This window comes from Bombina bombina, chromosome 3 (genome assembly GCF_027579735.1).
Source record: "Bombina bombina isolate aBomBom1 chromosome 3, aBomBom1.pri, whole genome shotgun sequence".
In the NCBI taxonomy this organism is placed as follows: domain Eukaryota; kingdom Metazoa; phylum Chordata; class Amphibia; order Anura; family Bombinatoridae; genus Bombina; species Bombina bombina.
In genome coordinates, this window is record NC_069501.1 from 421341542 (window position 1) to 421413630 (window position 72089).

Consider the following 72089-nt stretch of genomic DNA (forward strand, 5'->3'; position numbering starts at 1 on the left):
CTAGGCAGTTTGTTATCTACACTACACCGCCTTCAGCACTCCCTCATTCAGGAGATAAGGTCCGCCTTTAGAACGGCTCATTACGCTATAAACACAAAGGGGAAGGATAGAGATTACAGCTTACATAACCAGAATTGGCAATATGCAGCTGGTCGTGCAACAAGAGACGCTATTAGCAATGAGTTCAGTGAGATAAAAGAACAGTCTACAAGATATACCCCTCTGAGCTCCTGGCATGTTCACAAAGCTCTATCTGTGAAGGACTCACAGCCCCGAACCAAGCTCTCCTCTATAACTGGAAAAATCACAGGTCTCCCCTATGTATCTGTGAGCCTTGGATCTGACACAAAGGGCAGATGCTGGCACAAAAGCTCTGGAAGATATGTTAGAGAAGTTGTCCTCAGCAAGTACCTCATACAACAGTCAGGGTCATATGGTGTGAGGGCAGGAGTTGGATTGATATTTTGATATTTGTTTATTCTAAATGCTGGAGGTCAGAGTGACTACAAAAATGCTAGCAGTTGCTTATATCATTTTAGAACTTTGACTACTTCTTTGAAAACGATAACTGTCCCCAGGATGTTTTCAGTTTTTTCCTCTTTTTTAAAAAAATATGTTGCTCTATATGACGTTTTCTCCATACAGTCTACATTAATCCATATAGTATCATAATGCAAATTGACCTTCTAGGTGGCGGTGGCCCTAATCAGGTTAAGACCAGTGTCAACCATGTATCAGTGTAGTAGATAAAGTCCCTGTTACACTAGCTCTTAAGTGACCCTATGCTCATATTTTAGCAACTACCTTGACACATTACCTCCCACTTAGTAGTATGGGACTATAATAAAGTGTTTAAAAAAGCTATCTGCGGCCTAGGTGGCATACTACAGTGTTATATAAGCTTTGGTCTCACTCGGGAGGAGGTCCCCTACCTTTGAGTTTTAACAGACGAGGCACTCGTCATATTTAGTAGGGGTATCATACCAAGATACACTAAGGGTCAATCACGTGTTCTTTACACCTTACTTATGGTCTATTTTTAGCCTTTTCAGAAGGGGTTATTAGGCCCTAACATAAAAATCTTTACTTTACTTTTGTCATATAATCTAAACTTTATTAGACAAAGAGTTCAGGTTTTTTTTATACTATGCGTAACATGCTGTGTTTTATATTACTAATACGACCCAAAGAGCAGGGCCTATAACCTAGTTCTTAAACTGAAGTACACCAAGTCTCTCTTTTTGGTACGTGAATTAAGGCCCTGCATTGAAATCTTGCTATTCCCTGCTTTTCTGTCATTTTACACCAAGTCTCTCTTTTTGGTACGTGAATTAAGGCCCTACATTGAAATCTTGCAATTCCCTGCTTTTCTGTCATTTTACACCTAAGTCTCTCTTTTTGGTACGTGAATTAAGGCCCTGAATTGAAATCTTGCTATTCCCTGCTTTTCTGTCATTTTACACTCTCTCTGTGTATATATATATATATATATTGAGCAAATGAATTTAGGCTGTTAAAATTAAGTCCTGCATTTTTTGTAATGATTTTTCCCAATGTCTCAATTCTAATGTCTAGTTAATTGCCATGTGATGCTCAATCCTTATAAATACTTGCTATATCTCTAAAATGTATAGTTTTCTTATGTCACAGTTTTAACCCCCTCCAAATTTTATTGTCTGTTTACTTAACTCATCTCACCCTGACCAGACTCTAACATTCCAATTGGCCTTACCAACTGTCTTTGATTAGCAATTAAGTACATTTAGTGGACTCAGCTGACTGCCCTACCTGTATATATTTCAGACTAGTTTGGGGATGTGCACTGCACAGGGGGTGCACTGCTTACAGGGCTGTGTACTTTTTAACAATAGCATATGTTCACATTTTCCAAGTGAACATTTTATAAGTGAGGCAATAATTTTTAAGAATTATACAAGAATTGGACAAGGATTGGGCAAGGGGCAAGACACAAGGCAAATACTCTTGTAATACTATGTTTTATGTATCCCATTGTATCCTTTTGCAAGTGCTGATGTAACACTGTGTCTTATGTGTTTACTTGGTTCCCATTTTCATAATAATGCTCAATATCTTCATATTCCTTTTTGCTACCTCTTGTCTCTATAACAAACTACATTACTCACTTACTACTTCTCCCTCTCCACCTGCACTGTTCATTAGCCCATCTCTCTTATACTCACCTTACTTTTGTACGCATGAACTCTACCTATTCCTATATACTCTCTCTCCCCCTGCACTTCAGCCAAACAACAGTCTCATTACTGCAAATCTGCTTCTCATCTCATGTCACTCTCCCTCTTGCTCATACTAGCTGCTGGCGACATCTCCCCTAATCCTGGTCCCTCACAACCTCCTAACCTTTCACATCCTTGTGTGCCTTTCAATAGACTTCATAAACTAAACTCTGGTAACCTTAATCACATTCCTCTTACATCTAAAAACCCCTCCCCCTTCACTTGTGCACTCTGGAACTCTCGCTCTGTTTGCAACAAGCTTCTATCCATGATCTCTTTATCTCCCACTCTCTTAACCTTCTGACTCTTACAGAAACCTGGCTCTCTGCTTCAGACACAGCATCCACTGCTGCACTGTCACATGGGGGTCTCCATTTCAGCCACACTCCTAGATATGGCAATAGACAAGGAGGTGGTGTCGGTATTTTACTTTCCTCTCATTGCACCTTCCAACAAATACAGCCCTTCTCTTCACTCACATTTTCTTCATTTGAACCACACATGATTCGGTTATTCTCTCCCCTCTCTATATGTGTTGCAGTCATATACCGCCCCCCTGGCTCCCCAACTCAATTTTTAGATCACTTTGCTGCATGGCTTCCTTATTTCCTTTCCTCAGACACCCCTGCCCTCATTCTTGGTTACTTTAACATCCCTCTTGACAATCCCAATGCCTCCTCTGCAATACAACTTCTTCAACTGACTTCCTCTTTCGGCCTGTCACAATGGACTGAAACTCCCACTCACAAAGATGGTCATTCCCTTGATCTGATTTTCACCTATCGATACACTCTTTCAAATTTAACAAACTCCTCTTTTCCTCTCTCTGACCATCATCTCCTAACTTGCAACATCACTTCCCTACCTACAACTCCACCTTCCTCTACCCCTCACACCAAACTTCACAGAAGCACTAAGTCACTAGATCTGCATCAGCTTGCTAGCTCTCTCAAACCTCTCCTCTCATCCATCACCTCCTTTTCCTGCCCTGACCAATCTATCTGCCAATATAATTCTACCCTTACATCGGTCATTGACACTCTGGCCCCTCCAACCTTAGCTCAGAAACCACACTCTCATCCTCAGCCCTGGCATACTCCTCTGACAAGATACCTACGCAGATGCTCCCGTACTGCTGAGTGACATTGGAGGAAATCTCGGAGTTCAGCTGACTTTCTTCACTACAAGTTCATCCTAAACTCCTACTATCTGCCCTTAATCTTTATAAGCAACAATACTTTTCTAATCTCATCTCTACTCTATCCTCTAACCCTAAACGTCTGTTCAACATGTTCAACACTCTTCTCCGCCCACCCGCACCTCCTAACACAACCTCTATCTCAGCTCAAGATTTTGCAAGCCACTTCAACAACAAAATTGACTCCATCAGAAGTGAAATCAGCTCTCAACATACTTCCAATCTCCCACCCCCTCAAAAGCTCACGATCACCCAAAACCCAAATATCCAAAAATGCAGCTCTTTTGCCCCTGTTAATGAGGATGAAGTTTCTGCCCTTATACTGTCCTCCCACCTCACTACCTGTCCCCTTGACCCCATCACCTCACAGCTACTCCCCTCCCTCTCTTCTACCCTCACCCCCATACTCACACACATTTTCAACCTCTCCCTCAGCACTGGTATATTTCCCTCATCTCTAAAACATGCACTAGTCACACCTATCCTCAAAAAACCTTCCCTTGATCCAACCTCCCCTTCCAATTACTGCCCTATTTCCCTACTCCCTCTTGCCTCAAAGCTCTTTGAAAAGCTAGTTTACGCACGTCTATCCCATTTCCTTACACTAAACTCTCTTCTTGCAATCTGGATTTTGTTCCCATCACTCTACAGAGACAGCAATTGTCAAGGTTACCAATGTCCTACTTACAGCAAAATCCAAAGGCCACTTCTCTCTGCTTATCCTCCTTGACCTGTCTGCAGCCTTTGAAACTGTTGACCACCCGCTTCTGCTCCAAACCCTCCAATCCTTCGGCATCTGTGACACAGCTCTCTCGTGGTTCCCTTCCTATCTGACTAACTGTACATTTAGTGTAGCCTTCTCTGGAGCATCCTCTGCCCCGTTACCACTTTCTGTTGGGGTACCTCAAGGCTCTGTCCTTGGTCCCCTTCTCTTCTCAATCAACACGTCGTCACTAAGTTCCTTAATAAAGTCCCATGGGTTTCAATACCATTTGAATGCCGATGACACCCAAATCTACCTCTCTGCACCAGACCTACCTCCTTCCTTACTAACCCGTGTCACTAACTGTCTTTCTCACATCTCATCTTGGATGTCCTCTCACTACCTTAAAGGGACAGTAAACACCAGAATTTATGTTGTTTAAAAAGGTAGATAATCCCTTTATTACCCATTCCCCAATTTTGCATAACCAACACAGTTATAATAATATACTTTTTACCTCTGTGATTACCTTGTATCTATGCCTCTGCAAACTGCCCCCTTATTTCAGTTCTTTTGACAGACATGCATTTTTAGCCAATCAGTGCTTACTCTTAGGAGCTTCACGTGCCAGAGCTCAATTAGAGGCAGTCTTCAAGGTCTAAGAAATTAGCACATTATTTAGATTTCAACTAAGAATACCAAGAGAACAAAGCAAACTTGGTAATACAAGTAAATTGGAAAGTTGTTTAAAATGACATGCCCTATTTAAATCATTAAATATTTATTTTGACTTTACTGTCCCTTTAAGCTAAATCTCTCCAAAACTACCCCGCTCGCCCGATGTCTTGGGGTCACACTTGACTCAGATCTTTCCTTCACTCCTCACATCCAGTCCTTGGCTAAGCCTGCCGCTTCCACCTTAAAAACATTGCTAAAATTAGACATTTCCTTACACAAGATACAACCAAGATTTTAATCCACTCTCTCATCCTTTCCCGCCTCAACTACTGCAATTCCGTCCTCTCTGGTCTACCTAGCTGCCGCATAGCTCCTTTACAATCCATTATGAATGCCTCTGCCAGGCTCATCTTCCATACTTGTCGCTCTTCATCTGCTGCACCTCTCTGCCAATCCCTTCACTGGCTTCCTCTTGCCTCTAGGATTAAACATAAAATCCTCACCCTGACATATAAAGCTCTCAACTGCACTGCTCCCCCCTACATCTCAGAACTTGTCTCTAGTCCCCTTCGATCAGCTCAGGATCTCCTCCTCTCCTCCTCTCTTGTTACTTCCTCACATTCATGTTTACAGGACTTCTCCAGACTGGCCCCCATCTTGTGGAATTCCCCGCCTTGCTCCATAAGACTCTCCGCTAGTTTTAACAGCTTCAAGCACTCCCTAAAAACTCTACTATTCAGGGATGCATACAACCAACACTAACCTTTCCTAATGCCATTGCTTTCCCCTTGAACCCCTTATATTGTAAGCCTATGGGCCCAGCTGTTTACAGATCGCTTCATAAGAGCCGACTACAACAGTGAAACTCTCGGCAGGGCCCTCTACCCACTTGACCCCTACAAAAGCTATCCTGTACACCGACTATGTTTACAGCGCTGCGGAATCTGTTGGCGCTCTACAAATACCTGATAATAATAATAATAATAATAACATGCTGTGTTTTATATTACTAATACGACCCAAAGAGCAGGGCCTATAACCTAGTTCTTAAACTGAAGTAGTTATTAAGCCAATGCTCCCTTCGTGGAGCACTCAAGTGAAAACAAATTCAGGACAGGAGTAGGATTATTTATCCTTAGGAGACACCATGTAGGATATGCCAAGTACTTGAGTATATATTGTTAGGAATTATCCCGGGGCAATATTGGAAGATGAGTCTTGGAGGAAAGCAGTGACCTTCTCGGACGTCCGGGAAACAATTACCAAAATAACACACACAGGCAGGTTATCATTAGCAAATGTTCCGTTTATTCTGGGACCAAAAGCACAATATATAGACATGGATACACGTGGGCATCTCTGATGCGTAACATCATCTTATTAGCTAAGCAAAATACAGTAATATATTTCCTAATGGCCTTATTTGGCATGCAGCATAACATATATGAAAAAAGTACAGACATGAAGAAGAGAAAAAAATGTATATTTTACAGCTACAGGAAATAATGTAGGTGGGTGCTGCTCTGTAACAGCTGCGGTTTTGGCTTACAAAAAACACCTGGGTTTGTTTGGCTTTGAAAAAAGTACCTTATTTCCTGTTCAGACACAGACAGATCAGCAACTGAAATTTGCAAATGTAACTGATATTACAAGTGTCTTAGAAGAAATGATATTATGAATGGAGTGCAGAAAAAATGATATAACGAATGGAGTACAGTAAAAATACATCAGTGCATAACATTATAGATAATGTAAAATAAGTACATAGGTAAAGTGTGCAACACAAATAAGTGATGTTCCCTGACAATTCCCCTCTTTAGTCATAACAATGACTACTACTGGACTAACGTCTGGAGTGGAATGGGACATTTTTGTATGTGGTATTAGCAGGATGGTATCGACGATGTTGTCGATTTCGATTAGGTTGGTGTGGTAGAACCTGTAGGTATTCTGCACACTGGGAGATAGGGGTTGGGGGTGGCAGGCGTGTATGTTTAGCAATGCAGAAAACAACTATCTTAAAACAACAATAACAGAATAGTATAAACAAAGCAATGAAAACAATAAAGGTACCAATATTTTTTAGCCACTCTAGGAAGCCTAAGCCAGTGAAGAATTTATCCCAGGGGTTATCAATGCCTGAGTTTTTCTTTAATTCAATGGATAATTCTTCCAATTTCTTAATAGCAAGCGTTACTTTTCCAGTGGGACCTGTATTATCTGGTATGAATGTACAGCAAAACCCACCAGTTTGATCATCAATGACTTTACACACCCCTCCTTTCTCTGCTAAAAGCATGTCTAAGGCCATGCGGTTTTGGAATGTCATGTAAGAGGTTGGGCCGAGTTGTTCAGCAATGCCTTTAAGGGCATCTCTGGTATAATTAACAAAACGTTGTTGATTATAAAATATATAGTTTATCCAGTCTACATTTTTATTGGCAGTTATGATGGGGAAGATGGATTCAAATCCAGCTTTAACCTGGTCACGGGCCTTAAATTCATCTGGGACCCCCCTTGGGACCCCTATAGCGTCTATGTATACATGGGGGTCAAAACTACCTGGGATAGCCTTAGTCTGTCTCCGTGTACGATGAGAGGAGGTGCGGTGAGTGTGTATGTGTATGTCATCTACACCTATGTGTATGTCATCTACACCTAAAATGTGGAGAGGCATGATAACTTTTGCTAGAGCACATTCCCCAGACCATTGTCCCTCTAGCCTAATGCGGATTTTCATATCCCCGCAAATCCAATATATGTCACTGTGGATATAGATGTTACAGAAGGGACTGTGCGACCAACTTCAACCCTCTTTGGATTGGCAGTCGAGAATGCTACAGGTGTTACAGAAGGGACTTTATGAACACTTCACCCCTCTTTAGGCACAACTGTTTTCTGAGACGTCCTGGACTGGTGGTACAGATGTTTCAGAAGGGACTAAACAGCCAGCTTCACCCCTCTTTGGACAGAGCTTTACCCTAGATGCGTGGATCCAGATGGGCTCCTGGGCTGTGAGGATGGCAGTACGAGTGATGGCCACAACTTCGGTAGGTGGACCGTATGGGAAGCCTCCCTTCTTTGCTTTATTCAGCTGTCTGATGCACACTGTGTCTCCGACCTTGAAGCTGTGGGTTGGTTCCTGTGAGGGAAGAGGAAAATGAGAGGCCACATCACCATAGTTGCCATTCAAAACAGAGATTAATTCATGTACATATCGTTCCCTGATTAAATCTAAATCACCAGTGACTATGTGTGGATTCCTGACCCAAGGGCTGGGGAACGGTCTACCCATCAAAATCTCAAAAGGAGACAGCTGAGTGGATTTGCTGGGGGACATCCGTACCTCAGCTAAGACTGCAGGTAAATGATCCTGCCATTTGACCCAATTCCCTCCCGTGGCCTTAAGAGTTTTTCCTTAATGGTCCGGTTCATCCTTTCTACCACCCCTGAGCTCTGGGGGTGATATGGTATGTGAAACTTCCATTTTATCTGTAAGTGAGCTACCAATTCCTGCAATACCTTACTAACAAAAGCTGGGCCATTGTCTGAGTTAATCTGCAGGGGGCAACCAAATCTGGGAATGACATCAGTGCAAAGGTGTTTCACTACTGTTTTTGCGTCTTCCCTAGTGGTAGGAAAGGCCTCAGGCCAGCGAGAAAATTGGTCAACTATGACCAGCAGGTAAAACTGTTTGGTTCCTGTTTTAGGTATGTGTGTGAAATCTATCTGCAGGTGAGTGAAAGGTGCGGATGGTGGTGTTAGGTGGTCATGTTTTGCAGGTTTATTGTTGTGTTTGGTTTGCAGACAAGTGATGCAACGGTTAATGTAAGATTGTACATGTAACTGTAGATTTTGTATGCAGAAGTAAGGTTTGATTAACTGTAGAGTGTTATGGATACTCAGGTGACTGACACCATGGGCTTGTGAAATAAAAATGGGTGCACTAGTTTCAGGGATACCAATGATTGTCCCACCTTTCCCCTCTTTCGAATAAAACCCTTGAGGGTTTAATTCGAGCTTCTGAGAGACCCAGTATTTGATATCAGTGACAGTGGCAAACTGCTGTAGTGACGATGTGAGTACATCGTCGACCAGAGAGGGTGCCACGAGCATGGGATAAACACTGTCTTGCAATGGAGAGATCTTAGCTGCTTGTTTGGCTACTGTGTCAGCTAATGCATTACCCCTAGCAATAGGATTGTTAAGGTTAGTATGTGCTCGGCAGTGTATGACAGCAATTTCTTTTGGGAGCAGGATGGCTTGTAAGAGTTCTGTGATAAGTGTGGTGTGACTGATGCTTTTACCGTCGGCAGACTTGAAACCTCTTTGTTTCCAAATCATGCCGAAATCATGTACCACTCCAAAGGCATATCTGGAGTCGGTATAGATATTTACGGAGGCATCAGCAAAAGTTCACAGGCTCGAGTGAGAGCTATTAATTCAGCTGCCTGAGCCGAATTATGCATGACACAGGAAGATTCAATAACAATGTCGGGAAGCTGGACCACTGCATATCCTGCAAGGTACGTGTGGTCATCTGGGCGGCGACATGAGCCATCCACAAAGACGTCAGGGACCCCCGGAATAGGGGTGTCCCGGAGGTCAGGGCGTGGTGTTGTGCTGGAGTGAATGAGTGCAATGCAGTCCTGAAGGGGGAGGTCAGATTGTGGTACATCAGAGGATAACAAGGCCTTGAGAATAGACGCAGGGCCTGAGTTAGTTGCACAGTACTTAATGGTTAACTCAGAAGTACTGGTAAGCAGTATTTCATAACCACTAAGTCTCTGGGCAGTCATGTGTTGTGTTTGCAGATTGTTAAGGAGGTGCAAAACCTGATGGGAGGTATGTAAAACAAGTGAATGTCCCAGTGTGATAGGTTCGCACATCTCAACGGCCATGGCACACACTGCGAGGGATCGCAGGCATGAAGGCATACCCTGCACAGGAATGGGCAGCTTTTTAGATAAAAAGGCTACAGGACGGAAAGAGTTACTACCATGCTCTTGGGCACAGACAGCCGCCATGGTTTTTGCTTGCATGCTAAAACTGCACTCATAGATTGCTGTGTCTTACTACAGCGTTTTATTTCAGTTTCTAATTCTGTCCACATGGTTGCCCTAGTCACTGGGTTTGCTAAACCATATGAAGTGACTGAGGTACTTGTGTCATTGGTATGTATTGTAGGAACTTTAGTCCAATCCCATTCATCATTTTCGTGATAATTATACAATTTATCAATTATCATTTTAATGTCAGTTTGTGTATACATGGCTCCCTGTAAATATCGTTTAAGGTGAAGGATACAGGCAGCAGGTTGTCTTAAAGGGTCGGGGCAGTCCCTGGTAATATCACTTAATTCACCTGCCATGAGGGGTTTGATAATCATTTGGTCCCCAGCAATTAAATATGGCATAGTACTTATGGTACTGGTGCCAGAGATGCAGCGGGGGTCTGCCCAATTTGCATCTTCATGTTTTTGAATAGGTTGTGGTGCCCAAGGCATTAATTGTTGTTTGGTCTCATTGCGGACAGAGACGTCCGGAGACTCGGGAGTGTGAATTCCATGGACTGGCAAAGTTACATTCGGACGTGGGCGGTAGTCGGAGTCACTATATCTCCTTGGGCGAGTACTAACACGGCCACTAGATGTAACTACAATATTTGGTGCTTCTCTTGCAGGCTCAATTCTATGAGGCTCCTGGACACTTACGTCATCAGGTGCCTCAGCCCCCTGTACATCTCCATGAAGTGGAGGGGGTGGACGTGTTCTGGTTGTATTGTAAGCCACAATTAAATCATCGTCATTATAATTAGTAACACTTGGATATATTCCCGCATATGGCGGTGGCGCAGCCATAGGGGCAGTGGCTATTGTATCTGGGACATTTTTCGAATAGACTATTGGAGGAGGACGTAAAATAATTCTAGAAAGTTTAGATTTATCTATTTTACTGTGTCTATTATTACCACTGGATTTATATCTGTCACAATATTTTAACCAATACTCAGCAGCTTGTCTCATGTATTGCATGTCCCAATCAGGATCTCCTGTATACAAATCAAATGCTTTTTCATTTCCCAAACATAAACCTCTTAACATGTCTTTATGAAATTTACAATTACAACCACCCCTAGGAAATGCATTTCTTGGGTCTATATACTCTGTATAGCCAGTGACGTCATCTAAAAATGGGATGACCATTGCCCACCCTACATCCTCCTGTCTAGCCACAAATTGTTTAAGTGTTTCTCCCTCAGTTTGGCTTTGTTTACTTTGACCGGTCCCCATGACCCCTGACCAGTAATAGCTTTACACACACACACACACACAATCAAAAGGATTTAGCGTCTAATGGAGGCAAGTTCCGACTAGTCCGTCACCAACAACAGCTGTTTCATACACTTGTTGTCTCCACTAACTCATGCAATAGTAGACACAAGATGAACCTTATGTCCTTATAATAAAATAGCAGCAATGAAATATACAATGAAAATACAATAAGAAATGGTGAGCGATAGTAAACACAGGACACGAGTTGTGTCTATGTCCTCATAATAGAATCGCAATATTAAAATACAAACAGTATACAATATGAGTAGTACACAACATATAAGACAAATAATTTCATGATACATATGACTCAAATAACAGAACAATTACAATATGAAGCAAAAGTGCACATTCTATACAGGTGTCACCGTGCTATCGTTTATCCGTGTATCATTAGGCGGTGACTTTCGACACGGTAAACGGTGCGTCTTACACCTGCGTATATGTACTTATAATAGAGTTGCAATGACAAGACAAAACATAAATAGCAGCAATAAGGTACTGGTCTCAACCAAGACTACAGAGGGCCAAATTAAACCTTAAACCTAAACCTTAAATTCCGCGGAGGTCTCCCTAGACACTTTTTACCCACCCGGGTTCTACCAAAGACAAAAAAATTCCCCAAATAACTGGATATCGATCTTAATGGGCCTTCTACAGGGCACAGAAATCAAGTCACAATATATAGACAAAATTACTCACCCTGTTGAAGGCTCTCGATTGATCGATCCCACTTCTGATCACCAGACTGTTAGGAATTATCCCGGGGCAATATTGGAAGATGAGTCTTGGAGGAAAGCAGTGACCTTCTCGGACGTCCGGGAAACAATTACCAAAATAACACACACAGGCAGGTTATCATTAGCAAATGTTCCGTTTATTCTGGGACCAAAAGCACAATATATAGACATGGATACACGTGGGCATCTCTGGTGCGTAACATCATCTTTCTGGCTAAGCAAAATACAGTAATATATTTCCTAATGGCCTTATTTGGCATGCAGCATAACATATATGAAAAAAGTACAGACATGAAGAAGAGAAAAAAATGTATATTTTACAGCTACAGGAAATAATGTAGGTGGGTGCTGCTCTGTAACAGCTGCGGTTTTGGCTTACAAAAAACACCTGGGTTTGTTTGGCTTTGAAAAAAGTACCTTATTTCCTGTTCAGACACAGACAGATCAGCAACTGAAATTTGCAAATGTAACTGATATTACAAGTGTCTTAGAAGAAATGATATTACGAATGGAGTGCAGAAAAAATGATATTACGAATGGAGTACAGAAAAAATACATCAGTGCATAACATTATAGATAATGTAAAATAAGTACATAGGTAAAGTGTGCAACACAAATAAGTGATGTTCCCTGACATATATATATATATATATATATATATATATATATATATATTTGTATGTGAGGTATTAGTGTGCTTTAATAGGGTTAAAAGAGTTATTACTAAATCCTGGCTGTATGATTGATCCTATTCAGATTCATGATGAAGGCCCACTGCAGGGCCTGGATTGCCAGACTCTTTGATTACCGATAGCCATATTAATGAAACTAGAAATATATTACATGTGGCTTACAGATCTAATCCTCATATTTAGAAGTGTTGTTTTATAACTCACTGGTCTAATACTGTATATTCTCAAATGTAATCTTATATCTGTCCTGTGTCTAGCCTATTAACTAAGTTTTCCCTAGAAAGAATACCAAGTCACAGTCATAAAATTGTACATAGAAGTCTCTCTTAGATTTATGTTTTACATGGTTCTCTAGTCTATACAGTGAACATATATGATTTTGCGTATGGCTATATGTTGTTTTTCTTCACACTTGCGAATGTTATTCAATACTATGTTGCCATACTAGTTTATCCATATTATAGTAACATGTAATGCAGATACTGTTCATACCCTTATGCATATGTTTTATTATTATAATTTTTATATTCTACATTAGGACTCATGTATGTTGCCTTTTCTGCAGGATGTATCCTTACTTAATTCTAGGGTCTATTTAGCTCTGAATTTTTATATACTTGAAACTCTTCACTTAACTTAATGTGAGGCTAGATATGCCCTGCTATTAGTGGCCGGGTAAGTAGGTTGTAGATGGCCATATATTACACTTACAAAGCACTTGCATTCCGCAGGGGGTTAAGTCTGGCACATGAACTATTAGTGTGGGCCAATTAAAGACTAATATTTTCAGTAACATATGTGTAAGTTAAACAATAATATTTCCCTATTGAAGTTCAGTATGAACTGCACACTATTGACTCAATTAATAGTATACAGTTAATAGATAGTTACATTTAGGAGCCCCACAGATATAACCTGGCACCTACTAATATATTACCCTTAGATCATCTTTAATAACTCTTAGGGGTTATTTGATGAGACCTCATGTTGTCAGATGAGCTTAACTGACTATTATATTGCCTGAACCTCTGAGTAATTCTCTTTACTTAGACTCCCATGACCCAGTGGCTTTTATCTTGCTACATCAAAGCCCTCCATCAGATCCAAAAACAACGTATATAAACAGCCTGGCTCGCGGCAATATACTTAAATCCCGCACAACAGCGCTTCCATTCTAAGGCCATAAGATATATCTTGTTAGATTGCAGTTTGCTCCAATACTTCATTGTTACCCATCAAGTAACGGAGATCTTAAACTTAAGTATACAAAAATTACCCAACAAGACTGCGGGCTGTGCCACTTGATCACCCCTCCGCCCCCCCCCAATTGACTAAGTCTATATGTATAATAGATAGGGCAAGAAAAAGATCTGAATGCCCTTTTAAGGGCAATGTCCATACAAATTCCCTTTTCAGGGCAATGGGTAGCTTAGGTTTTTGTTAGAGTTAGGTTTTTTTATTTTGGGGGGTTGGTTGGGTGGTGGGTTTTACTGTTGGGGGGGTCTTTGTATTTTTTTTCAGGTAAAAGAGCTGATTACTTTAGGGCAATTCCCTTCAAAGGGCCTTTTTAAGGGCTATTGGTAGTTTATTGTAGGCTAGGTTTTTTTTATTTTGGGGGGGCGTTTTATTTTATAGGGCTATTAGATTAGGTGTAATTGTTTTTATTTTGAATAATTTAGTTTGTTATTTTTCGTAATTTAGTGGTTTTTATTTTTTGTAATTTAGTATTTTTATTTTTTTGTAATAGTAGATTTAATTTTTTTTTAGTAGTGTTAGGTTTTTTAATGTGTTATTTAATTTATTTAATTGATAGTTATTTCAATTTTAGTATAATAGTAATGTTAGTTTAATACATAGTTTAATCTTAGTTTTTTTTAAATAAATTTCTATTTATTTTAAGATAGGGATCTTGTACTTTTAACATAAAGTTAAGGGGTTTTTAGGTTTAGGGATTAATAGTTTAATTTTGTTTTTTGCGATGTGGGGGGCTGGCGGTTTAGGGGTTAATATGTTTATTTAGTGGTGGCGATGTCGGGAAGAGGTGGAATAGGGATTAATATCTTTATTATAGTGTGGGCAATGTTGGGGTGTGGGGGAATAGGGGTTATTAACGTTATTATAGTTGCGGCTATATCAGGAGTGGCAGATTAGAGGTAAATAAATTTATTTTGGTGGCGGCGATATCGGGAGCGGCAGTTTAGGGGTTAATAACTTTATGTAGGTGTTGACGATGTCGGGGGCAGCAGATAAGGGTTTTTAGACTTGGGGTTTATGTTAGGGTGTTAGGTTTAAACTTAACTGATTTTCATTTATAAATAAATGGGTGTTTGGATTAGCAATTTCATTTTGATCTATCAAATAACTAAAGGACACAGAAATATTTCAGTAGTGAAATGAGGTTTATTGGATTAACAGAAAATGTGCAATATGCATCAAAACCGGTGCATAAATTTGGACACCCCAACAGAAATATTGCATCAATATTTAGTAGCCTCCAGATGCTTCCTATAGCCTGTAATGAGTGTCTGGATTATGGATAAAGGTATTTTGGACCATTCCTCCTTGCAAAACATCTCCAGTTCAGTTAGGTTTGATTGTTGCCGAGCATGGACAGCCCGCTTCAAATCCACCCACAGATTTTCAATAATATTCTGGTCTGGGGAGAGAGAGAGCGCAAAAGAGGGGGGGGGGGAGAGCAAAAGAGAGGGGGAGAGAGAGAGCAAAAGAGAGGGGGAGAGAGAGAGAGAGCAAAAGAGAGAGGAGGGATAGAGAGCAAAAGAGAGAGGGAGCAAAAGAGAGGGAGGCGAGAGCAAAATAGAGGGGGGGAGAGAGCAAAAGAGAGGGACGAGAGAGACAGCAAAAGAGAGATTGGGAGAGAGAGAGAGCAAAAGAGAGAGGGCGATAGGGAGCAAATAAATGGGAGCAGAGAGAGCAAAAGAGAGGGGGAGAGAGAGTGAAAGAGAGTGGGAGAGAGAGAAAGAGCAAAAGAGAGGGGGCGAGAGTGAGCAAAAGAGAGTGGGGAGAGAGAGAGCACGCAAAAGAGAGGTGGAGAGAGAGAGCACGCAAAAGAGAGTGGGGAGAGAGAGCAAATGAGAGGGGGAGAGAGAGCAAAAGAGAAGGGGAGAGAGAGAGCAAAATAAAGGGGGGAGAGAGAGTGGGGAGAGAGAGGGAGAGAGAGAGCAGAAGAGAGGGGAGAGAGAGAGCAAAAGAGAGGTGGGAAAGAGAGATCAAAAGAGAGGGGGGAAAGAGAGATCAAAAGAGAGGGGAGATAGAGAGCAAAAGTGAGGGGGGAGAGAGAGCAAAAGATTGGGGGGAGAGAGAACAAAAGAGTGGGGGAGAACAAATGAGAGGGGGGAGAGAGGTGGAGAGAGAGAGAGAGAGAGAGAGAGAGAGAGAGAGAGAGAGAGAGAGAAAGAAAAGGGAGAGAGAGAGCAAAAGAGAGGGGGAGAGAGCAAAAGGGAGGGAAAGAGAGAGAGCAAAAGAGAGGAGGAAGAGAGAGCAAAAGAGAGAGGGGAGTGAGAGATCAAAATAGAGGGGGGAGTAAGAGAGAGCAAAAGAGAGGGGGGAGAGAGAGCAGATGAGAGGGAGAGAGAGAGAGACAGAGAGAGAGAGAGAGAGAGAGAGAGAGAGGGGGAGGAAGAGAACAAAAGAGAGGGGGGAGAGAGAGAAAAAGAGAGGGGGAGAGGGAGAGAGCAAAAGAGAGGGTGGAGAGAGAGCAAAAGAGGGTGAAGAGAGATTGAGCAAGAGAGGGGAGAAAGAGAGCAAAAGAGAGGGGGGAGTGAGAGAGAACAAAAGACAGGGGGAGTGAGAAAGCAAAAGAGAGGGGGGGGGAAGAGAGGGAGCAAAAGAGAGGGGGAAAAAGCAAAAGAGAGGGGAAGAGAGAGAGAGAGCAAAAGAGAGGGGGGAAGAGAGGGAGCAAAAGAGAGGGGGAGAGAGAGCGCAAAAGAGAGGGAGAAGAGAGATAGCAAAAGAGAGGGGGGAGAGAGAGAGCAAAATAGAGGGGGGAGTGAGAGAGCAAGGGGTGGGACCGCTGTACTGCAAAAAATGGCCTGGGTACACAGGCTTTAGGACTAGTTTAATTATAAATGAATTAAAAATAATCTAGATTAGTGTAAATGTAAGATTATGGATGATAAATGTAATGCTTAAATGATCACTGAGCAGTGTGTAGCTTAAAAAAAAATCCCTTGTTTAACCACAATCAATGCAATTATTTTACACGAAAAACACACTAGATTATTTGTATTTGTTGTTTCACAGCTTTTTCCCTTTAATTATTGATAATGTGTTGATGCCCAATAAATCTTTTCTTTTTTCTTAAGGCCCCTGTAAGATTTATGAATACTCAGTATTCTGTAGTATAAATAAGACTAACACTGCTCACCCACAGGTGCTAGGCTATTGTTGCAATGTATTTACTTTCTAATTCTTTAATCTTTCAAAAGAGAAGCAATTTTCTTTTATTCTGCTATGGCGTGAGTAATCTTAAAGGTGGCAAATGGAGCATGTTTTGATAGGTATAGTACATAGCATATGCAGATTTGCATTTTCATATAAAATTCTGGCAAATCCTAGTTTGATAATATTTGCCCTGTGTATGTGTGTCCTGTCTGGGATACAAAGGAATCAGTAATTGGATGCTGCTTTGAATACATTTTGTTTTCTCCATCGTATTGATTTGAACGAGGCTATGTTGAACTAATTAGAGTCTATCCTTCTGCAACAAAACTTTAAATACATTCAGACTTATTTCATTCAGCTGCAAAACTTCTGGAGGGAAGGTACCGAAGCAAAGCTTTGCAAATACAAATGAACATATGCCTCTCGTTTATATAAAAGCTCTGTGGCAGGCTGTGTGACAGATGTTTTTTTTTGGGTCTTTTGTTAATTCTGCAATATTTGTATCATCTGTGTTTATTAGATTTAAAATGATGTCCCAGATTGTAGGTATCATTGAGGGAACAAGCTACTTTTGGCTCTTAGAAAAGCTTTGGTTCTTTCTAACCTTCTTCACAGAAGAATATATTAAAATCAACTGTCTGATTGAAGTCAAAATGAAACCAGTCATTTGGGATCTAAAGCAAGATTCATTCTTTTTAAACAGATGGTTCTTAAATTCATATTTTATATCAACACTTAGCAAGCTTGTCTATCAACCTTAACTAGATGTGTCTGAATTTACTAAGGAACTAAAATACTTAAAGTAGCAGCATTTCAAGAAAGTTAATTATAAAATATAATTTTATATAATCTGCTCAATATTCTCTATAGACATTTTTAGCTATTCTTAGTGCTTCTCAGAATCTGTCTTTCTAAATAAGAGCACATCATTTGAATATCTCATCTCTGAATGGACACATATTATATAGATTAGACATATTGCAAAAGGTTTTACTCTAATAATAATAGAATTAATAATAATAATACTGTAGTTGAAATGGTGCTCTATATTTTAACTCCACTTAAATGCCAGTTGTACTTGATGATGTGAAAATGTTCCTACCTGATAAAGTTAAAGGGACATGATCTAATTTGTTAGCGCATGTCATTATTACATTATTGACCCTAGGTTAATATGGGTTGAGTGTATCTGCGTGCTATTCTCAATACTGCTGTAAAATGTAGTGCTTTTTAAGATCTGAAATGTATCATAATTATTAAATGCATAGCACAGAACTAAATGAAGAATTCACCTTCTTGCGCATTATCAGCTTAGCGCACTGTTGACTTAGCACTTGATTGATATCCGTCATGTATTTTGCTGTGTGCCCCTATAGAAGTCTATTATGTAAAGGATTTAGAGCATCCATTCGGCTAGATTTAGAGTTTTGTCGGTAACGACCCGCGTAGCTAACGCTGGCTTTTTTCTGGCCGCACCTTTAAAATAACTCTGGTATTGAGAGTCCACAGAATGGCTGCGTTAGGCTCCAAAAAAGGAGCGTAGAGCATATTTAACGCAACTTCAACTCTCGATACCAGAGTTGCTTACGGACGCGGCCAGCCTCAAAAACGTGCTCGTGCACGATTCCCCCATAGAAAACAATGGGGCTGTTTGAGCTGAAAAAAAACCTAACACCTGCAAAAAAGCCGCGTTCAGCTCCTAACGCAGCACCATTGTTGTCTATGGGGAAACACTTCCTACATCTGCACCTAACACTCTAACATGTACCGCGAGTCTAAACACCCCTAACCTTACACTTATTAACCACTAATCTGCCATCCGCACGCCGCCGCCAGCTACATTATAGCTATGTACCCCTAATCTGCTGCCCCTAACACCGCCGACCCCTATATTATATTTATTAACCGCTAATCTGCCCCCCACAACGTCGCCTCCACCTGCCTACACTTATTAACCCCTAATCTGCCGAGCGGACCGCCCCGCTATTATAATAAAGTTATTAACCCCTAATCCGCCTCACTAACCCTATAATAAATAGTATTAACCCCTAATCTGCCCTCCCTAAAATCGCCGACACCTAACTTCAAACATTAACCCCTAATCTGCCGACTGGAGCTCACCGCTATTCTAATAAATGTATTAACCCCTAAAGCTAAGTCTAACCCTAACACTAACACCCCCCTAAGTTAAATATAATTTAAATCTAACGAAATTAATTAACTCTTATTAAATAAATTATTCCTATTTAAAACTAAATACTTACCTGTAAAATAAATCCTAATATAGCTACAATATAAATTATAATTATATTATAGCTATTTTAGGATTTATATTTATTTTACAGGTAACTTTGTATTTATTTTAACCAGGTACAATAGCTATTAAATAGTTAAGAACTATTTAATAGCTAAAATAGTTAAAATAATTACAAATTTACCTGTAAAATAAATCCTAACCTAAGTTACAATTAAACCTAACACTACACTATCAATAAATAAATTAAATAAAATACCTACAATTACACCTAACACTACACTATCAATAAATGAATTAAATACAATATCTACAAATAAATACAATTAAATAAACTAACTAAAGTACAAAAAATAAAAAAGAACTAAGTTACAAAAAATAAAAAAATATTTACAAACATAAGAAAAATATTACAACAATTTTAAACTAATTACACCTACTCTAAGCCCCCTAATAAAATAACAAAGCCCCCCAAAATAAAAAATGCCATACCCTATTCTAAATTACAAAAGTTCAAAGCTCTTTTACCTTACCAGCCCTGAACAGGGCCCTTTGCGGGGCATGCCCCAAGAAATTCAGCTCTTTTTCCTGTAAAAAAACACATACAATACCCCCCCAACATTACAACCCACCACCCACATACCCCTAATCTAACCCAAACCCCCCTTAAATAAACCTAACACTAAGCCCCTGAAGATCTTCCTACCTTGTCTTCACCTCACCGGGTATCACACCGATCCGTCCTGGCTCCGATATCTTCATCCAACCCAAGCGGGGGCTAGACATCCATCATCCGACGGCTGAAGAAGTCCAGAAGAGGGTCCAAAGTCTTCATCCTATTCGGGAAGAAGAGTAGATCCGGACCGGCAACCATCTTCTTCCAAGCGGCATCTTCTATCTTCATCCGATGAGGACCGGCTCCATCGTGAAGACCTCCAGCGCGGACCCATCTTTCGACGACGACTTCCAGACGAATGACAGTTCCTTTAAGGGACGTCATCCAAGATGGCATCCCTCTAATTCCGATTGGCTGATAGGATTCTATCAGCCAATCGTAATTAAGGTAGGAAAATTCTGATTGGCTGATGGAATCAGCCAATCAGAATCAAGTTCAATCCGATTGGCTGATCCGATCAGCCAATCAGATTGAGCTCGCATTCTATTGGCTGATCGGAACAGGGTTAGACTTAGCTTTAGGGGTTAATACATTTATTAGAATAGCGGTGAGCTCCAGTCGGCAGATTAGGGGTTAATGTTTGAAGTTAGGTGTCGGCGATGTTAGGGAGGGCAGATTAGGGGTTAATACTAATTATTATAGGGTTAGTGAGGCGGATTAGGGGTTAATAACTTTATTATAATAGCGGTGCGGTCCGCTCGGCAGATTAGGGGTTAATAAGTGTAGGCAGGTGGAGGCGACGTTGTGGGGGGCAGATTAGCGGTTAATAAATATAATATAGGGGTCGGCGGTGTTAGGGGCAGCAGATCAGGGGTACATAAGGATAACGTAGGTGGCGGTCGGCAGATTAGGGGTTAAAAAAATTTAATCGAGTGTCGGCGATGTGGGGGGGCCTCGGTTTAGGGGTACATATGTAGTTTATGGGTGTTAGTGTACTTTAGGGTACAGTAGTTAAGAGCTTTATAAACCAGCGTTAGCCCAGAAAGCTCTTAACTACTGACTTTTTTCTGCGGCTGGAGTTTTGTCGTTAGATTTCTAACGCTCACTTCAGCCACGACTCTAAATAACGGAGTTAGAAAGATCCCATTGAAAAGATAGGATACGCAATTGACGTAAGGGGATCTGCGGTATGGAAAAGTCGGGAGCGTTAGACCCTTTAATGACTGACTCCAAATACCGGCGGTAGCCTAAAACCAGCGTTAGGAGCCTCTAACACTGGTTTTCACGGCTACCGCCAAACTCTAAATCTAGGCCATTGTGTTTGACATGGAGCTGTTAGCACTCCCTAGAATATCATAGCAATAAAAAATAAATTTAGACTATATGAGTGCAAAAATAGAACATAGTAACATAGTAGATGAGGTTGAAAGAAGACAGAAGTTCATCGAGTTCAACCTATTCCAACCTGATTTACAATAATAGCTCCAACTGAGGTTAAAGGGACAGTAAACATCAAAATTGTTATTGTTTAAAAAGATAGATAACGCCTTTACCACCCATTCTCCAGCTTTGCACAACTAACATTGTTATATTCATATACTTTATAACATTTAAACATCTTTTCTGCCTGTTTCTAAGCAACTACAGACAGCCTCTTATCACATGCTTTTTTATTAGCTTTTCACAACAGGAGACTGCTAATACAAGTTAGTCATATAGATAACATTGTGCTCACGCCCATGGGTTGTGGATGACACTGCACTAATTGGCTAAAATGCTAGTCAATAGATAATAAATAAATAGCCATGTAATCAGGGGGCTGTCAAAAGAGGCTTAGATACAAGGTAATCACAGACGTTGAAAGTATAACCATGTTGGCTGTACAAAACTGGGGAATGGGTATTAAAGGGATTATCTATCTCTTCAAACAACAAACATTTTGGAGTTGACTCTCCCTTTGACATAATTTCATTAAAAAGGTGACCCATTAAACATCAGCAATGATATCCCTGAATTCTGTTTCTAGCCAGAAATGTATCTAAGCCATTTTTTAATGTATCTAAGGTATTGGAATTTACTATCACCTTAGGCAATGAGTTCCACAATTTGATTGCTCTTACAGTGAGAAAACATTAACATTACTAAAGATTAGGGGCTAGATTTAAAGTGGAGTGCTAATTTACTGCGTGCCTGCAAACGGGCAAATTTGTAGCAATTTGTAACATTTATAAAATTAACCAGAGATCAGATCTCTGGTTAATTTTATAAATGTGCCTCAAATGCCCCCAAAATAGAGTGTAGTATATTTATTAAAACATAAAGATATTAGCATCTTTATTTTTAGTAAAATAACTGCACTAGGCAGTATTTTGGGACTAAAGTTGGTGGGAGTGGGGTGATAGAAAAAAACGACACTAAAATGTGCCTTTACATTAAAGTCTATGGGAACTATGTATTACCAGTAAATATGACATCAGAATTAGGCTCCCTTTAGAGTCTATGGAAGCGCGCTCTCGTCATTATCTTGCACTGGTATTACACAGTGGAGCGCAAATATCGCTCCACTTCTAATCTGGCCCTAAATCTCCTTTCCTCCCTTAAATTGTGACCTCTAGTCACAAACAGTTTCCTTGGAATAAACAGAGCTTCCGCCAACTCTGTATATGGACCTTGAATATAATTATATAAAGTAATCATATGACCTCTCAAGCTCCTTTTTTCTAGAGAAAACAGACCCAGTTTGGCTAATCTCTGCTCATAGTTTAAATTCTTATTTAGCCTTATTAGTTTTGTGTTCTCTGAACTCTGCAATATCTTTTTTTGAGATTGATCCCCAGAAAAGCACTCCATACTCAAGGTGAAGTCCTACTAGGGATTTTTATAGTAGAGATATGCAGCCGTGAAAATTTAGTCTCGTCCAAATATTTTGTAATGAATATTTGTGGAAATGTGATTCCGTGTATATTTTTTAGCTGCACTATTCAATATTCATTTTGTTTAAAACAACAACAAAAAACAAATTATTCATTAAATATTTATGTTAAACGAATACAAATATTTAAAAGCTATAGGTGAAAAAGTCCACCTGTAGCTTTATACTTATCTTTTGTGTTCTGGAGAGCATGCTAACCTTCTCCTCTTCTTCACAAAACCCCAGGCGTGCTCATAGGAGGCTTAGTGAGGGAGGCTCCCAGGGCCTGCACTAAAGGACCTTCTCCTTTAATGCAGTCCCTGGGAGCCGCTTCGCTAAGCTCCCTGTTAGCGCAGCGGGGCTCTGTGAAGAAGAAGAATAGGTTAATGGGGTTCTCTAGAATGCAAAAGGTAAGTATTAAACCCTTGAAAGTAAATTCGAGAAAACGAATAAATACTGACAATTTTTTTTTTCAATTTCGTTGGTGCATTAATTTGACTATAAACAGCGCATCCGGCCCTGTGAAGAAGGATAGGGATTAGTGTGGCTCTCCAGCAAGCTAAAGGTAACTACTTAACGCTACAGGTGAATGATTTTACTTGTAGAAAAGGAACATTTACATTTGTTTAACAAAAACTAATGTAAATATTTCACGAATATTTAGTATTTGTTTTGTTTTAAATGAAATGAATACCAAATAGCACAGACAATGAATATTCGAAAAACAAAGTTTTTGAATATTTGTTATGAAAGATTTGGCCATACTGAATTTTTCAACTGTGTACTATAATAAAGACCATGGCCCATATTTATCAAGGTCTGTTGGATCTGATCCGACAGTGCAGATCAGGTCCGACAGACCTCGCTGAATACGGCGAGCAATATGCTTGCCATATTCAGCATTGCACCAGCAGCTAACAAGAGCTGCTGGTGCAACGCCGCCCCCTGCAGACTCGCGGCCAATCGGCCGCCAGCAGGGGGTGTCAATCAACTCGATTGCACTTGATCGGGTTGATTTCCGGCGATGTCTGTCCGCCTGCTCAGAGCAGGAGGACAGGTTATGGAGCAGCGGTCTTTGTGACTGCAGGCTCGCCAGAAACACGGGGCATCAAGCTCCATTCGGAGCTTGATAAATATGCCCCATTGTATGCTGACCCAGAAATGAGCCACAGAGCTCTACTGAGTGTACTGCAGAAATCATATTTATATGCACAATAAGGCTTTTCTAAAGAAAGAATCCACATCTATTTTACATAGGGTTCCTGAAAAATGAATTGTTCTCAAAAAAGAATAATAAATCAGATGGATAAAGTTGAAATTGAAACATCCACCACGTAAAAGATTCCTCAAACCTCTACAAAAGAAGCTGATAAAGGGAACATATCTTAAAAACTCAGAAAACTGAGTAAAGTCTCATTAAGGCCTATTTCTAGGAAAGAAATATTAAAGTAGAAAAACATCCAATCAAAATTTATGATAAAGTGACCTTTTGCCAACTCCTTACAAGAAAGGATTGTGATAAAGACATTTTCCACAAGGCAATTCTAGGGGCTGTAAGTGCACCCACTAAGACACTTCTTAAAGGCATCAGCAGTCACATGTCTAAGAATTGTGGAGCCTAAGCTTCTTATATATCCTGGTCAGGAAAGAATTCCTGATTATCAGACAACTTAACTACATAAGACTTCCTTAACTGGACAGATCTATTCCAGAATCAGTAATCTGATAAATTAACTGTAGGAAGTTTATCAGACAAAATTTATACACTGATTTGGAGGAGGCATAGCCATCCCAACTGAAGAAATGATTAAATCCAGGAGCTAAATATGCACAACTTTATTGTACAATGGAAAATAAAGGGAGTACAGAATCCTTTAAGAAAAGAAAATAGCATTAGTTTGGTTAGAAAGCATAAATAGATCCATACAGAATGGCAAAGCTAAACTGATAATCACAGAAATAAGCTTGCAAATACACACTTTATTTAACAAAATAAGTGATACAGTATTATAAATACAGGACTAATATAATAATCCCCGAAAAAGTACATAAATATTTAAAAAATATTAAAATAGAGACTTGACAATTCAAGAACAAATTCTCAGTAAAAAGCAAAAAGTGACCTAAATTCCCTAGCTTCAATAAGTAAGGAAAAAGGTACCCCTTGTGAACCTCATCAGTTTTAAAGCTAAACAGAACAAGATGGCCATTGCAATTAGGAGAAGAAGCAGGGAGAGCAGGAATTAGTGCGGTGGGAAAAAAAATAGACGTGCAATTTGTTTTGTTCCGAATCAAAATTCGGACAAAATTCGGGTCATTAGGAGATTCAGATGTATCCGAATATCCGAATCACTCTAGTAACAAAACTAAACTAATATGAATTAAATTGTAACGGAACATCCGAATTAGTTCGGATTCATTCGGTTTATTCGAATGGACATGGCACGATAGTCTGACTTTCTGGACTAATCACAATTCCTTAGCCGTTCCATATTTATTATAAAAAACAAAACAAATAGAGATATATTGCAGTTAAATATAGTGAGATATAATAGTGAAATAATTAATTTTGTGTTGGTTGGAACCATTCGAATCAACGTGACATAACATAAAGAATGATTCCAAACATAACGAACTGCCGAATGCATCCGATACAAATGACTGCTATAACGAATCAATCCAAATGCATCCAAAACGAATGACTGCTATAACAAATCAATCCAAATGCGTCAGAAACTAAATAAAAAAAATACAGAATCGAAAAGAAACAAAACGAAATTTTCCGACGTGCACATGTCTAGAAAAAAATTAACTGTTAAAATTCTGTAACGCCGTGCTTTTGCCCATATTTAACATAAGCAAACTGAGTGTGATACTCAGATAAACAATAGCACGGCTCTATAGTGTGGGCAGAGTATATAGAAAAACTCAGTGTGCTTCTGAGAGCACCGGAGTATGCTTTATAGCGCTGAATAAAATAGTAACACTTGTGCTATAAAAAAATCCACTCTGAACAGCCCTGAAAAATATGTAAAAAACAGAGCATATAGACCTTGACCCCCATTTCAGAATAACATTTTTTATAAATATGGTCAAACACAGTGGCCCTGTCAGAAATCTTAAATACTATTTGTCCCACAAAATACTTTCTGTCATAGACATTAACAGTAATAATGGTCTTTTTATAATGTATACATATATGTCCCCCGGCTATGTACATGGAGGTGTACCTTCTAATAGTCTGTGGGCTATGTGAGTGCACAAAGCACTTACCTGAGCAGCACTCCCTTTGCTGAGATATCTAGCTACAGAATAAAAACTGCTTCCAACAGAGAGCCCATCAAGTGCTGTGCATACAAGAACAAAGGATTTCTGACAGGAGTGCAATAACTACCCAACAGGAGGAGGCTAAGAACAAGTCCCAGAGACAACTGTTAAGGTGACACAACAGGAGGAGGGTAAGGAACAAGTCCCAGAGATACCTGTGTTAAGGTGATTAAACAGGAGGATGATAAGGGACAAGTCCCAGAGATATCTGTGTTAAGGTGACTAAACAGGAGGAGGATAAGGGACAAGTCCCAGAGACACCTGTGTTAAAGTGACAACACAGGATAAGGATAAGGGAAAAGTCCCAGAGATACCTGTGTTAAGGTGACACAACAGGAGGAGGATAAGGGACAAGTCCCAAAGATACCTGTCTTAAAGTGACACAACAGGAGGGAGATAAGAGACAAGTCCCAGAGACACCTGTGTTAAAGTGACACAACAGGAGGAGGATAAGGGACAAGTCCCAGAGACACCTGTGTTAAAGTGAAACCACAGGAGGAGGATAAGGGACAAGTCCCAGAGACACAAGTGTTATAGTGACACAACAGGAGGAGGATAAGTGACATGTCCCAGAGACACCTGTGTTAAAGTGACACAACAGGAGGAGGATAAGGGACAAGTCCCAGAGATACCTGTGTTAAGGTGACTAAACAGGAGGATGATAAGGGACAAGTCCCAGAGATATCTGTGTTAAGGTGACTAAACAGGAGGAGGATAAGGGACAAGTCCCAGAGACACCTGTGTTAAAGTGACAACACAGGATAAGGATAAGGGAAAAGTCCCAGAGATACCTGTGTTAAGGTGACACAACAGGAGGAGGATAAGGGACAAGTCCCAAAGATACCTGTCTTAAAGTGACACAACAGGAGGGAGATAAGAGACAAGTCCCAGAGACACCTGTGTTAAAGTGACACAACAGGAGGAGGATAAGGGACAAGTCCCAGAGACACCTGTGTTAAAGTGAAACCACAGGAGGAGGATAAGGGACAAGTCCCAGAGACACAAGTGTTATAGTGACACAACAGGAGGAGGATAAGTGACATGTCCCAGAGACACCTGTGTTAAAGTGACACGACAGGAGGAGGACAAGGGACAAGTCCCAGAGATACCTGTGTTAAGGTGACTAAACAGGAGGAGGATAAGGGACTAGTCCCAAAGATACCTGTGTTAAAGTGAAACAACAGGAGGAGGATAAGGGACAAGTCCCAGAGACACCTGTGTTAAAGTGACACAACAGGAGGAAGATAAGAGACAAGTCCCAGAGATACCTTTAATGAAGTGACACAACAGGAGGAGGATAAGGGAAAAGTTCCAGAGACACCTGTGTTAAAGTGACACAACAGGAGGAGGATAAGGGACAAGTCCCAGGGATACCTGTGTTAAAGTGACACAACAGGAGGAGGATAAGGGACATGTCCCAGAGACACCTGTGTTAAAGTGACACAACAGGAGGAAGATAAAGGACAAGTCCCAGAGATACCTGTGTTAATGTGACACAACAGGAGCAGGATAAGGGACAAGTCCCAGAGATACCTGTGTTAAAGTGACACAACAGGAGAAGGCTAAGGAACAAGTCCCAGAGATACCTGTGTTAAAGTGACACAACAGGAGGAGGATAAGGGACAAGTCCCAGAGACACCTGTGTTAAAGTGACACAACAGGAGGAGGATAAGGGACAAGTCCCAGGGATACCTGTGTTAAAGTGACACAACAGGAGTAGGATAAGGGACAAGTCCCAGAGACACCTGTGTTAAGGTGACAAAACAGGAGGAGGATTAGGGACAAGTCCCAGAGATACCTATGTTAAGGTGACACAACAGGAGGAGGATAAGGGACAAGTCCCAGAGACACCTGTGTTAAGGTGACACAACAGGAGAAGGATAAGGGACAAGTCCCAGAGATACCTGTGTTAAGGTGACACAACAGGAGGAGGATAAGGGACAAGTCCCAGAGACACCTGTGTTAAAGTGACACAACAGGAGGAGGATAAGGGACAAGTACCAGAGACACCTGTGTTAAGGTGACACAACAGGAGGAGGATAAGGGACAAGTCCCAGAGACACCTTTGTTAAAGTGACACAATAGGAGGAGGATAAGGGACAAGTGCCAGATATACCTGTGTTAAAGTGACACAACAGGAGGAGGATAAGGGACAAATACCAGAGACACCTGTGTTAAGGTGACACAACAGGAGGAGGATAAGGGACAAGTCCCAGAGATACCTGTGTTAAGGTGACACAACAGGAGGAGGATAAGGGACAAGTCCCAGAGATACCTGTGTTAAAGTGACACAACAGGAGGAGGATAAGGGACATGTCCCAGAGACACCTGTGTTAAAGTGACACAACAGGAGGAGGATAAGTGACATGTCCCAGAGACACCTGTGTTAAAGTGACACAACAGGAGGAGGATAAGGGACATGTCCCAGAGACACCTGTGTTAAAGTGACACAACAGGAGGAGGATAAGTGACATGTCCCAGAGACACCTGTGTTAAAGTGACACAACAGGAGGAGGATAAGGGACAAGTCCCAGAGATACCTGTGTTAAAGTGACACAACAGGAGGAAGATAAGGTACAAGTCCCAGAGACACCTGTGTTAAAGTGACCAAACAGGAGGAAGATAAGAGACATGTCCCAGAGACACCTGTGGTAAAGTGACAAAACAGGAGGAGGCTAAGGAACAAGTCCCAGAGACAACTGTGTTAAGGTGACCAAACAGGAGGAGGATAAGGGACAAGTCCCAGAGACACCTGTGTTAAAGTGACACAACATGAGGAGGATAAGTGACAAGTTCCAGAGACACCTGTGTTAAAGTGACACAACAGGAGTAAGATAAGGGAAAATTCCCAGAGGTACCTGTGTTAAAGTGACACAACAGGAGGATGATAAGGGACAAGTCCCAGATATATCTGTGTTAAAGTGACACAACAGGAGGAGGATAAGGGACAAGTCCCAGAGACACCTGTGTTAAAGTGACGCAACAGGAATTGGATAAGGGACAAGTCCAAGAGATACCTTTGTTAAAGTGACACAACAGGAGGAGGATAAGGGACAATTCCCAGAGACACATGTGTTAAAGTGACACAACAGGAGGAGGCTAAGGAACAAGTCCCAAAGATACCTGTGTTAAAGTGACACAACAGGAGGAGGATAAGAGACAAGTTCCAGAGATACCTGTGTTAAAGTGACACAACAGGAGGAGGATAAGGGACAAGTTCCAGAGATACCTGTGTTAAAGTGACACAACAGGAGGAGGATAAGTGACAAGTCCCAGAGAAACCTGTGTTAAAGTGACACAACAGGAGGAGGCTAAGGAACAAGTCCCAAAGATACCTGTGTTAAAGTGACACAACAGGAGGAGGATTAGAGACAAGTTCCAGAGATACCTGTGTTAAAGTGACACAACAGGAGGAGGATAAGGGACAAGTTCCAGAGATACCTGTGTTAAAGTGACACAACAGGAGGAGGATAAGTGACAAGTCCCAGAGACACCTGTGTTACGGAGACCAAACAGGAGGAAGATAAGGGACATGTCCCAGAGACACCTGTGTTAGAGTGACAAAACAAGAGGAGGCTAAGGAACAAGTACCAGAGACACCTGTGTTACAGTGACCAAACAGAAGGAAGATAAGGGACATGTCCCAGAGACACCTGAGTAAGAGTGACAAAACAGGAGGAGGCTAAATAACAAGTCCCAGAGACACCTGTGTTAAAGTGACACAACAGAAGGAGGATAAGGGAAAAGTACCAGAGACACCTGTGTTAAAGTGACACAACAGGAGGAGGATAAGGGACAAATACCAGAGACACCTGTGTTAAGGTGACACAACAGGAGGAGGATAAGGGACAAGTCCCAGAGATACCTGTGTTAAGGTGACACAACAGGAGGAGGATAAGGGACAAGTCCCAGAGATACCTGTGTTAAAGTGACACAACAGGAGGAGGATAAGGGACATGTCCCAGAGACACCTGTGTTAAAGTGACACAACAGGAGGAGGATAAGTGACATGTCCTATAGACACCTTTGTTAAAGTGACACAACAGGAGGAGGATAAGGGACAAGTCCCAGAGATACATGTGTTAAAGTGACACAACAGGAGGAAGATAAGGTACAAGTCCCAGAGACACCTGTGTTAAAGTGACCAAACAGGAGGAAGATAAGGGACATGTCCCAGAGACACCTGTGTTAAAGTGAGAAAACAGGAGGAGGCTAAGGAGCAAGTCCCAGAGACAAATGTGTTAAGGTGATCAAACAGGAGGAGGATAAGGGACAAGTCCCAGAGACACCTGTGTTAAGGTGACACAACAGGAGGAGGATAAGGGACAAGTCCCAGAGACACCTGTGTTAAAGTGACACAACAGGAGGAGGATAAGTGACAAGTTCCAGAGACACCTGTGTTAAAGTGACACAACAGGAGTAAGATAAGGGACAATTCCCATAGATACCTGTGCTAAAGTGACACAACAGGAGGATGATAAGGGACAAGTCCCAGAGATACCTGTGTTAAAGTGACACAACAGGAGGAGGAAAAGGGACAAGTCCTAGAGACACCTGTGTTAAAGTGACGCAACAGGAGGTGGATAAGGGACAAGTCCAAGAGATACCTTTGTTAAAGTGACAAAACAGGAGGAGGATAAGGGACAAGTCCCAGAGACACATGTGTTAAAGTGACACAACAGGAGGAAAGTAAGGGACAAGTCCCAGAGATACCTGTGTTAATGTGACACTACAGGAGGAGGATATGGGACAAGTCCCAGAGAAACCTGTGTTAAAGTGACACAACAGGAGGAGGCTAAGGAACAAGTTCAAGAGATATCTGTGTTAAAGTGACACAACAGGAGGAGGAAAAGAGACAAGTTCCAGAGATACCTGTGTTAAAGTGACACAACAGGAGGAGGATAAGGGACAAGTTCCAGAGATACCTGTGTTAAAGTGACACAACAGGAGGAGGATAAGTGACAAGTCCCAGAAACACCTGTGTTACGGAGACCAAACAGGAGGAAGATAAGGGACATGTCCCAGAGACACCTGTGTTAGAGTGACAAAACAGGAGGAGGCTAAGGAACAAGTACCAGAGACACCTGTGTTACGGTGACCAAACAGAAGGAAGATAAGAGGCAAGTCCCAGAGATACATGTGTTAAGGTGACACAACAGGAGGAGGATAAGGGACAAGTCCCAGAGACACCTGTGTTAAGGTGACACAACAGGAGGAGGATAAGGGACAAGTCCCAGAGACACCTGAGTTAAAGTAACACAACAGGATAAGGATAAGGGACAAGTCCCAGAGATAGCTGTGGTAAGGTGACACAACAGGAGGAGGATAAGGGACAAGTCCCAGAGATACCTGTGTTAAAGTGACACAACAGGAGGAGGATAAGGGACAGGTACCAGAGACACCTGTGTTAAGGTGACACAACAGGAGGAGGATAAGGGACAAGTCCCAGAGACACCTATGTTAAAGTGACACAACAGGAGGAGGATAAGGGACAAGTACCAGAGACACCTGTGTTAAGGTGACACAGCAGGAGGAGGATAAGGGACAAGTCCCAGAGATACCTGTGTTAAAGTGACACAACAGGAGGAGGATAAGGGACATGTCCCAGAGACACCTGTGTTAAAGTGACACAACAGGAGGAGGATAAGGGACAAGTCCGAGAGATACCTGTGTTAAAGTGACACAACAGGAGAAAGATAAGGGACAAGTGCCAGAGACACCTGTGTTAAAGTGACCAAACAGGAGGAAGATAAGGGACATGTTCTAGAGACACCTGTGTTAAAGTGAAAAAACAGGAGGAGGCTAAGGAACAAGTCCCAGAGACACCTGTGTTAAGGTGACCAAACAGGAGGAGGATAAGTGACAAGTACCAGAGATACCTGTGTTAAGGTGACACAACAGGAGGAGGATAAGGGACAAGTCCCAGAGACACCTGTGTTAAGGTGACACAACAGGAGGAGGATAAGGGACAAGTCCCAGAGACACTTGAGTTAAAGTAACACAACAGGATAAGTATGAGGGACAAGTCCCAGAGATACCTGTGGTAAGGTGACACAACAGGAGGAGGATAAGGGACAAGTCCCAGAGATACCTGTGTTAAAGTGACACAACAGGAGGAGGATAAGGGACAAGTCCCAGAAACACCTGTGTTAAAGTGACACAACAGGAGGAGGATAAGGGACTAGTTCCAGAGACACCTGTGTTAAGGTGACACAGCAGAAGGAGGATAAGGGACAAGTCCCAGAGATACCTGTGTTAAGGTGACACAACAGGAGGAGGATAAGGGACACATCCCAGAGATACCTGTGTTAAAGTGACACAACAGGAGGAGGATAAGTGACATGTCCCATAGACACCTGTGTTAAATGACACAACAGGAGGAGGATAAGGGACAAGTCCCAGGGATACTTGTGTTAAAGTGACACAACAGGAGGAAGATAAGGGACAAGTCCCAGAGACACATGTGTTAAAGTGACCAAACAGGAGGAAGATAAGGGACATGTCCCAGAGACACCTGTGTTAATTTGACAAAACAGGAGGAGGCTAAGGAACAAGTCCCAGAGACAACTGTGTTAAGGTGACCAAACAGGAGGAGGATAAGTGACAAGTCCCAGAGACACCTGTGTTAAGGTGACACAACAGGAGGAGGATAAGGGACAAGTCCCAGAGACACCTGTGTTAAAGTGACACAACAGGAGGAGGATAAGCGACAAGTTCCAGAGACACCTGTGTTAAAGTGACAAAACAGGAGGAGGCTAAGGAACAAGTCCCAGAGACAACTGTGTTAAGGTGACCAAACAGGAGGAGGATAAGGGACAAGTCCCAGAGACACCTGTGTTAAGGTGACACAACAGGAGGAGGATAAGGGTCAAGTCCCAGAGATACCTGTGTTAAAGTGACACAACAGGAGGAAGATAAGGGACAAGTCCCAGAGATACCTGTGTTAAAGTGACCAAACAGGAGGAAGATAAGGGACATGTTCTAGAGACACCTGTGTTAAAGTGAAAAAACAGGAGGAGGCTAAGGAACAAGTCCCAGAGACACCTGTGTTAAGGTGACCAAACAGGAGGAGGATAAGTGACAAGTCCCAGAGATACCTGTGTTAAGGTAAAAAAACAGGAGGAGGCTAAGGAACAAGTCCCAGAGACACCTGTGTTAAGGTGACCAAACAGGAGGAGGATAAGGGACAAGTCCCAGAGATACCTGTGTTAAGGTGACACAACAGGAGGAGGATAAGGCACAATTCCCAGAGACATCTGTGTTAAAGTGACACTACAGGAGGAGGATAAGGGACAAGTACCAGAGACACCTGTGTTAAGGTGACACAACAGGAGGAGGATAAGGGACAAGTCCCAGAGACACCTGTGTTAAAGTGACACAACAGGAGGAGGATAAGGGACAAGTACCAGAGACACCTGTGTTAAGGTGACACAGCAGGAGGAGGATAAGGGACAAGTCCCAGAGATACCTGTGTTAAGGTGAAACAACAGGAGGAGGATAAGGGACAAGTCCCAGAGATACCTGTGTTAAAGTGACACAACAGGAGGAGGATAAGGGACATGTCCCAGAGACACCTGTGTTAAAGTGACACAACAGGAGGAGGATAAGAGACATGTCCCAGAGACACCTGTGTTAAAGTGACACAACAGGAGGAGGATAAGGGACAAGTCCCAGAGATACTTGTGTTAAAGTGACACAACAGGAGGAAGATAAGGGACAAGTCCCTCAGACACCTGTGTTAAAGTGACCAAACAGGAGGAAGATAAGGGACATGTCCCAGAGACACCTGTGTTAAGGTAAAAAAACAGGAGGAGGCTAAGGAACAAGTCCCAGAGACACCTGTGTTAAGGTGACCAAACAGGAGGAGGATAAGGGACAAGTCCCAGAGATACCTGTGTTAAGGTGACACAACAGGAGGAGGATAAGGCACAATTCCCAGAGACATCTGTGTTAAAGTGACACTACAGGAGGAGGATAAGGGACAAGTACCAGAGACACCTGTGTTAAGGTGACACAACAGGAGGAGGATAAGGGACAAGTGCCAGAGACACCTGTGTTAAAGTGACACAACAGGAGGAGGATAAGGGACAAGTACCAGAGACACCTGTGTTAAGGTGAAACAGCAGGAGGAGGATAAGGGACAAGTCCCAGAGATACCTGTGTTAAGGTGAAACAACAGGAGGAGGATAAGGGACAAGTCCCAGAGATACCTGTGTTAAAGTGACACAACAGGAGGAGGATAAGGGACATGTCCCAGAGACACCTGTGTTAAAGTGACACAACAGGAGGAGGATAAGAGACATGTCCCAGAGACACCTGTGTTAAAGTGACACAACAGGAGGAGGATAAGGGACAAGTCCCAGAGATACTTGTGTTAAAGTGACACAACAGGAGGAAGATAAGGGACAAGTCCCTCAGACACCTGTGTTAAAGTGACCAAACAGGAGGAAGATAAGGGACATGTCCCAGAGACACCTGTGTTTAAGTGAGAAAACAGGAGGAGGCTAAGGAACAAGTCCCAGAGACAACTGTGTTAAGGTGACCAAACAGGAGGAGGATAAGGGACAAGTACCAGAGACACCTGTGTTAAGGTGACACAACAGGATGAGGATAAGGGACAAGTCCCAGAGACACCTGTGTTAAAGTGACACAACAGGAGGAGGATAAGCGACAAGTTTCAGAGACACCTGTGTTAAAGTGACAAAACAGGAGGAGGCTAAGGAACAAGTCCCAGAGACAACTGTGTTAAGGTGACCAAACAAGAGGAGGATAAGGGACAAGTCCCAGAGACACCTGTGTGAAAGTGACACAACAGGAGGAAGGTAAGGGACAAGTCCCAGAGATACCTGTGTTAATGTGACACAACAGGAGGAGGATAAGGGACAAGTCCAAGAGATACCTGTGTTAAAGTGACACAACAGCAGGAAGATAAGGGAAAAGTCCCAGAGACACCTGTGTTAAAGTGACACAACAGGAGGAGGATAAGGGACAAGTCCCAGAGACACCTGTGTTAAAGTGACACAACAGGAGGAGGATAATGGACAAGTCCCAGAGTCACCTGTGTTAAGGTGACACAACAGGAGGAGGATAAGTAACAAGTCCTAGAGACACCTGTGTTAAAGTGACACAACAGGAGGAGGATAAGGGACAAGTCCCAGAGATACCTGTGTTAAGGTGACAAAACAGGAGGAGGATAAGGTACAAGTCCCAGAGACACTTGTGTTAAAGTGACACAACAGGAGGATAATGGACAAGTCCCAGAGTCACCTGTGTTAAGGTGACAAAACAGGAGGAGGCTAAGGAACAAGTCCCAGAGATACCTGTGTTAAAGTGACACCACAGGAGGAGGATAAGGGACATGTCCCAGAGACACCTGTGTTAAAGTGACACAACAGGAGGAGGATAAGAGACATGTCCCAGAGACACCTGTGTTAAAGTGACACAACAGGAGGAAGATAAGGGACAAGTTCCAGAGACACCTGTGTTAAAGTGACAAAACAGGAGGAGGCTAAGGAACAAGTCCCAGAGACAACTGTGTTAAGGTGACCAAACAGGAGGAGGATAAGGGACAAGTACCAGAGACACCTGTGTTAAGGTGACACAACAGGATGAGGATAAGGGACAAGTCCAAGAGATACCTGTGTTAAAGTGACACAACAGGAGGAGGATAAGGGACAAGTCCCAGAGACATGAGAAAATGTAGATAGAGAAATGGATATAACAGAGCACTCAAAAAATACTGAATAGGGATAATTAAATATGTAAGTGGATTTGCAGGAATCGGGTATGTTATATAAAACGTAACTTCTAATAGTGATAAAAAATTAAAAAAATATATATAAGTGGTGACAAACCATTCACTCATTCATAGTGTGTATAAAAACAGTTAAAATAGATGATGAATGCTATAATGCCAGGTATTAACCATACTGAGTGTTTTAAATGGGTAGGTCTGGCAGGGAAGCACCATAAAATGCTCGCGGATTACACATAAACTGATCTGCAAAAGAGGATTGACCTCGCACAATAATTATCTAACTAGTGCAATGCTGGAGCGGTGCTATCACCTGTCAGAGTCCCACACTATGTATAATAGTTCAAATTGGAGATTAACAATAGATTCCCATAACTATAGAAATACCGGTCTGTTGTATGAGCCAATTAAAAAATAAACAGCCAAGTATAAATGATATCGAAGTCACTTATATATCAAAATCAATTCATAGATATAGAGGGTTTAACACACGCAAAGCATAAAAACCAGCATTCATACAGAGCGCCTGATGCGCATTTCGCATTTCTCAAAGGCCTTTGAGAAAGCCACGGACGTCGCGAAATGTGCATCAGGCGCTCTGTATGAATGCTGGTTTTTATGCTTTGCGTGTGTTAAACCCTCTATAGCTATGAATTGATTTTGATATCTAAGTGACTTCGATATCATTTATACTTGGCTGTTTATTTTTGAATTGGCTCATACAACAGACCGGTATTTCTATAGTTATGGGAATCTATTGTTAATCTCCAATTTGAACTATTATACATAGTGTGGGACTCTGACAGGTGATAGCACCGCTCCAGCATTGCACTAGTTAGATAATTATTGTACGAGGTCAATCCTCTTTTGCAGATCAGTTTATGTGCAATCCGTGAGCATTTTATGGTGCTTCCCTGCCAGACCTACCCATTTAACACACTCAGTATGGTTAATACCTGGCATTATAGCATTCATCATCTATTTTAACTGTTTTTATACACACTATGAATGAGTGAATGGTTTGTCACCACTTATATATATATTTTTTATTTTTTATCACCATTAAAAGTTACATTTTATATAACATACCCGATTCCTGCAAATCCACTTACATATTGAATTATCCCTATTCAGTGCTCTGTTATATCCATTTCTCTTTCTACATTTTCTCATGTTTATACAGGATATTGAGCACCCCCCACCCCACTAATTGGTAGGGAATAGTTCCCTTCTATGTTCATACAGTATAATTTTGCTGGGGAATTAATATGTAATATAATAGTATCTCTCCTTTACGATTTCTAAACTGTTACAAGTCCCAGAGACACCTGTGTTAAAGTGACACAACAGGAGGAAGATAAGGGACAAGTCCCAGAGACACCTGTGTTAAAGTGACACAACAGGAGGAGGATAAGGGGCAAGTCCCAGAGACACCTGTGTTAAGGTGACCAATCAAGAGGAAGATAAGTGACATGTCTCAGAGACACCTGTGTTTACGTGACAAAACAGGAGGATGCTAAGTAACAAGTCCCAGAGACACCTGTGTTAAAGTGACAAAACAGGAGGAGGCTAAGGAACAAGTCCCAGAGACACATGTGTTAAAGTGACACAACAGGAGGAGGATAATGGACAAGTCCCAGAGATACCTGTGTTAAGGTGACCAAACAGGAGAAGGATAAGGGACAAGTCCCAGAGATACCTGTGTTAAGGTGACACAACAGGAGGAGGATAAGTGACAAGTCCCAGAGACACCTGTGTTAAGGTGACACAACAGGAGGAGGATAAGGGACAAGTCCCAGAGACACCTGTATCAAAGTGACACAACAGGAGGAGGATAATGGACAAGTCCCAGAGTCACCTGTGTTAAAGTGACACAACAGGAGGAGGATAAGTGACAAGTCCCAAAGATACCTGTGTTAAAGTGACACAACAGGAGGAAGATAAGGGACAAGTCACAGAGATACCTGTGTTAAAGTGACACAACAGGAGGAGGATAAGGGACAAGTCCCAGAGACACCTGTGTTAAGGTGACCAATCAAGAGGAAGATAAGGGAAATGTCCCAGAGACACCTGTGTTTAAGTGACAAAACAGGAGGAGGCTATGGAATGCGAATGTGCCAGAGACACTTGTCTTAAAGTGACACAACAGGAGGAGGCTAAGGAACAAGTCCCAGAGTCACCTGTGTTAAAGTGACAAAACAGGAGGAGGCTAAGGAGCAAGTCCCAGAGACATATGTGTTAAAATGACACAACAGGAGGAGGATATGGGACAGGTCCCAGAGACACCTGTGTTAAGGTGACACAACAAGAGGAGGATAAGGGACAAGTCCCAGAGACACTTGTGTTAAAGTGACACAACAGGAGGAGGATAAGTGACAAGTCCCAGAGATACCTGTGTTAAAGTGACACAACAGGAGGAAGATAAGAGACAAGTCCCAGAGACACCTGTGTTAAAGTGAAACAACAGGAGGAGGATAAGGGGCAAATCCCAGAGACACCTGTGTTAAGGTGACCAATCAAGAGGAAGATAAGGGACATGTCCCAGAGACACCTGTGTTAAAGTGAAAAAACAGGAGGAGGCTAAGGAACAAGTCCCAGAGACATCTGTGTTAAAGTGACACAACAGGAGGAGGATAAGGGACAAGTCCCAGAGACACCTGTGTTAAGGTGACCAAACAGGAGGAGGATAAGGGACAAGTCCCAGAGATACCTGTGTTAAGCTGACACAACAGGAGGAGGATAAGGGACAAGTCCCAGATACACCTGTTTTAAAGTGACACAACAGGAGGAAGATAAGGGACAAGTCCCAGAGACACCTGTGTTAACTTGACACAACAGGATAAGGATAAGGGACAAGTCCAAGAAATACCTGTGTTAAAGTGACACAACAGGAGGAGGATAAGGGACAAGTACCAGAGACACCTGTGTTAAGGTGACCAAACAGGAGGAAGATGAGGAACAAGTCCCAGAGACACCTGTGTTAAAGTGACACAACAGGAGGAGGAAAAGGGGTAAGTCCCAGAGACACCTGTGTTAAAGTGACACAACAGGAGGAGGATAAGGGGTAAGTCCCAGAGACACCTGTGTTAAGGTGACACAACAGGAGGAGGATAAGGGACAAGTCCCAGAGATACCTGTGTTAAGGTGACACAACAGGATAAGGATAAAGGACATGTCCCAGCGATACCGGTGGCAGGCTTGTGTCTAACTCCCAGAGGGTGTTTTTATTTCACTGCCAAGTATTCCATGCTCCCCCTCTTCTGTTCTGAGCTCTGAGAGGGAATATCAAGTGTCACATAGGTCTGATAATCTCATTCAGAGAAGAATCTGGAGCACCTCTATTTTTAACATGGGAGGAATAAAAATGGAATACCAGAGAGGTGAGAGGGATTAAAAGCTTGTGAAATGTTGGATATCTTTGTCTCCTTCGAGTAATAGCTCATGGACTCTTACCATCTTATTGAAGAAATGTATTTAGTGTTTAATGTCCCTTTAATTATTTCTTTCCTACACATTCCTGCATGATTTCAATACAAATTGTAATTTATTTATAAAATAAAAATTTTGCAGAACAGTTTGGTTATGGTTTTTAATGTGATTAAATAACATACAGCTAGATTACGAGTTTTGCATTATTAGTGAAAAAGCCTCATAACGCTGCTTTTTCACTACCACTGGTATAAGTCTTGCAGGTATAGGTGTACCGCACACTTTTTTGGCCGTAACACAATGTAACTACCACACCTTTCAAAAAGTCCTTTTTTAATGGGACTTCCATAGCGGTATTAAGAGTTTTGCCTGGGAGGCGAAATAGTGAGCGGTACAGCCCAGCCTATACCGTCAAGATTCATATCGCCATCTAAAGTCAGTAGTTATGGGTTTTACGTTACAAATCTGTAGCATAAAACTCATAACTAAAGTGTTACAAAGTACACTAACACCCATAAACTACCTATTAACCCCTAAACCGAGGCCCTCCCGCATCACAAACACAAAAAATAAAATTATTAACCCCTAATCTGCCACTCCGGAAATCGCCGCCACTATAATAAACATATTAACCCTTAAACTGCTGCACTCCCGCATCGCAAACACTAGTTAAAAATTATTAACCCTAATCTGCTGCCCCCAACGTCACCGCCGCCACGATGCTAAAGTTATTAACCCCTAAACCTAACCCTAACCCTAACACCCCTAAATTTACTATAATTAAAATAAATCTAAATAAAAATTACTATCATTAAAGTGAAGGTAAACTTTGATGAATGAAAGCCCGTTTTTTAAAAATACTATTAAAAACAGGAGCACTTTCATTCATCAATGTTTACAAAGCAGCCGTTTTGATTAAAAACTTACCTTTTTTTCTTTTTACAGCCAGAGCAGCTTCCCCCACCTGGATTTCCTCTCTTCACTCGTCAGCAATGACTAATCCGGCTTCCTCCAATCACAGCTTTCCCCCCAGGGTAGTCATTGCCTGAGGCCATGCTGTGATTGGAGGAGGCCGGATTAGTTACTGATGACGTGTGAAGAGAGGATTTCCAGGAGGGGGAAGCTGCTCTGGCTGTGAAAAGAAAAAAAGGTAAGTTTTTAATCAAAATGGCTGCTTTGTAAACTTTGATGAATGAAAGTGCCCCTGTTTTTTATAGTATTTTAAAAAAACGGGTGTAAGGATATGTTAGAATTACCGGCGCCATTTTGTTCTTGTAGCCATTTTGTCTTAGGCATCCATCTTGTCTACGAAAGGTTTATTATAACAGTTTATTGTGTAGTGAGAAATATGCTGATGTTAGTGAGACTTGCATAGCTAGAATGGCCTTGTGAATGTTCTTGGCGATGCGCCTGGAAGCCCGTTATATATGTAAGATGCCCAAACGGCCTTGCTTTGGGCTGATTTGTGTGAGAAATACTCCTTAACATTCCTCTTTCACCCAATTATTTTAATAATCCTCTTTTGTTCATGAAATATGGTGTGAGATGATGTAGTTATGAATACGTCACTTTTTAACCCTATATGCTGTAATTATTGCCTATAAGAAGTGTTGTGCATCTTCTAATAAACAGAACAGACTGATTGCTGCGTGGTCTGATTCCTTTTCTCTGGGATATCCCATCAAGTAACCCATTCATTTCCAGGTGACAGTGTATGATCCAGGCCATGTGCTGACTGACACTCTCCCCCCCTGAAAATAACACCTAACAATTCTGGTGTCAGATCGTAGGATTTGCACTGGGTAAGTAGATACTTGTTTTTTACTCTACTTTTCCCTCTGTAAATCTTAACCTACATTTTTATAATAGGTGTAAGAAATATATATAAAGGGTTAAGGGGTTCCTGTGGTGGAGGCGCAGGTTTGCAGAGGTTAAAGTCCTGCCGGCATTTGTATTAACCCCTCTAGACAGGTTAAAGTCCTGCTGGTTTAGACAGGTGTGGAGTCCTGTCTGGCTCCAAGAAGTTAGCGTGCATTTGACGGGCGGTCTAAGTCCCCCGTGCAAGTTGGCATCGCTGTTTTACGGTGAGAGTCTCACCTGTGTTGAAGTTTTCCTTATATATCCATATAATTTACCTGTCATGAATTGGTATTTGGTGCTGCTTTTGCTTGATCGCTTATGCTTATACTGCTATATAACTGTGCTGTGCTTAGAAAATATTAAGTAACTGTGCATTGTATCACTGCTGCTGCTATTATTGTGTTGTGGAAATGGGTCTGCTCATAGTACAAATTGTGATAGTAATGCTGAGATTCAGAAATGAATATTAAGTATAAATCTGTGCAGCATGTACACAGAGCAAGGGGAAGATACTGTTGTTGCATCTTTAGTAGCTATGAAAGGGTTAACAGCTCTTTAGATTCAGTGAAAATAAGTGCTCCTGTGTTAAAGAATGTTGTGGGCATAGAAGGGGGGCCACCGAGCGCACACACCAGATCACAGATTCAGAGAATAGAAAAAAAAACTGTTGTAGAAGCTCCGTTTGTAAAACTCTTTCTTTTGTTGTATGTGTGTTTGCAATAACGAAACAGAGATTCTGTGTATTCTATGTGTAATGAGTGTTGGTCTGTCGATTCTCACTGTGTCTTGTATGACGTGTAAAAGATGTATTCTTTAGATCTGAGGATGTATTATCCTGTCTAAAATTTGTTTATGTCTCAATCTGCTGGGAAAATGGCCATTCCTTGCAAATTCGGACACTTTCAGATACATTTTAAATTTAGTGGAAAGTTAATCTTATTGTATTCCTAAATGTCTTTGGTATGTTATGAAATATATGTTTTCCTGAAAGAAAGAGACTGTTAATGTGTTTTCTGATATTTGTTTTAAGCAAATAAAGACTGTCCATCTGTTGCGGCATATAAATATATTGTTTTTACAAGTTAACTAATTAAGGGATTTGTAAATGTGCGGATGTTTGTGTGACTTTCGGTAACGTTCTGGTAAATGAAAAAGATTAACTGGTTGATTCAAGTATGTTGTGGGCGTAATGTAAGATTCATGCAAGGAGTTAAAAACAGGAGAATAGAAAAGACTATACGCTGTAAGCTATTACATTTATTTCAAGTATTTGGGTCTGTTTCTGTTGCAAGTAGAGTAATTCAGTAGATTTTTAATATAAATTGGTAACATATTACTGTGTAATCCTATTTATGTTGTGATGGCTCTCATTTAAATATGCAAGTTATGATACAGTAAAGAAGTATAATTTTAATGGTAAATAAGACAAGTGTCTTAATCATAGCTAGGTTATACATATGTAATATACATGTTATAAATGGTCAGTCCTTAAAGGGACAGTTCAATGATTTGTTATTTCAGCTGTGTAGTAAAAAAAAAAACAAATGGAGAAATTGTATTTTCAGGTTTATTTGTATATATGAAGTAGTTGCTTTTGGGCTTTTAAATCACAACCTATTACAATGGATTAAGTTTCAGGTTATAGCATATCTCATTGTCCTTATCTGATATTTGTCCGGAAAACAGGCTATTTGTAAACAATTAAATGAACTCCATCAGGTGAGATGGATCGTTAAGAACAATTTAAAGGGGACATTTTTGGGCAAACTGTCCTTTTAATCTATTAGTGTAAATGATTATTATTATTCTTTTTAGAAAGCTCATTTTGTTGTATACAATTGTTATATTTAGTCATAGAGCTGCAAAATGGTGAATATCAAATTATATATAAAAAAAAAGTTAAATCAAATTATTGTGTATTTATTAGAATCTTGGTTATGTAAAAGTATAGACTGGATTCTAGAGCTTTTCACAAATTATTTGTGCCAAACATGATTTATTTAACAGTGGGTTTGCACTGTGCATGCAAGCAGGGGCTATATAGAACAGTGGCTGTACCATTATTATCTGACCTTTCCCAGAATATACTACTTAGGTGTTTGTGTGTTTCAGTGTAAAGTTATGGTTAGGGATTTTATTTTTAAATATGCAACTGGAGATTATTAATCTTCTGAAGTGATTGCATTATTAGTGTGATCTCATACGGCTAGATTACGAGTTTTTGTCGGTAAGGCTTGCGGTGCTAACGAGCAGTTTATGCTCACCGCTCACCTACAAACAACGCTGATATTACAGGTTTTTAGAAACCCGGCGTTAGCCGCAGAAAAGTGAGCGGAGAACAAAATTTTGCTCCACATCTCACCTCAATACCAGCGCTGCTTACGGTAGCGGTGAGCTGGCTAAACGTGCTCGTGCACGATTTCCCCATAGGAATCAATGGGGCAGATTCAGCTGAAAAAAACCTAACACCTGCAAAAAAGCAGCGTTCAGCTCCTAACGCAGCCCCATTGATTCCTATGGGGAAATACTTTTTATGTCTGCACCTAACACCCTAACATGAACCCCGAGTCTAAACACCCCTAATCTTACACTTATTAACCCCTAATCTGCCACCCCCGACATCGTCGCCACCTGCATAATATTATTAACCCCTAATCTGCCGCTCCGGACACCGCCGCCACCTACATTATACTTATGAACCCCTAATCTGTCGCCCCCAACATCGCCGACACCTACATTATAGTTATTAACCCCTAATCTGCTGCCCCCAATGTCGTCACAACCTACCTACAATTATTAACCCCTAATCTGCTGCCCCCAACTTCGCCACCACTATAATAAAGTTATTAACCCCTAAATCTAAGTCTAACCCTAAACCTAACCCCCCCTAACTTAAATATAATTTAAATAAATCTAAATAAAATTACTATTATTAACTAAATTATTCCTATTTAAAACTAAATACTTACCTATAAAATAAACCCTAAGCTAGCTACAATATAACTAATAGTTACATTGTATCTAGCTTAGGGTTTATTTTTATTTTACAGGCAAGTTTATATTTATTTTAACTAGGTAGAATAGTTATCAAATAGTTATTAACTATTTAATAACTACCTAGCTAAAATAAGTACAAATTTACCTGTAAAATAAAACCTAACCTAAGTTACAATTACACCTAACACTACACTATAATTAAATTAATTCCCTAAATTAACTACAATTAATTACAATTAAATTAAATAAACTAAAATACGGAAAAAAAAACACTAAATTGCAGATAATAATAAAATAATTACACATTTTTTAAACTAATTACAACTAATCTAATCCCCCTAATAAAATAGAAAAGCCCCCCAAAATAATAAAAAGACCTACCCTATACTAAATTACAAATAGCCCTTAAAAGGGCCTTTTGCGGGACATTGCCCCAAAGTAATCAGCTCTTTAACCTGTAAAACAAATACAATGACCCCCCCAACCATTAAAACCCACCACCCACACACCCAACCCTACTCTAAAACCCACCCAATCCCCCCTTAATAAAACCTAACACTAACCCCTTGAAGATCACCCTACCTTGAGATGTCTTCACCCAACCGGGCAGAAATGGTCCTCCAGACGGGCAGAAGTCTTCATCCTATCCGGGCAGAAGAGGTCCTCCAGACGGGCAGAATTAAGGTAGAAAAAATCCTATTGGCTGAACCAATCAGCCAATCGGATTGAACTTGAATCTGATTGGCTGATTCAATCAGCCAATCAGATTTTTCTACCTTAATTCCGATTGGCTGATAGAATCCTATCAGCCAATCGGAATTCGGCGGACGCCATCTTGGATGACGTCATTTAAAGGAACCTCATTCGTCGGGAAGTCGTCGTGCCGGATGGATGCTCCGCGGCGGAGGAGCGAACAAAGAAGATTGAAGATGCCGCTTTGCTTGAAGACATCGCAGATGGAAGAAGACTCTCTGCCGCTTGCTTCAAGACATCGCCCGGATGGAAGAAGACTTCACTGCCGCTTGCTGGAAGACATCGCCCGGATCGGATGAGGAGTTCTGCCCGGCGGGGTGAATACAAGGTAGGGAGATCTTCAGGGGGGGTAGTGTTAGGTTTATTTAAGGGGGGTTTGGGTTAGATTAGGGGTATGTGGGTGGTGGGTTGTAATGTTGGGGGGTGGTATTGTGTTTTTTTTTGCAGGCAAAAGAGCAGTTTTCTTTGGGGCATGCCCCCACAAAAGGCCCTTTTAAGGGCTGGTAAGGTAAAAGAGCTTTGAACTTTTTTTTAATTTAGAATAGGGTAGGGAATTTTTTTTATTTTGGGGGTTTATTATTTTATTAGGGGGCTTAGAATAGGTGTAATTAGCTTAAAAATCTTGTAATCTTTTTTTTATTTTTTGTAATTTAGTGTTTGTTTTTTTTGTAATTTAGTTTAGTTTATTTAATTGTATTTTTAGATAGATATTTGTAGTTTATTTAATTTATTGATAGTGTAAGTGTATTTGTAACTTAGGTTAGGATGTATTTTACAGGTAATTGGGTAATTATTTTAACTAGGTAGCTATTAAATAGGTAATAACTATTTAATAGCTATTATACCTAGTTAAAATAATTAACAATTTACCTGTAAAATAAATATAAACCCTAACATAGCTATAATGTAATTATTAATTACATTGTAGCTATCTTAGGGTTTATTTTATAGGTAAGTATTTAGATTTAAATAGGAATATTTTAGTTTATAATATGAATTAGATTTATTTAATAAGAATTTAGTTAGGGGTGTTAGGGTTAGAAAGAGTTAATATAGTTTATATAAATACTATAGTAACTATATTAACTATATTAACCCTAATATAATTAGGGTTAATATAGTTAATATATATAATGTAATAACTATATTAACTATAATATACTTAGGGTTAATATAGATAATATAGCTGGCGGCGGGGTAGGTAGATTAAATTAGGGGTTAATAATTTTAATAGAGATGGCGGCGGTGTAAGGGGTTCACATTAGGGGATAGATCAGTTAGATGGTGGCGGTTTTAGGGGCTCACAGTAGGGGGTTAGTTTATGTAGATGGCGACGGTTTAGGGGTTAAATACTTTATTATGGATTGCGGCGGGGGATCGCGGTTGACAGGGAGATAGACATTGCGCATGCGTTAGGTGTTAGGTTTATTTTAGCAGATCGCGGTTGACAGGGAGATAGACATTGCGCATGCGTTAGGTGTTAGGTTTATTTTAGCAGCCAGTTTAGGGAGTTACGGGGCTCCAATAGTCAGCGTAAGGCTTCTTACGGCTGCTTTTTGTGGCGAGGTGAAAATGGAGTAAGATTTCTCCATTTTCGACACGTAAGTCCTTACACTGTATATTGGATACCAAACTGCGCGGGTTTGGTATACCTGCCTATGGCCCAAAAAACTACGGGCGACGGCAGAAATATATGCGCGTAACTTCTAGGTTACGCCGTATATAGGATACCAAACCCGCGCAAATATTGGCGTCTCCGACTTTTGCGGGCGACGATTTTTATCGGATCGACCCCTATATGTCTAAGGAAAGAAACTGTGAAACTGTATAACGGTATTTGTAACTAAAGAACTGTAAAGCGCTTACTCTCACCTTCTAATCACAGTTGAACCAATTTGAACTTTAGCGCTGAATCTATTTGCTTTTAAAATATTAGGATCAATATATATATATTTGTGCTTTTTAAATATCAAGATCGCCATTTATCTTTGCAATTGTTGCTTGCTATATGATTTGCTTTTAACAGTTATCTATAGAATTTAATTCATTTGCACCTGGAACTCTAGGGTTTTTTTAATATATGATTCTAGTTTGCATTTTTTATATGTGAAATAAGGGAGACATCCCTTGAATTTTTAAAATAAGGAATAGTAATTGTTGTTGTTTTTATGAGATATAAGAATTTTTAAATAAACAAGATTGTATAAAACATTGGTTAGATTGGTATCATCATTTCCAAGCTTTTATTAGCGCTGCTTAAAACCCCATTTTTTCTTCATATCCATCTTGTCTACGAAAGGTTTATTATAACAGTTTATTGTGTAGTGAGAAATATGCTGATGTTAGTGAGACTTGCATAGCTAGAATGGCCTTGTGAATGTTCCTGGCGATGCACCTGGAAGCCCGTTATCTATGTAAGATGCCCAAACGGCCTTGCTTTGGGCTGAGTTGTGCGAGAAATACTCCTTAACATTCCTCTTTCACCCAATTATTTTAATAAGCTTATTTTGTTCATGAAATATGGTGTGAGATGATGTAGTTATGAATAAGTCACTTTTTAACCCTATATGCTGTAATTATTGCCTATAAGAAGTGTTGTGCATCTTCTAATAAACAGAACAGATGTTAGACTGATTGCTGCATGGTCTGATTCCTGTTTCTGGGATATCCCATCAAGTAACCCATTCATTTCCAGGTGACAGTGTATGATCCAGGCCATGTGCTGACTGACACTCTCCCCCCCTGAAAATAACACCTAACAATGGGCTTTCATTCATAAAAGTTTACCTTCACTTTAACTAAATAATTCCTATTTAAAACTAAATACTTACCTGTAAAATAAACCCTAAGCTAGCTACAATATAACTAATAGTTACATTGTAGCTATCTTAGGTTTTATTTTTATTTCACAGGCAAGTTTGTATTTAATTTAACTAGTTAGACTAGTTAGTAAATAGTTATTAACTATTTACTAGCTACCTAGTTAAAATAAATACAAATTTACCTGTAAAATAAAACCTAACCTGTCTTACACTAACACCTAACATTACACTACAATTAAATCAATTACATTAATTAAATACAATTAACTAAATTACAACAAACCCCCACTAAATTACACAAAATAAAAAAGAAATGATAAAATATTTAAACTAATTACACCTAATCTAATAGCCCTATCAAAATAAAAAAGCCCCCCAAAATAAAAAAAACCCTAGCCTAAACTAAACTGCCAATAGGGATTGCCCCAAAGAAATCAGCTCTTTTACCTGTAAAAAAAAAATACAAACACCCCCCAAACAGTAAAACCCTCCACCCACACAACCAACACCCCCAAATAAAAACCTATCTAAAAAAACCTAAGCTCCCCATTGCCCTGAAAAGGGCATTTGGATGGGCATTGCCCTTAAAAGGGCATTTAGCTCTTTTCCATTGCCCAAACCCTAAGCTAAAAATAAAACTCACCCAATAAATCCTTAAAAAAAACCTAACACTAACCCCCAAAGATCCACTTATAGTTTTTGAAGACCGGACATCCATTATCATCAAGCGGGAGTAGTCTTCATCCAAGCGGGCAGAAGTCCTCAAAGAAGCCAGGAGAAGTCTTCATCCAAGTGGCAAGAAGTGGTCCTCCAGGCGGACAGAAGTCTTCATCCAGACGGCATCTTTTATATTCATCCTTTCGACGTGGAGCAGCTCCATCTTCAAGACATCTGGCGTGGAGCATCCTCTTCTGTTGACGGCTACTGAAGAATGAAGGTTCCTTTAAGGGACGCCATCCAAGATGGCGTCCCTTGAATTCTGATTGGCTGATAGAATTCTATCAGCCAATCGGAATTAAAGTTTAAAAAATTCTATTGGATGATGCTATCAGCCAATAGGATTGAGCTTCAATCCTATTGGCTGATCCAATCAGCCAATATAATTGAGCTTGCATTCTATTGGCTGTTCCAATTAGCCATAGAATGCGAGCTCAATCCTATTGGCTGATTATTTTATAGGTATTTAGTTTTAAATAGGAATTATTTAGGTATTAATTGTAATTTGTATTTAGATTTATTTTAATTATGTTAAAGTTAGTGGGTGTTATGGTTAGGGTTAGACTTAGGGTTAGGTTTAGGGGTTAATAACTTTAGTATAGTGGCGGCGACGTTGGGGGCGGCAGATTAGGGGTTAATAATTGTAGGTAGGTAGCAACGACATTGGGGGCGGCAGATTAGGGGTTAATAAGTGTAATGTAGGTAGCAACAACATTGAGTATTTTAACTCTCTTATAATAGAGAATAAAACATAAAGATGGCATCGATGTGAACATCTCATTTTAGCCTGTGGGAAAGAAAAATGGATAAGATCCATCCTAATTCTGCCAAGCACAAAAAAGAGGCATTGCCAAATGTAGGTGTACTAGACTGTAATGAAATACTAAAAATAAACCTATCTTTGCTATAAAAGAGATAATCTCACTGGAATAGAGCTGAATATCATACTGTGCTGTGTTCTGTAATGCACAAAAATTGTTTAAAACATTAATTACAAATAGAAATCACATTTTAAGGGAATACAATTTTAAGTATTTTTCATGTTGCTGAAAAACAAAAAAGCACACCAAGACTATATAATGTATTATGATTAAAGCAGATTAAAGCAAATTACTTGGAATTTTGAAATGTATTAACCTTGGTACATTAAACAAGTGTTATTTGAAGTATAGTTCAAAAATCTGAAATGATTTTAAGGATGCATTTCACTGAAAAGACTTCCCCTCTTTTTGCTTCATGCACACTTTTTTTGTAATCACTTGATTACTTTGTTGGTGTAGTAGCCAGGCACATATCTCTCTTCTACTTACCTCCTTATTCCCTATCGGCCAGATTACGAGTTTTGCGTTATGAGGGGTGTGGTACTAACTTGCACGTTATTGTGACCGCTCACTTACCTACAGCGCTGGTATTACAGGTTTTCAGAAACCTGGCATTAAAAGGCAAGAAGTGAGCATAGAGCAAAATTGTGCTTCATACCGCACTCCATTACCAGCTGCTTAAGTCAGCGGTGTGCTGGTTGTACGTGCTCGTGCACGATTTCCCCATAGACATCAATAGGGAGAGCCGGCTGAAAAAAAGCCTAACACCTGCAATAAAGGAGCGTAAAGCTCCGTAATGCAGCCCCATTGATTCCTATGGGGAAAAAAATTTATGTTTACACCTAACACCCTAACCTGAACCCTGAGTCTAAACACCCCTAATCTTACACTTATTAACCCCTAATATGCCGCCCCCGACATCGCCAACACCTGCATTATACTTATTAACCCATAATCTGCCGCTCCGGACATCGCCGCCACCTACATTATACTTATGAACCCCTAATCTGCTGCCCCCAACATCTCAGATGTCTACATTACATTTATTAACCCCTAATCCCCCGCCCCCAATGTCGCCGCAACCTACCTACACTTATTAACCCCTAATCTGCCGCCCCCAATGTCGCCGCCACTATACTAAATTTATTAACCCCTAAGCCTAAGTCTAACCTTAACCCTAACACCCCCTAACTTAAATATAATTAAAATAAATCTAAATAAAACCTACTATTAATAACTAAATAATTCATATTTAAAACTAAACTCTTATTAAAATAAATCTAATATTAATATTATTAATTAAAATATTCCTATTTAAATCTAAATACTTACCTATAAAATAAACCCTAAGATAGCTACAATATAACTAATAGTTACATTGTAGCTAGCTTAGGGTTTATTTTTATTTTACAGGCAAGTTTGTATTTATTTTAACTAGGTAGAATAGTTACTAAATAGTTATTAACTATTTACTAAATACCTAGCTAAAATAAATACAAACTGACCTGTAAAATAAAACCTAACCTAAGTTACACTAACACCTAACACTACACTACAATTAAATAAATTCCCTAAATTAAATACAATTAACTAAATTCAAAACAATTAGCTGAATTACAAAAAAACAAACACTAAATTACAGAAAATAAAAAACAAATTACAAGATCTTTAAACTAATTACACTTAATCTAATAGCCCTATCAAAATAAAAAAATAGCCCACCCAAAATAAAAAAACCCTAGCCTAAACTAAACTACCAATAGCCCTTAAAAAGGCCCAAAGAAATCATCTCTTTTTTGCGGCCCAATGCCCTAACCTAAAAATAAAACCCACCCAAGACACCCTTAAAAAATCCTAACACTAACCCCCGAAGATCCACTTACTGGGAGAAGTCTTCATCCAAGCGGCAAGTTGTCCTCAATGAAGCTGGCAGAAGTGCTCCTCCAGATGGGCAGAAGTGGTCCTCCAGACGGGCAATAATCTTCACCCAGACGACATCTTCTATCTTCATCCTTCATGACATCTGGCGCAGAGCATCCTCTTCTTCCGACGTCTTCTTACTGAATGAAGGTTCCTTTAAATTACGTCATCCAAGATGGCGTCCCTTAGATTTCGATTGGCTGATAGAATTATATCAGCCAATCGGAATTAAGGTTTAAAAAATCCTATTGGCTGATGCAATCAGCCAATAGGATTGAGTTCACATTCTATTGGCTGTTCCAATCAGCCAATAGAATGTGAGCTCAATCCTATTGGCTGATTGGATCAGCCAATAGGATTTAAGTTCAATCCTATTGGCTGATTGCATCAGCCAATAGGATTTTTTCAACCTTAATTCCGATTGGCTGATAGAATTCTATCAGCCAATCGGAATCTAAGGGACACCATCTTGGATGACGTCATTTAAAGGAACCTTTATTCAGCAAGAAGACGTCAGAAGAAGAGGATGCTCCGCGCCGGATGTCTTGAAGATGGAGCCGCTCTGCGTCGGAAGGATGAAGATAGAAGATGCCGTCTGGGTGAAGACTTTTGCCCGTCTGGAGGACCACTTCTGCCTGTCTGGAGGACCACTTCTGCCGGCTTCATTGAGGACATAGTGTTAGGATTTTTTAAGCGTGTATTGGGTGGGTTTTATTTTTAGGTTAGGGCTTTGGGCTGCAATAGAGCTAAATGCCCTTTTAAAGGGCAATGCCCATTTAAATGCCATTTTCAGGGCAATGGGGAACTTAGGTTTTTTTAGTTAGGGTTTTATTTGGGGGGGTTGGTTGTATGGGTGGTGGGTTTTACTGTTGGGGGGGTTGTTTGTATTTGTTTTTTACAGGTAAAAGAGCTGATTTCTTTGGGGTAATACCCCGCAAAAGGCCCTTTTAAGGGCTATTGGTAGTTTAGTTTAGGCTAGGTTTTTTTTTTATTTTGGGTGGGCTTTTTTAACTTTGATAGAGCTATTAGATTAGGTGTAATTAGTTTAAAGATCTTGTAATTTTTTATTTTCTGTAATTAGTGGGGTTTTTTTAATTTAGTTTTGAATTTAGTTAATTGTATTTAATTTAGGGAATTTATTTAATTGTAGTGTAGTGTTAGGTGCTAGTGTAACATAGGTTAAGTTTTATTTTACAGGTCCATTTGTATTTATTTTAGCTAGGTAGCTATTAAATAGTTAATAACTATTTACTAACTATTGTACCTAGTTAAAATAAATACAAAGTCGCCTGTAAAATTAAAATAAACCCTAAGCTAGCTACAATGTAATTATTAGTTATATTGTAGCTATCTTAGGCCTAGATTTGGAGTTTTGTCGGTAACGACCCGAAAAACTAACGCCGGCTTTTTTCTGGCCGCACCATAAAAATAACTCTGGTATCGAGAGTCCACATAAAGGCTGCGTTAGGCTCCAAAAAAGGAGCGTAGAGCATTTTTAACGCAGCTTCAACTCTCGATACCAGAGTTGCTTACGGACGCGGCCAGCCTCAAAAACGTGCTTGTGCACGATTCTCCCATAGGAAACAATGGGGCTGTTTGAGCTGGGAAAAAACCCAAACACCTGCAAAAAAGCCGCGTTCAGCTCCTAACGCAGCCCCATTGTTTGCTATGCGGTAACCCTTCCTACGTCTGCACCTAACACTCTAACATGTACCCCGAGTCTAAACATCCCTAACCTTACACTTATTAACCAGTAATCTGCCGCCCCCGCTATCGCTGACCCCTGCATATTATTATTAACCCCTAATCTGCCGCTCCGTAAACCGCTGCTACTTACATTTTCCCTATGTACCCCTAATCTGCTGCCCCTAACACCGCCGACCCCTATATTATATTTATTAACCCCTAATCTGCCCCCCACAACGTCGCCTCCACCTGCCTACACTTATTAACCCCTAATCTGCCGACCGGACCTGAGCGCTACTATAATAAAGTTATTAACCCCTAATCCGCCTCACTAACCCTATCATAAATAGTATTAACCCCTAATCTGCCCTCCCTAACATCGCCAACACCTAACTTCAATTATTAACCCCTAATCTGCCGACCGAATCTCGCGCTATTCTAATAAATGTATTAACCCCTAAAGCTAAGTCTAACCCTAATACTAACACCCCCCTAAGTTAAATATAATTTAAATCTAACGAAATTAATTATCTCTTATTAAATAAATTATTCCTATTTAAAGCTAAATACTTACCTGTAAAATAAATCCTAATATAGCTACAATATAAATTATAATTATATTATAGCTATTTTAGGATTTATATTTATTTTACAGGTAACTTTGTATTTATTTTAACCAGGTACAATAGCTATTAAATAGTTAAGAACTATTTAATAGCTAAAATAGTTAAAATAATTACAAATCCTAACCTAAGTTACAAATAAACCTAACACTAGACTATCAATATATTAATTAAATAAACTACCTACAATTACCTACAATTAACCTAACACTACACTATCAATAAATTAATTAAATACAATTGCTACAAAGAAATACAATTAAATAAACTAGCTAAAGTACAAAAAATAAAAAAGAACTAAGTTACAAAAAATAAAAAAATATTTACAAACATAAGAAAAATATTACAACAATTTTAAACTAATTACACCTACTCTAAGCCCCCTAATAAAATAACAAAGCCCCCCAAAATAAAAAAATGCCCTACCCTATTCTAAATTACTAAAGTTCAAAGCTCTTTTACCTTACCAGCCCTGAACAGGGCCCTTTGCGGGGCATGCCCCAAGAAATTCAGCTCTTTTGCCTGTAAAAAAAACATACAATACCCCCCCAACATTACAACCCACCACCCACATACCCCTAATCTAACCCAAACCCCCCTTAAATAAACCTAACACTAAGCCCCTGAAGATCATCCTACCTTGTCTTCACCATACCAGGTTCACCGATAGGTCCAGAAGAGCTCCTCCGATGTCCTGATCCAAGCCCAAGCGGGGGGCTGAAGAGGTCCATGATCCGGCTGAAGTCTTCATCCAAGTGGCCCAGAAGAGGTCTTCCATCCGATTGAAGTCTTCATCCAAGCGGCATCCATCCGGAACGAAGCGGCAACATCCTGAAGACCTCCACAGCGGAACATCCATCCTGGCCGACGACTGAACGACGAATGACGGTTCCTTTAAATGACGTCATCCAAGATGGCGTCCCTCGAATTCCGATTGGCTGATAGGATTCTATCAGCCAATCGGAATTAAGGTAGGAATATTCTGATTGGCTGATGGAATCAGCCAATCAGAATCAAGTTCAATCCGATTGGCTGATCCGATCAGCCAATCAGATTGAGCTCGCATTCTATTGGCTGTTCCTCGGTTTAGGGGTACATAGGTAGTTTATGGGTGTTAGAGTACTTTAGAGCACAGTAGTTAAGAGCTTTATAAACCGGCGTTAGCCAGAAAGCTCTTAACTACTGACTTTTTTCCTGCGGCTGGAGTTTTGTCGTTAGATGTCTAACACTCACTTCAGAAACGACTCTAAATACCGGAGTTAGAGAAATCCCATTGAAAAGATAGGATACGCAATTGACGTAAGGGGATCTGTGGTATGGAAAAGTCGCGGCTGGAAAGTGAGCGTTAGACCCTATTTTGAGTGACTCCAAATACCGGCGGTAGCCTAAAACCAGCGTTAGGAGCCTCTAACGCTGGTTTTCACGGCTAACGCCAAACTCTAAATCTAGGCCTTAGGGTTTATTTTATAGGTAAGTATTTAGTTTTAAATAGGAATTATTTAAGTAATGATAGTAATTTTTATTTATATTTATTTGAATTTTATTTAAGTTAGGGGGTGTTAGGGTTAGGGTTAGACTTAGATTTAGGAGTTAATAAATTTAATATAGTGGCGTCGACATTGGGGGCGGCAGATTAGGGGTTAATAAATGTAGGTAGGTGGTGGCAATTTTAGGAACAGCAGATTAGAGGTTAATAATATTTAACTAATGTTTGCGAGGCGGGAGTGCGGCGGTTTAGGGGTTATTATGTTTATTATTGTGGCGGCAATGTCCGGAGCGGCAGATTAGGGGTTAATTATTTTATTTTAGTGTTTGCGATGCGGAAGGGCCTCGGTTTATGGGTCAATAGGTAGTTTATGGGTGTTAGTGTACTTTTTAGCACTTTAGTTATGAGTTTCATGCTACGGCGTTGTAGTGTAAAACTTATAACTACTGACTTTAGAATGCGTTACGAATCTTGACAGGGTAGGCTGTAATTTTTGGCCTTCCAGGACAAGCTCGTAATACAGGCACTATGGAAGTCCCATATAAAAAAGACTATACGCAATTTGCGTAAGTTGATTTGCGGTAAGGCCAAAAAATTGTGCGGGACAGCTGTACCTACAAGACTCGTAATACCAGCGGTAGTAAAAAAGCAGCGTTATGAGGCTTAACGCTGTTTTTTTACTCATAACGCAAGACTCGTAATCTAGCCGTATGTTTTTACATGACAGCAAATCATGTGAGAAGTTAATGTTTACTATAACCTGTGTTATGCTTGCTTATTGGTTTCCTAAATGTAGCCACCAATAAGCAAGCGCTATCCAGGGTGCTGAACTTAAAATGAGGCTGGCTCCTAAGCTTTAAATTCCTGCTTTTTAAATAAAAGTAGCAAGAGAACAAAGAAAAAATGATAATAGGAGTAAATAAGAAAGATGCTTAAAGAGACACTGAACCCAAATTTTTTCTTTCGTGATTCATATAGAGCATGCAATTTTAATCAACTTTCTAATTTACTCCTATTATCAATTTTTCTTCGTTCTCTTACTTTCTTTATTTGAAAAAGAAGGCATCTAAGCTATTGGTTTGGTTCAGAACCACGGAAAGAACTTGTTTATTGGTGCGTGAATTTATCCACCAATCAGCAAGAACAACACATCAGGGCATATATATCAAGCTCCGTATGGAGCTTGATGCCCTGTGTTTCTGGCGAGCCTGTAGGCTCACCAGAAGCAGCAGTTATGAAGCAGCGGTCACAAAGACCGCTGCCCCATAACCTGTCCGCCTGTTCTGAGCAGACAGACAGACATCGCCACAATACAACCCGATCGAGTATGATCGGGTTGATTGACACCCCCCTGCTGGCGGCCTATTGGCCGCAAGTCTGCAGGGGGCAGCGTTGCACCAGCAGCTCTTGTGAGCTGCTGGTGCAATGCTGAATACGGTGAGCGTATTGCTCGCCGTATTCAGCGAAGTCTGGCGGACCTGATCCGCACTGTCGGATCAGGTCCGCCAGACTTTGATAACTAGAGGCCATCGTTTCACCAAAAATGGGCCGGCATCTAAACTTACATTCTTGCATTTCAAATAAAGATTCCAAGAGAATGAAAATAATTTGATAATAGGAGTAAATTAAAAAGTTGCTTAAAATTGCATGCTCTATTTGAATCACAATAGAAAAAAAAATGGGTTCAGTGTCCCTTTAAAATTGCATGCTCTATCTGAATCATTAAAGAAAATATTTTGGGTTTAGTGTCCCTTTAAATTCAATACGAAAAGCAACATGTTACTGTGTTTTTATAGAAACATAAAAATGGAACAACTGTCAAATCGAACGTACATTCTACCATTCCATTTAGAAAAAGAAAAATGCCAATCCTAGCATCAATCATCTATATGTTCTTGCTATTATATTTATCTTAAAAAAAACAACAAAAAACAAGTTTGCAATATACTGTTTTAACCTATATATTTCACTTCATGGGGACATCTAGTTTGACCTTAACCTATGAAGAGTTTATCCACCTTCCCTGCAGAGAAAAACTTAAATGGTATATTGATTCTGCTAGCAAGCTACAGTTTAGTATAAAGTTGTGCACATTTTTTTGTCCAGATCTCACTACAAGTAAGGAATGAATGGTTGGAATTTCACATTATCTTTAAAATAAGATATTGCAGATTTCAAGTATCTGACCTCAGCTTGACTGCTATTCTCCATCATATATGCTCTGGGAAAACCAAACTGTAAAGCTGTAGGCACAGTCAAGCAAATTATGTTTCACATCACAAAAAAATATAATACATAAGGATGCCATTAATTGAATAACACTAGGTCAATCACTTGAGTGGCTTAAATATGCACAAAAAATGACCAGTTTCAAATAAAATTATTTCTGCATAGTTTTAATATTGTGCAGGTAATAACCCATTCTGCTTATTTATCTTATCTCTTATGATTTGTATGTGTGTAGATAATATTTGATCAAGGGTTTAGAAATTAGCAGACGAGCATACCTAGGTTTAGGTTTAAACAAAAATAGCAAGAGAACAAAGCAAATTTGATAATAAGAGTAAATTGGAAAGTTATTTGAAATTGCATGCCCTATCTGAATCATGAATGTTTAATTTTAACAAGACTGTCCCTTTGGGTATTGGTTTCCTGATATAGTTTCTAAGAGAAGACTATTAATGTTTCCTTTTCTTAATAAGATTCTATTTGACCAATGACTAGATGCAATCATTATTAGAGTCAAAGGAGTGTTCTTACTGCAGGACAAAAAGTCGAAAAGTATAGATAGGTCTTCAGGCCAATTATTCTAGTTTGAACATTCCAAGTCCCAAATAATAAATCCCTCCTCAACTTAATGATCAGGGTCACCCAAGACTTTATGAAAACATAATGTTGCCCAGCCCAAGGCTGAGCAGGCCAAGTAATCCACTCCTGCCTCCAAGTCTGCATGAAGGTGTAGTCCTCACTCCAGAAAAGATTCTGGTGGGGCATAGATTAAAACAATTTCAGGAGGCTTGGGAGAGGTCTAGTGCAGACTTTTAGGTGTTGGAAATGTTATCTCTGGGGAAACAAATCAGCTTTTGATCCTCATCTAGATTGAGTTCCTTGAGATTTTTTAAAGCTTTCCTTGCTTGTGTTGCTGATTTTGTTGATTTGGAAACAAGCAGCGTGATCGACTCGATTTCCTCAATAGAGCAGAACTAGGGGTACTACTTCAAGCTCTTCATAGTTCCAAAAAGAGGGTACATTTTGGCTTAATCTAGAATTCTAAAATGTTCCACTCTCAAGATGGAGACTAATTACTAATTCCTTTAGTGCAAGAAGGTCAATTTATGTCTACCATCAACCTAAAAAATGCTCATTTACATATTTTTATTTCCAAGGACTATCTAAAATTCCTGATGTTTGCTTTCATAAACAGGTATTACCAGTTTCCTTGCTGAAAGTGAAGTGGGCTCATGGCATCTCAGTAAGACCCTACTGAGATTACAATTTGTTGAAGGTGCTGTCTTTTCAGCAGGCTTTGAAACAAGCAGACACTGTCCCTAAACTGCTTCACTGACATGGCTGGTTGATCAATCTGCCAAAGAGTTCTTTGACACCTCAAACTTATGTGTCTTTCCTAGGGTTGATCATAGGCCCCATTGCTATGCACTAGTCTGATGGAACAATGCAGGCACAAACCACACACTCTCCTTTCTTCTGTAGCGCAAAGCGTGGAAGTTGTAGGCCTCAAGGTGGCTGCTTCAGATGTAGTTCCCTTTTCCAAGTTTCATCTCAGTAGTCTCTAGAGGTTACTAATTCAGCAGTGGAATAGAGATTACAAGTATCTGTCTCACAAGATCTTACTTCAGGGTTTTACCCTGCTTTGTTTGCTATTTGCTGCTGGCTGCCATTTTACTTACCTCTCTCTTTGAATCTGCTGCAGAGTGTGTAATGCTGCTCACTCATCTAGGAGCCCTCTTATGACCTAATTGGTGAACATCATCAGTATGAGACAGGTTGCAGTCCCAGGATTATGATTGTTTAAAGGGCCTCTGTTCAGTATACTTTTGCCCTTGCGTTGTCTCAGACTTGTTTGTGAGTTCATGTGTTCCAGTTCCTGTGAATTACCTGGCTTGACTGGTGTCCCTTCTGGTTGATGATCCCTAGCTTGCTCCTGACTTTGCTGTTTTCCTAGTTCCTGATTCCATCTCGTCTGACTACCAGCTCTGGCTTTGACTCCTGGCTTGTCATTTGGCTTGTGGAATTTCTATTATTTCTTGGTATTAATAAAGGTGTGATTATTTTTTGCACATCACGTCTCTGATTCTTGGCACCCTGAAATTACGCAAGGGCCATGAATCCTGACGGTGCTTATAATCCACCTTTGTCCACCATCATTTCAAGGATGGATGAACAGGATCACTGCTTGGATCAATTTGCCCTAGCCCTGTAAACTCTTCTCACTCGCACTGCACATTTGGATCAAAGTGCCCCACATGTTATGGCTGTTCCTATTTCTGCTGCTGCACCTAGTTCTACCAGGAGCATGTCCGGTTCTGCACCTCTATCTCAGCAATATGGAGGGGATCCTAATCAGTGCAGAGGGTTTTTGAACCATGTGGGCATTTATTTTGAGATGTCTCCCCATTATGTTGGTACTTTTGGAATACTCAGACGGGTCAATCCGGTTGCCTACACTCTTGACCTTCCTCCTGCAATGCATGTCTCCAATGTTTTTCATGTCTCCCTTTTGAAACCATTGGTTTGTAATCTGTTTACCACTGTGTTGCCTCATCCCTGTCCTATCTCTGTTGACAACCATGAAGATTATGAGGCCAGCAGCATTATTGACTTTAGTATGTCCAGGGGCCCCATACAGTATCTGGTTCACTGGAGGGATTCCGGTCCGGAGGAGCGTTCATGCTCCCACCTTCCTCCCTGCCTTCCATGCCCGTTTCCCCAATAAGCCTTTTGTCCTCCCACCGGGGAGAAGCCGTTGAGGGGAGGGTACTGTCAGGGTATTTATTTAAAGGGCCTCTGTTCAGTATGCTTTTGCCCTTGCGTTGTCTCAGACTTTGTTTGTGAGTTCCTGTGTTCCAGTTCCTTTGTATTACCTGGCTTGTCTGACGTCACTCACCATATTATGAAACAACGTTTCAATGATAACCTGATAAATAACAACAATGTAAATTACAGACTTTTTCTATCTGCAATGTTATCGTCCATCAAACAAATAGTTGATCTTCAAATAAACAGTTAATTTATTATGAACATCTTAAATTAATAAACATACAACACCCTTGCTCACCCTTTCACAATTGGGGCTCTAGTAATGTTCACCAATCACATTCTAAATCATGCCTATAGGTCAATAGCAATGCCTGCCATCAATGAAACCAACCCAGGTTAAACAACAGCAACACTGAAAGTGCTACAGGAATCTCTAGCTAGTATTCCTTGCATGTGGCCACCATATCTTTTATTCTGCACATGTCTGGGCTATGGGTTAGAGTGACAAGATGGAAACCCTCTCTTACAGAAAGGAACATCCAAGTCCATCAACATTATACCAAAAGATTAATTCAATCACCCCAAATCATGTGCAGAAATGTGCTATGGTTTGACAAGACAAAGGTTGAACTTTTGGACTAAATTGTAAAACATATGTTTGGGGCAAAACCAATAAAGCTTATTTGTACTTTGAAGCATGGTGGTGGTGGGGGCATCATACTTTAGGACTGTTTCTCTTCAGCTTAGTCAGGGGCTCTTGTCAAGATAGATGGTATAATGAATAGCTCCAATTATCAAGATATTTTGAAACAAAACCTGCTGGCCTCTGACAGAAAGCTAACGTTTCAACATGACAATGACCCAAAGTACACATCCAAGTCGACAAAGGCATGGCTTCAGAAATGGAAATTCAAAGTCTTGGAATGGCCCAGTCAGAGCCCAGACCTCAATCCCATCAAAACCTGTGGAATGACCACAGGAGACACCCTCACAGTTTGAAGGAACTTTACGTTTTTTTGCAAAGAAGAGTGGGATAAAATTCCAAAGTATAGATGTGCAAAGTTAATAGACACTTAGGGCCTAATGATCTAAAGCTCTTGTTTTTTGCTTTTTAATTTTATTTTGTTGGAAGATCACATTACCAATAAAAAAAATCTGACATTTACATTGCTGTTATTTCTGTCTTTACATTTTAAAAAAAATGCAATTTCATAAGGTTGTGTAGACCGTTTATATCCATTGTAGATGTGTGGAACGTCACACAAAAAAAACCCACAATAGGCCTGAGAAAAGTCTATTTCTTATTGATGTATTTCTTTATTTGTCGTGAATACGTTTGATTATAAGAAAAAACTAATTTTCCTGTTATATCCTAATAGTAATTTGGTGAGCTTAAGTAATTTAAATATCATGCTTTTTATAGATTTTAATTTTCAATAAAATCTTTAAAGGGATAGGAAAGTAAGAAAAAGCATGTCATTTTATGACACTTTAAAATCCACTTCTATTTTCAAATGTACTTTGTTCTTTTGGTATCAATTATTGAAAAAGAATATGTACATATCCTATATAACATGTTCATCTAGCTCCCAGTAGTGCATTGCTGCTCTTTCAACAAATGATACAAAGAGAATGAAACAAATTTGATCATAAAAGTAAATTTGAAAGTTGTATGCTCTTTGTGAATCATGAAAGACAAATTTTGGCTTTCATGAACCTTTAATTGATTGGACTGAGGGCCTTAGACAAAATGGAATTCCTTAAGGCATAAGTTTGACTAATGGAACAGAACACTTTTGGCAAGATTACAAGTCGTGCTGCAAATCGGTTGCGAAAACACCAAGCGCATTATGGCTTTTTCGCTTTTGGGGTTCCACAGCTATTACAAGTTGCAAAATAATTTATTTTGTGCGTGCGTTAAGGCGCATAATCTAAACAGCCAAATTGCGTGCACGTTCACATATTCCCTATAGAAGTCAATGGAGAAGACAAATAGAAAAAAACACACACACAAAAACCTTAATATGTTGCGCAAAGCCCTTGACATATTCGCCTTGGAAAGTGTACATGAAAATGCAAATATTTCATATTGCGAAAATGTTTTTGTAATAGAATATGTTCTATTTATTTATAAATAAATATTTCTCTATATATGTGATGATTTTTGGACTGATATATCTATTTATAGCGAGATATGTATATGAATACATATATATGTCTAGATATCTCAAGATCTATATGTGAATATCGCTTTTAAAATTCCTCTGAGATATAGTTTAATGTGCATACGATTGTAATGTAAAATATTTTCATTATCTCCATAGTTAAACATATGTCTAAAGATATAAATCCATGTATGTGTATGTATGTCAATGTAAAATCCCTGCGTCGACTTTTTTTTTCTAACTTCCGAGATCTCGTATCTTTGACCCCTTATAACTTTTGGATCCAATATTTTTTTTAAAATATTTTTTATTTGACAGTGCTAATATGAGTGTAACTGTACTTTGTAATGTATTTTTGAAGTATTTCGTGATATTTTTATGTTGTGCAAAACTGCTAACTACAGCTCTTCAAGTGTTGAAAGGATTGTTGCATTAAAAAGGTGACAGCGTGGAAATTGATTGCGAAAAGACTGCATCGAACGCTCAAAACTCATAACGCGCGACTTGTAATCTTGCCCTTTGTTTAGTTAGCTGTCAATTTATTTATGTACTTTGTTTAATTACTAAAATGTCCTTTAGCGTCTGTCACAAATGTAATTTAATAAGGTATATTCTAAAGGTGACCGGCAGTTTATAAACCTATACCCAGTTGTATTGTGCAATTGAGAGTAGAAGTTTAAAAAAATTGCTTTTTAAAGATTCTTATGTAAGCTTGCCTTAGAATTTGTACTGTGCATGCTCCCTTTAAAGGGACATTAAACACTGAGGGCTAGATTACAAATGGAGCAGTAATTTGCGTTTTCACTATAGTGAAAACTCCGCTAGGATTTTAATTTTTGCTCTAGTCGGATTGGACTCGTTTTACAAGTTGAAAGTAAACTATTCTCATTAGCGCAAACGCGACATGAAAATATGAATATTTCATATTCCAATGTTCTTTACATAACGGAATATGTTCTATTTATTCATAAATAAATATTTCTACATATCTGATGGTTTTTAAACAAATATATATTTATAACAATCTCTCTATATATATAGATGATTAGATAGATAGATAGATAGATAGATAGGTAGATGATTATATATAGATATATACAGCTATATATAGGAATATCTATTTAAAAATACATAGAGCAAATTCTGCTATGTGCAGAACATTGGAATGGGAAATATTTACAGTAAATACACAGTTAAAGCCTTTATTAAATAGGAATATTGCATAAATATTATTTTACATGTTTTCATCTACTCAAGGGAAAAAGGCTCCAATGCACTTACTTATACATGTCTATATATGTGTACATATATATATATATTCTTGTGTTTATATGTGTATATTTCTCTAAATACATATATACACCTATAAATACATTACTAGATATGTACACACACAAACCCACACACACACACACACACACACACACATATATATATATATATATATATATATATATATATATATTTATATATATAAAAAGATATACACACATACATCAACATCATTAGAATATACATGCATATATAATATATACATGTATATATATATATATATATATATATATATATATATATATATATATATATATATATATATATATATATATATATATATATATATATATATATATATATATTTGAAAAAACCCAGACCGGCTCCAGACAATGATAAAAGGAGAATCTTTATTGAATGTAGTATTAAAACGTTAAACACACCAGATATGAGACATACCAAACAACTACTGCCTTGTTAAAATTCAGTGAGCTGAATTATCGGCGAGGAGCTGACACCCACATCCACACAGAGGAATGACAGTGAGGAAGGGCTATATCCTAAAGTAAGTGAAACTCACTTTGCTATAATATATAGCTAGTTTAGATATTGTAAATTTGTAATCAACATGTGGATGTACTTATATATACAGTGGGGCAAAAAAGTATTTAGTCAGCCACTAATTGAGCAAGTTCTCCCACTTAAGAAGATGAGAGAGGCCTGTAATTTTTATCATAGGTATACCTCAACTATGAGAGACAAAATGTGGAAACAAATCCTGACAATCACATTGTCTGATTTGGAAACAATTTATTTGCATATTATGGTGGAAAGTAAGTATTTGGTCACCTACAAGCAAGCAAGATTTCTGGCTCTCACAGACCTGTATCTTCTTCTTTAAGAGGCTCCTCTGTCCTCCACTCATTACCTGTATTAATGGCACCTGTTTGAACTTGTTATCAGTATAAAAGTCACCTGTCCACAACCTCAAACAGTCACACTCCAAACTCCACTATGGTGAAGACCAAAGAGCTGTCGAAGGACACCAGAAAAAAAATTGTAGACCTGCACCAGACTGGGAAGAATGAATCTGCAATAGGCAAGCAGCTTGGTGTGAAGAAATCAACTGTGGGAGCAATAATTAGAAAATGGAAGACATACAAGACCACTGATAATCTCCCTCGATCTGGGGCTCCACACAAGATCTCACCCGTGGGGTCAAAATGATCACAAGAACGGAGAGCAAACATCCTAGAACCACACGGGGGGACCTAGTGAATGACCTGCAGAGAGCTTGGACCAACGTAACAAAGGCTACCATCAGTAACACACTACGCCGCCAGGGACTCAGATCCTGCAGTGCCAGACGTGTCCCCCTGCTTAAGCCAGTACATGTCCTGGCCCGTCTGAAGTATGCTAGAGAGCATTTGGATGATCCAGAAGTGGATTGGGGGAATGTCATATGGTCAGATGAAACCAAAGTAGAACTGTTTCGTAGAAACACAACTCGTCGTGTTTGGAGGAGAGAGAATCCTGAGTTGCAACCAAAGAACACCATACCTACTGTGAAGCATGGGGGTGGCAACATCATGCTTTGGGGCTGTTTCTCTGCAAAGGGAACAGGATGACTGATCCGTGTACATGAAAGAATGAATGGGACCATGTATTGTGAGATTTTGAGTGCAAATCTCCTTCCATCAGCAAGGGCATTGAAGATGAAATGTGGTTGGGTCTTTCAGCATGACAATGATCCCAAACACACCGCCCGGGCAATGAAGGAGTGGCTTCATAAGAAGCATTTCAAGGTCCTGGAGTGGCCTAGCCAGTCTCCAGATCTAAACCCCATAGAAAACCTTTGGAGGGAGTTGAAAGTCCGTGTTGCCCAGCGACAGCCCCAAAACATCACTACTCTAGAGGAGATCTGCATGCAGGAATGGGCCAACATACCAGCAACAGTGTGTGACAACCTTGTGAAGACTTACAGAAAACGTTTGACCTCTGTCTTTGCCAACAAAGGATATATAACAAAGTATTGAGATGAACTTTTGATATTCACCAAATACTTATTTTCCACCATAATTTGCAAATAAATTCTTTCCAAATCAGACAATGTGATTGTCTGGATTTGTTTCCACATTTTGTCTCTCATAGTTGAGGTATACCTATGATGAAAATTACAGGCCTCTCTCATCTTCTTAAGTGGGAGAACTTGCACAATTGGTGGCTGACTAAATACTTTTTTGCCCCACTGTATATGCATGAGTCATGGTGACTACTTAAGATTGATGCACTGAATTACAGCTTACTTATATCACTTAAAACATCAAGTACTGTTTGCCGACAGCAGGGAGTGATAGGAATCCTGTCGATGTCTGCATAGTCGGCAGGGCCGGATTGGCCTACAACGATACCAGGAGATTTCCCGGTGGGCTGCAGCAGCTGGGGCTGGAAAGCTACAATTTAAAGGGGGATTAATGGATGCATTTGGGTAGTAGGGTGCCTTTATAACTACAATCTGGCACTTGTATTTAATACAAAGTAATACAATTTAATTATGGGGAAGGCGTATCCCAGTAATCTACGTTGAGAAAAATGGGACATGTGCATTCCACCGACTCAATGGAAAATAGGGCTGGTCTTCATATTTTTCCAGGGCTGCTTTTTATTCCCAGTCCGTCCCTGATAGTCGGATTGGCATACATTTAAATATACTTTGTTATCCATATTGTCTGGATCCTACTGCATCTTGAATAGCGACCTGTTGTGTATGTGTTGCTCTTTCCACTTTTTATTTTTGTTAGATTCTGCTCTACTTATATGAGCACAAACGAAGCGCAAACAATCGTAAAAACCCTTGTGAAATTGTTTGCGCCTCACTTTTAATTTAGCCCTAAATAAATCATTGCTGGAATTATGTATTCAAAGCAAACATAAGCCTGAGAACAATTAGTACATATATTTTTATATTTTTTAAATTATATTAGTTATTAGTAATATTGAAAAAATAAGGGTAAAGTTAATTTAATGTCCATAAAGCAGTGGGCACCGCCATATTGTAACTTAGGTTTCTTTTTCTGCTGAAGCCAATTAGGAATGGTTATAAATGGCTTACTAGAGTGTGCAACCAATGACTGTGTAGAATATAGCTGTGTCTGCACTTCCATGTGTAACATAAATTGGAAAGCCCACAATATTCATATTAAATTATAGTGTAGGAAATTAGTACAAAATAAATATTTAAAGTATATTGCAAAGCTGTTTTACTTCATGTAGTTAAACAATTTATATTAATACCTTGAGGTGTTTAATGTCCCTTTAATGCTCTACTCTCACCTCTCTGGAACTCTTTGCCTATAACTGCTTATCATTGACATGTTTGAATATCCACTCCATATTGTTACTCTGATAGCTGTACTGGCACCTTCTCTCCTTTTACAGTCCCCTGAGGTTATGATTTTAGTGCTGACATTCACATATCATTGCTGCTCAATTGTTTGCAGAATGGATTTTCAGTGCTGACATTCATGACCTTTATAAGTTGTTACAATTCAATTGCTTGTGGATTGTTTTTCAATGCTTATATTCACATATTGTTTCTGTTCTGTTCTTTAAGAATCTTTTTTTTTTCCTTTGCAAACCTTCATGTAATCATGGCAATTTCATGTTATGTTTTTGTGGTTTTAGTGCTAATATTATATTGATTACATTTAATTAAAGGGACATGAAACCCAAAAAGTTTATTTCATGATTTAGGTAGAACACACAATTTGAAACAACTTTCCAGTTTTACTTCTATTATCAAATTTGCTTCATTCTCTTGGTATCATTTGTTGAAGGAGCAGCAATGCACTACTGGTTTCTAACTGAACACATGGGTTAGCCAATGACAATCAGTATAAATATGCAGCCACCAGGGACGTCCCTGGAAAAGGTGACGTCTGGATGGCAACATATGTTGTTTCAAAATGTATAAATATCTTTCTGCATTAATGGTTCCCTCACAGATGTGCAAATTACCTATGCCATGGGCACTGACCCCCCCATACTATGACAGACGATGGCTTTTGGACCTAGCGCTGATAACAGCTTGGATTATCCTTTTCCTCTTTGGCCATGGAACACAACGGCAATTTTTTACAAAAACTATTTGAAATCTTGACTCGTCGGACCACAAAACACAATTCCACTGGTCTACTGTCCATCTCAGATGAGACCGAACCCAGAGAAGTCGGTGATGCTTCTGGACAGCGTTGATGTATGGCTTCTGCTTTGCCTAGTAAAACCTTAAATTACATCTTATTTCAACTTGTTACATCGCTTTAAGTCTAAAGTTGCCCCTGTCCCAACTTTTTTGGAACATGTTGCAATCATCAGATTTGAAATGAGTGTATATTTTCAAAAATACATTAAATTCACAAAGTAAAACATCAAATGATGTTTTAATAATGTTTTTTTTCAATATAGTACAGGGGGAATTGAATTTTCAAATGACAACTTTTTCAGAAATGTGGTTGTACATAAATATATATACACATTATAGCCCTTTCCATTTAAACACCTTGTCATATATCATATACTTTTTAACCTTTATACAAAATTGTATTAATATTTATATGTAAAATAGATAGTGTACAAACACTTTAATGTATTTATGTTGTGTTTTGTGCACATTTATTTTTAGCCCTAACCCTTTACTTGAGGTCTTCAGTCTCACTAATCCAACGAGCACAAAATTAGATTGCGCTCAGCAATATACATTTACTTTCACACGCGCAAGTATTCAATATCGCGTCTGTGCTAACGTTTATTGTACCACTGGTAGTTTCACTTTTGTTGGTTTCTCATGCATGTCTCTTAGTGGACATACATGCAGAAGTATAATTGCAGTGGGCCTGCAATTAGTAGTGACATTGCTTTTGGGAAGTCTGGTTGTGCCAGTGCTCCACCTGCGTCAAGTCTTCAACCTCAAGTCCTGCTGCTTATATCTGTGTATATATTTTTAGGTATACTTACAACAAAACAACGCTCTTTACATATGTGTTGTTGTTTTTTTTATAAAATAATTAATTAATATTGGTGTCAAAGAGTATTGTTATGGAAAATAAGGCTCAACTGCACTGGTATCGGGGAATTAAAACAAACATTGCCCCTTTGTATTGGTGTCTGTAGATATTTTTTAAACAATATGGCTACTTGCTATTGGGATCAATGGGTATTTTTAAAAGTCACATCAAACAAGAGTGCCCCCTATTGGATAAATCTGTTTATATCTTAAATCACATTAAACCAAGCTGCAAATGGTAAGAGGCTAGCAGGATTGTAATAGTTTGGGGCCCTAAGGCTGTATGTAGCACAAGGGATTGGTGCCAGCAAAATACAGTTTTGTACATCGTTTTCAACCTTACAGTGGGTAAATAAATAATCATCTACCCATAAAATATTTAAAAAAAAAATCAAATTTAAACTTTCATGATTCAGACAGAACATGCAATTTTAAGCTCACTTCAAATTTTTTAATTTTCTTTGTTCTCTTCATATAAATTGTTGAAAAGCTAGTTGGTGATTAGTGGCTACACACATTTGTCTCTTGTCATTGACTCACTAGATGTGTTCAGCCTCATGCCAATAATGCATTGCTGCTCTGAATTTAACTTGAACTATGTGATTGACCCCTTTGCAGTGGTTAAACACATAATTATATTCAAACAATGGTGCAATAATAAAATGCTACATAGAGTGAGGAGTCCACTCTTAATGGACCGACAAATCAATGCCATCACCACAACATGCTTCCACATTCTCCACCTGCTACGAAAAATCTTCAAGTGGATCCATACTGAAACCAAGAAAAAAGTCACCCACGCCATTGTCAGCAGCCGGTTGGACTAAAGCAACGCACTCTACACCGGCTCCACCATCAAACTCCAAAAGAGACTCCAACGTATCCAGAACGCCTCAGATAGACTCATCCTCGACATTCCTCTACAAAGCCACATCACCAAACACCTAAGGAACCTTCACTGGCTCCTTATCAACAGGAGAATCACCTTCAAGCTCCTTACCCACCCCACACGTTCAAGGCCCTACACAACATCAGACCCGAATACATCAACCACCGAGTAAATTTCTACATCCCCGCCAGACAACTCCGATCGGCCGACCAAGCACTCTCAGTCATCCTCTGCATCAGCAAATCCACAGCGGGCAGAAGATCCTTTTCCCACATGGCAGCAAAGACATGGAACATCCTCCCATTGCACCTCAAACAATCCACCTCCCTTACAAATTTCAGAAAGGGACAATCCACCTCCCTTACAAAGTTCAGAAAGGAACTCAAAACCTGGCTCTTTGACTGAATGCCCATCCCATCCCCCCTCCTCCTATCTGCTTTCCCTTAGCACCTTGAAACCCTCATGGGTAATTAGTTTGAACTCTAAAAGTACCCAATAGATAAATAGAGATAGATAGTTAAGCATTTTATTTTGGCACATTTATGCCCCTTTAAGAATGATGTTTTTACTGAAAGCATTTTCATAAAATGCATTTCAGTTTCTTATAGATGGAGTTCTTTGTGGTGAGATATAATTAATTAATTTCTATATTATTTGATGTGACATCATCCCTGGACACAACTATGACAATTGAGTGCCAAAGCTATAAAATGCCTTGTAATGGGTGAATGTTTCAGCCTCTGGTTTTTGAATGGTAGAAATAATATTTACCTTGACATTCATTCAAATTCTTTGATATAATGCATTTAATTTCATATGAAAATAATAATTTTACTATTAATTGGCTAAAGATTAGGAGCAGGCTCATGTATTTGTAATTATTTGTATAACATAGTTGTAAACATTGCTGCAAACACTGTTGCCATATAGTGCTTATGACACTTGCACGCTCCTGAGCCTATCAAGGTATGGTCTCATGGGAAGAAGCTGCATTTTAAAAATAAAAAAGGTTACTTTGACAACAAGAGCAAAATGAAAATCTTTTAAAAAATATTCGCTCTATTTGAATCATGAAAGTTTATTTTTTCCCCTACCTAACACGATAGAATCTTTATAAAGGTATTTTTGAGATAGTTATTGAAAGTGGTCATGGGAGAGGATTTAGTGACAATTAGGTATGTGCACAGGCAAAAAAATTATTTTGTCCAAAAGATTTAATTCAGATTTTTCAAACGTTCGGCAGAATTTCACCTATGAAGGCCTTCGGTTTGGATGAATATTGGATTCAGATTTGTTCCCGTTATTTCCAATGGGAACAGCTAATATAAACCTAGATTACAAGTTATGTGCGCTATAGGGAAATTAACGCACGCAACAAAAGTTGTGTAATTTATCCCTCTATAGTGCAGCCATTACAAGTTTAGAAACCGCCTACTTGTGCGTGCAATATGGTGTTTTTAAGCTCCATACCGCACACAATTCAAGCGCTGTTTTGACGTACTCGTGCATAGACATCAATGGGGAAGAGCGGGTCAGAAAAAAGTCTAACACCTATGATAGCGGAAAGAAAAGCTCAGTAACACAGTCCCATTTATGTCTATGGGAAAAAAAAACCTAAAATTTAAACCTAACACCCTAACATAAACCCTAAGTCTAAACACCCCTAATCGGCCCCAACTGACATGGCCAGCACCTACATAATGTTATTAACCCTGAATCTGCCGCTCCCGATATCGCCACAACTAAATAAAGCTATTAACCCCTAAACCTCTGGCCTCCCACATAACTACCACTAAATGAACCTATTAACCCCTAAACCGCAACAACCTAAATTAAACTATATTAACATCTAAATCTAACCCTAACGCAGCCCTAACCCTAACACCCCCTAACTTTAACATAATTAAAATATAGCTAAATTAAACTTACAATTATTAACTAAATAATTCCTATTTAAAACTAAATACATACTTACCTGTGAATAGTTATATTGTAACTATTAGTTATATATTAGCTAGCTTAGGTTTTATTTTTATTTCACAGGTAAGTTTGTATTTATTTTAAGTAGGTAGTCTAGTTAGTAAATAGTTATTAACTACTTACTAACTACCTAGTTAAAATAAATACAAACTTACCTGTGAAATAAAACCTAAGCTGCCTTACAATAAAACCTACCATTACAAAAAATAACAAACACTAAAATTACAAAAAATAAAAAAACCTACCATTACAAAATAAGAAACAAAATAATCCAAAACAATAAAAATTATTCCTATTCTAATACCCTTAAAAAAAAACACCCCAAAATAAAAAAAACCCTAGTCTATAATAAACTTCCAAGGGCCGTTAAAAGGGCCTTTTGGGGGCCCTTAAAGGGGCCTTTTGTAGGGTATTGCCCTAAAGTTAACAGCTCTTTGCTTCAAAACAAAACAAAAAACCCCTAGCAGTATACAAACCCCCACCCCCCAAACCCACAAAATAAAAATAAAGTAAAATCTAATCTACCAATTGCCCTGAAAAGGGCATTTGTGTGGGTATTGCCCTTAAAAGAGCATAAAACCCACCCAAAAACAAAAAAATACTTTACACAAAATAACTAACAAATTTTTAAAAATAATAAAAAATATTCCTATTCTAATACCCATTAAAAAACACCCCAAAATAAAAAACCTAATCTAGAATAAACTACCAATAGCCTTAAAAGGGTCCTTTGTAGAGCATTGCC